The 72089-nt window shown below is 39.0% G+C and overlaps 2 protein-coding genes and 2 non-coding genes across 5 annotated transcripts; 3 read left to right on the forward strand and 1 right to left on the reverse strand.

The window, feature by feature from the left end:
* The first annotated feature begins 8238 nt into the window (after positions 1 to 8238).
* On the forward strand, positions 8239 to 39645 carry LOC131222326 (formin-like protein 14). 2 transcript variants are annotated; one of them, XM_058217354.1, is made up of 21 exons: positions 8239 to 8376; positions 15381 to 15600; positions 15675 to 16378; positions 16468 to 16689; positions 16803 to 17157; positions 17238 to 18867; positions 19087 to 19216; positions 24240 to 24311; positions 24631 to 24729; positions 29511 to 29552; positions 29637 to 29717; positions 29817 to 29867; positions 29955 to 30036; positions 30128 to 30222; positions 30417 to 30488; positions 30609 to 30725; positions 37615 to 37683; positions 37767 to 37833; positions 38121 to 38566; positions 39023 to 39144; positions 39257 to 39645. In XM_058217354.1, exons 2-19 carry the CDS (start codon positions 15528 to 15530, stop codon positions 38267 to 38269), a joined length of 4110 nt encoding a protein of 1369 aa, XP_058073337.1. In that variant the 5' UTR covers positions 8239 to 8376; positions 15381 to 15527; the 3' UTR covers positions 38270 to 38566; positions 39023 to 39144; positions 39257 to 39645. The 2 variants fall into 2 exon arrangements, with proteins under 2 accessions (XP_058073337.1, XP_058073336.1); XM_058217353.1 differs by having other exon boundaries at positions 39023 to 39645.
* A 1838-nt stretch (positions 39646 to 41483) lies between these two features.
* On the forward strand, positions 41484 to 41576 carry LOC131224580 (small nucleolar RNA Z161/Z228). Its single transcript, XR_009161053.1, has one exon. It is a non-coding gene; the product is annotated as a small nucleolar RNA Z161/Z228 (small nucleolar RNA).
* Positions 41577 to 41665: 89 nt separating this feature from the next.
* LOC131224574 (small nucleolar RNA Z105) lies at positions 41666 to 41745 on the forward strand. Its single transcript, XR_009161047.1, has one exon. It is a non-coding gene; the product is annotated as a small nucleolar RNA Z105 (small nucleolar RNA).
* Positions 41746 to 44528: 2783 nt separating this feature from the next.
* Positions 44529 to 52601, reverse strand: LOC131222328 (chlorophyll a-b binding protein 7, chloroplastic). The gene is made up of 6 exons (XM_058217355.1): positions 52284 to 52601; positions 51676 to 51842; positions 46681 to 46827; positions 46300 to 46432; positions 45595 to 45687; positions 44529 to 44923 (listed from the first exon to the last, which is right to left on the reverse strand). Exons 1-6 carry the CDS (start codon positions 52449 to 52451, stop codon positions 44621 to 44623), a joined length of 1011 nt encoding a protein of 336 aa, XP_058073338.1. The 5' UTR covers positions 52452 to 52601; the 3' UTR covers positions 44529 to 44620.
* Between the last annotated feature and the right edge of the window lie 19488 nt (positions 52602 to 72089).

Here is a 72089-nt window from a genome sequence, read left to right on the forward strand (position 1 = left end):
AGACTATAACTCGTCCACTAGGGGAAACCTAGGGGTTTAAAGGCTTGTTGCATATGGTAAATGCAATCGATATTACTTGCGAAAGTGGTGTAGTTAGAATTTTGTTTTCATTTTAATTTTGTTTATAGAATTATTTTTTTCTTATTTTTATTTTTCTTCGCTTATTTTGCTCGGGACTAGCAAAATGCTGGTTGGGGGGTGTGTTAAGACTCAAATATTGCATAATTTTTTTCATTTATATCTTGGTTTTATGAACATAAATCATCTTAATATTCTATTTTACTCATGTATGTGTTGCAAGGTGAATTTAAAAGCTTGGATTGAAAAAGGTGTTAAAAAGTAAGAATTTGATGCTCAAATTCACCAAGGCAATGGATGGATCTTAGGAGATCAAGATTGAAGAATTCACATGCCAAAGATCCAAGAAAACCAAGCGAGGAATGAAGAGAATCGAAGATTTGAAGTGAAGAATCCTGAAATCGTCCTAAAAAAGTGTATTTTGAAGCTGTGAAGTTTATTTTGGAAAACTGCGCAGCAGGAAGTCTGTTTTAAACGAACTATGCAGCGAGAAGTCTATTTTGGGAAAATACGTATATTTGAGGCGTTTTCTAGGGTTTTCAACTTTGTACGAAGTTTGGAGTTCCCTACTTATAAATAGGGCCTCCTAGGGCATTCTAAAGCATTATTAGAAGCATTCAAGAGCAATATTTAGGTTTTTTTTTAAGAGTTTTTAGTTTTATTAAAGCTTTATAAGTTGTTTCTTTCCTTTTAGATCTTTTTTATTTGTAATTTTTCTTCTTTCTTTCTTGTTGCTTTTTATTTCTGCAATTTAATTATGTTTTTCTAAGTTCCCTCTAGCCCAAGCTAGAAGGGAAGCACATGGGTTTAATATTTCTTTAAATTATGATGATTGATTGTTTTAATGATGAGAATAATGGTGTATGCATATTATCTATTATTTAGGTTTTGTTTTTATCCTCTTGTAAGATCCATATGTTTCCATCATATGAGATTTACATTAATGGATAGGCTTACCCTAGATTAATCAGATTTCCTAGATAGGAGATGTTCTCAACCTGTTATATTTCTTTGATATTCATTATCCTATAGATATTGAATACTTAAAATCACTGACGCTTGAGAATATATGTCAATGGTGCAAATCTATTATTTTCTAATCTTTTATATCATTTATTAAAATATTTAAAGTGTTTTATTTTCCGATTAGGTGACCATAGTGCTGAGATCCTAGTTGTGTTATCCAAGTCATCATGATTTTGGAACATTAATCTATGTGTGGAACTTTGAAGCTTGGGTGTTTTTATTCAATTGAATTACATCCATTCAAAAATCCAAAAATCAAATCATCGGTTTAGTTTTTATTACTTAGTTTGTTTTGCATTTGATTTTTTCCTTCTCGCATTCATCTCCCTGTGGGATCGACCCTGTATTCACAGGATATTACTTATGAACCTCTGCACTTGGAGGCAAGCAATCAATTTAATTTAACTCTTTACCTACTGTGAAGCTGATTTTTCATGTTTTTGTCATATAATCGTATGTGTTTTAACCCTCAAACCATATTATGGGCGTTATGTCTGAATTTTCAATTGGAATCTTTAGCTTCAAATTTTTTTGAAGGGATTCAAATATGATTGCTGATGTTGAAGAAAATCACGAGTTTTGAACTTTTTAACACATAATCATAGTTGAACTTATCCCACCATATAAATTATTCAATTTTTTCTGGAACAAGAGGAGATAAAAGGACTTTAGATGTTTCAAAAACCTTCTCATGCAAGAAAACTTGACTTATACCCAGAGTCAAATTGAAGAAACGATTGAGTGTTTAAATTTTCTGATATTTTTCTAAGCTGTAGAGTTGGTTTATTCCACATTTCATGGGAGAAATACTAGTAAATATTATCAATTTGAGTATACAAACCTGATAGTGTTGGTTATCAGTTGGCGATGGAGAGTGAAGATTCGGGAGAAGATACAGATAGTGTCATAGTTGCTTGGGCGATGATGGCTTGTGTGGCGGTTGTCGGGGAATATTGTCGTAAATACATGCTCAAACAACCAGCTCGTCATGGAGAGGATGAGCGAGCCAGGTTCATCAACAGAATCATTAGGGCCAGTGACCGGGATTGTGTCATGCAACTTAGAATGAATCGAGAGACGTTCTTCGAACTATGTACCCATCTACGCAAGAAGATATTGCTGCGTGATACTCGACGTGTGAGTCTTGAAGAACAATTAGTTATGTTCCTACACACATTGGGGCACAATGTTTGGAATCGCGTCATTGGTCATAGATTCATTCGATCGGGTGAAACAGTTAGTCGCCACTTTCACAGTGTACTAGATGCAATTGTATCTCTGTATCCAATTTTTGTTAAACAGGCTGGACCAACGATTTCTTCTGAGATTCAGATAAACACAAATTAGACTGCTTACTTTCAGGTATTAATTATGGTGGGACAGATTTCCATATACATATTTTTATGGCCCTTCATTCACTCCTTTATCCAATGTATCTATGATTGCGTTGGGACAATTGATGGTACACACATTCTAGCTCATATGTTTGCCGGTGACCATGCGAGCTTCTGCAATCGGAAGAGGGTCCTTTCCCAAAACATATTGACGGCGTGTTCATTTGATATGAATTTCATATACATATTAGCCTGTTGGGAGGGTTTTGCTTCGGATGCGAGGGTCTTACACAACGCATTAAGTCGATCAGATGATCCCTTGGTTATCCCACATGGTATCGGTTATCTTTTAAGAGATTGTCAATCTATTTCATCCACTTGAATTATTTTATTATTTACTCAATGAGACTTTGATTCAAATGTGTAGAAAAATATTATGTTGTCGATGCCGGATATGTACATTCACCTGGTTTTATGGCTCCATACTGGGGCGTTCGATACCACTTACAGGAGTATCGAACTGGGAGAGTACCAGCCAACATGAAGGAGCTGTTTAATTACCGACACGCACAGTTGCATAATGTAATTGAGCGTTGTTTTGGTGTTATGAATGACAGATTCCTCATCTTGAAGACTGTCATACGGTACGAATTCCATACACAGATCCAAATTGTGATAGCTTGCTGTGTCTTACACAATTTCATACGTACTAGACCAGAATCTCAAAAAGAGATGGAATACGCTGGAATATCTGTTGCTGATGGAGAGAGTAACCCAACGCCTCACGAGGTATCAACGAACAACGAACGACAATGGTTACTGCGAGCTTCTTAGCGTGAAAAGGATGCTTAGATTCGCGTGCGCGATGATATAGCAACTAGATTGTGGGCGGATGCGAACCAAAATAATAGGAGTAGATAATTGATTACTATTTGTTCCAAATTCCTTGACTTGTAGTTATTTACTTTCTACAAAACGTTACATACCTGACAATGGAATTGTAATCTTTCAACCTCTGACTAGATAGATTTATCATATGGAGATACCAGATGATGATTTTGCTAATCATTCATTTTAAATAGTTGTCATTCTTATGATTATGGTTGACTTTTGCAAATCATCATATGTACTTGATATTCAGGTGGTACGGCAGACAGGATGTCAAATGATCTATCGACACCAACACATTTACCGGCCAAGACACCAATGGTGCCTACACGATCTTCCCCACGCACAAAGACAGTGAAATCCCTGGCCGAGCCTACGTCCCGAGCCTTAAAAATAAAATGGACTCCCGATATGGATCAGGTCATGGTCGACATATTTCTGGAACAAGTGGCATTGGGACGCAAGGACGATAATGGTTTCAAACGTGATGCGTACCAAATTGCTGCCGAAGCCGTTACAAAGCATACCAATGTAGTCCTCAAGTGGCAGAATGTGTCGAACCAACTAAGGTATTACAAGAGGGAGTACACTGCAGTGAAGGATATGCTAGAGGCGAGTGAGTTCAGATGGGACAGTGAGCGGATGGTGGTGGCGGCTCCTAATGAAGTCAGGGAGGAATATCTTAAGGTATAATTTTTGAAATATAAAGTGAAGATATTCACATCAGTATGTACTTCTTACTGTACTTACAAAAAGCTTAATGTACAGCTGCAGTCTCACCCGCGTGCGGAACGACTCCGCGGGAAACGGATTGAGAGAATGGATGATCTTGCAACAATCGTCGGTTCAGACCAGGCATCGGGACGTTATGTCCAAGGAAGTAGGAGTATAGCCATATCAGCATCATCATCTCGTCTTCAACAAGAACTCAATGATGCATGGAGAGAGCTGGATGATGACCTCGACAATACAATTGACCTGTCAGATGATTTTGTCACAGACTCCACAGGGACCATCCCATTTTCGCCAGACAGTCCTTCGAGGGACAACGCGACTCACGTAGCACTCCCACTCACACAACTGATTCCAATGCTACTCGAAGTGGGAGTGCAGGAAGGAAACGAAGGCGCCCTCCTTGTCCTTGTGAAGTACTCGGGGCCTCTTTACAGATCGTTGCCGACTCAATGTTGAAATTTGGCCTCGGCAAGTCAGTGAATCGCACTTTCAAAGTACCTGCTATACTAGAAGAGGTCCAGGGCCTGACCAACTCAGATTTTTTTGAGGTTGGTCAACTCTTGAGTAAGGACAAGGATCTAACATCATTCTTTGTGAGTTTGCGACCTGAGCGTCGCACTGACTGGTTGAAGAAAACACTCCATGACCACTTTGGTGATTGAGGTGTCGAATCCATCTAAGGATTTAATATCTTTGTTTATGTTTTCTTGGTTGTTAGTTGTAGGTATGTAATAACTTTGATATACTTGATTTTCTTGGATGATTTGATTTTTTATTTTATTTTTTTGGACTGACACATATGGTGGTATATACGTAGTATATACCAATATGACAATTATGCTATGGCGATAACTTTTGTATAATTAACATCTTTTATATGGTTTCACATGCATGCATTGGTGAGTTTATTTTCTTAAGATAGATAAGACCGTACAATCTGCTTGCTTGGAAGGGTAAGTACATACAACTGGATTTTGTTTTCATTTAGTAAGTCTATTTGTACTTTACGATGCTACTCGATAGGACAATAATGCATGTAAACTTCGTTTGATAATTTCTATTCCAACACACGAATCTCATGCCAATTACGTCCATGTTATTGCAGATGGGAAACGATAAGTATTACGTAATTTTGGTGGGACGTAGGCCTGAAATATACATATGTTAAGACGACCCTCGGTTGGAGGTGGAGGGCTTCAGTGGAGCGAGACACCACGCATTCAGGAACTGGAAAGAGGCAGATGCATGCTGGGACAGTCACTTTAGTAAGGCATGTGCACCGTCGAGACCCTGCACGGAATCTCATGCGATTTAGGTCGCCGCATTTTATGATGAGTTGGACATCCACCATTCTTCGTCTTCGTCCATCCGACAGATGATGCAGACGGCACAAGTGATGCAGGCGCTGGTTTCTAGGGCCATGTCGACTAATGATCTTCCCTCATCAGCCCGATCAGATGGAGAGATATTCCGTGCTCTTCTAGTTGGCGTCGGTGTTCTTTTTCTTGCCATCCTTTTTATTTTAAAATTCTAGCCCAACATGGATGACTGTAACTGTTTATATGTCACTTGTTTCTTTTTTTCTCTTTTTGCCGCACAACTTATGTTTCTCATGTTTTCATATATCTCTTTTTTAGACTGCCATATATTTTTTGGGATCTATCTGTATCACACCACTGCCACATGATGTGGTCCATGTGGATACGTGGATATGTTCCATGGTGATAGTAATATTGATTGAATAAACTAGATATTATCGGCGTTGATGAGACATACATCAGTGGGCCCCACACAATTTTATGACTCGAACAAGTTACAGGTATGTCAAGTTAAGGTAAGCGACGAGACTTGCTACTCCCACTAACACCAGGTAATGGCCGGTTGCCGGAGCTCTGTGGGCCCCATGACAATGTATGTGTTTTATCCTTGACGTCCGTCCTCATTTGTGCATCGTTATACAGTGTAATTTTAAAAATTACATATATCCAAAAGTCATGTGAACCACAAATAGGAAACAATGTTGATTGAGGGTCGACCTTAGAAAATACCAGTGGGGTCCACATACAGTTAATATTCTTTGATATCTGTTTTATATCTCCATTCGTGCTTGTATGACATTCATGAACAAATTTGATGTGAAATTAACTGGTAAAATAACGGGCTTGATGCTATATCATAATGTGGTGTGGTCCACCTGAGATATATAGCCCTCTAATTTTTGGAATAACAGTGTAAGATGATATGTTAATATGGATGAAGGGCATGGATGAAACTTTTTCCATCATGGGGTGGCGCAGAGAGCACGGACTCCCCTGCCACGGAGTTGATGGCAGGACACCAATGCAATCTATATGTTGGTGGAAACCGTTATGAAACGGTTATAACTGTCCTTTCCAAGTACAGGTTGCAGGGGTAATTCAATCGTATGGATGGCATGCAATCCCATGCCCGTCCAAACACAATCCATCCATACATTCCCATGAGCCGTCCAGCCCGTCCAAACACGCCACTAGCTGGGCGCTGGATATAGCAATCCAGTGGGATTGCATGTAATCCACTTATGCCATCTTGAAAGCCTGCAATAATACAACCCAATCCCATCCAGGCTACCCGTCCAAACAGGCCCTTGGTGTTCGGCAAAAGGAACGATTTTAGATCAGCAGACCTCGTTGAACAATTGAATTTCACCGCCAATGGAAGTAGAGTTGCCAAATCATTTCTATTTTGTTCTATAGCCCATCAACGTGATAGGTCACCAGATCAACGGTGCCGATCACCGTATGCTTGCCATGTACTTCTCGAGGAGGGAGCGCGATTCAATTTTCGTTTATCTTCATCGTGAGATCCTCGACCCGAGGCTTTTGCACCGTATACTCGGGTGTTCAGTTCTAACAAGTGGGCCCATGGTTCGGTAATCCAGACCATTAATCTGTTGAGTCTCACCATAGATGGACCATGGACCAAAAATATATGAGATTGGAGGATTTTTACGAAGAATCTTGGAAAGACTTTCCAGTTGAATATGTACCGTCACTGCAGTTATCTTCTTTCATGCTTGTGTCCCACAAATTGAAATATACGGATGGTTCTCACCACTGTGATTGCTAGATGTGGGCTGTCGTTCATTTCTTTTTAGATCATCTATTTTTGCAGTGTCCCATTTGATTATTGGACCATCATAATTTAGGCCATATCAATATTCTGTGGGATGCACCTAACATATGACAAGGCCTAATATGAGCGGTGCAGATCGTGCACACATGTTCCAGCGTCTCACGCGCGCGAGCGAGCAAGTACGCTCCCCGAGTGCTCACTTTTCCAGATACCCAAACGTTTTAGTCCCATGAGAGCTGACCGCCATTTTGGAAATGGTGGTGACTCATCTTCATCAATATGCAGCACTCACGAACGGATATCAAAGCCATCCAGATCATGGGCCACACTGAGGATGGAGCAGATCCTACCCATGATATTTTTATCAAATAGATGGTTAAAATGATCTAGCGAGTGGTCTGACTTAGAAAACCAAAATTAGAGTGTTACCGTCTTACCGTAAATTTTGATTTATGCTCCATATGCAATTGAGTCAACAATTTGGACGGTCTTGATTGCTGCAAAACTATCCCATGTCTGAGTTGAACGGTCACCACCATTTTTAGAATGGCGGTGAACTATAGTCTTTTATCCGAACGAATAGGAAAAAAGGTTTTAGTACTTCAACATGCGTGTAGGGCCCTGCATTTCACATTGAACACGTGCCGATATAAGATAGGTGGACCAGATCTGAGCTATCCATCGGATGTATTAAAATGCTTAGATCTCCAATCCAAAACTAATTCATTTCAGACTTCAGATACAATACACAATATCAAAACAAATGGACGGCAAAAAGAGCTGTCTTTACCTGAATTTTACGTTGCACATCATGGCCCACAAGGGATAAAAATCGTTCATGAAAAGAAATTAAGAATTATTTCCAACTATACGGACAGATCAGATCTCACACGTGTTACATTTTGGCACAGTTCCCGCGTGTGGATTAGAAGGGCTCCTTCACACGCGCGCGGAAGTTGCAAATCTAAACCTAAGACCCCAACACGTTTGAAATCTGTCTCTTTTGGATGTATTTCCGTTTGCGCTTTCCCCATCTTAAAACATTTTCCACCCCATAAGACGCTTTTTTTTAAAAAAAAAAAATTTATGTTTTGATTTGAAAAATCCAAACCCTAACTCTCCACTCCTCCCACCAAAAAGAAGAAGAAGAAGAAAGAGGGAGAAATCACATCAGCTAGATCTCGAAATCTCCTTTGCTCATGTAAGTGTAAATCATCCAAACGCAGATTTCCCTTGATTCGATCACTGTGCAATACGCTGTAGCTTTTTTCATCTGAAAATCTTAGTTTTTTCCTCCATCGTTACGGCATTGCGTTCCCATTGCTTGAATTAAGGTTTGGGATATATTTTCGTTTTTTCCCTTCCTTTATATATATATATATATATATATATATATATATATATATATATATATATATATATATATATATATATATATTCACGGAAATGTTCGAATTCTTCGTTAGCTTGAAAAATAACGTCTTATTATTATTATTCTCTCTATCTCTATCTGTCTCTGATAGTTAGGTGTTTGACAGTGATGTTTCGGAGGAAGATTTGTGAAAAAAATTGCAGTTGGAGTTCGAAATTGAATTATGATAAAGTGTTAGTTTTGGGTGCATTTTGTTTGGGCTTCGATGAAAATAGTATGCAAATTTTGGGATATCTACTTCTTACTAGAAAGTCCAGAATTGTATGAAACGATGCTCACTTTTATATGGAAGAGATCTTTCTTTCCTATACAACATAAAAGAGCCCAATTCTTTCCTATAGAAACTTGATGGAGAATGGAAATTCCAGAACCAAAAATTATTTTCTGTGCTCGTGAAATGGCCACAAAAAGGCAAACTCATTTCAATTAAATCATCAAATCTGTTGAACTTACTTCTAATCAAGCAATTGAAATGATAAGGGTCCCATGGCCTAGCAGTCAGGACATTAGCTTTGAATCCAGTAACCTGAGTTCAAGAAACTGTTCCCTGTAATAAAAAAAGCACAAGGAGCTAAACATAAACTTTGGGTGTGTTTAGCCGTCTGGAATTTGTGAATTACTTGAGAATTCCATTCCTGGAATTGGATTCCCTGAGAATTTGATTCTGTCAGTCATGTTGGGCACCCTGGAGTTTGACTATTTGGTGTCAAGAAACTGTGTTTGAATGTCTGGAAAGAATTTTGGAAGTCTATTATGCATGTTCAAAAGGAGAGTTAGCTTGAAGAACTAAATCATGTCAAATATGCCAACATGACATACATGTGCAACATACATGTAAGATGAGCATTGGGTCCATAGTGGTGGTTTCCAACTAATCCATTAATTCGATGTGCCTCACCATGATGAACTCCCAGAAAAGGCATCTCCAAACGTTATGTGGGCCACAATATGTGAGATTAGAGATTCTTGGCATGATTTTACATCGTTCCCTATGGTATAGTCCACCTGGGTTTTGAATTTATCTGGTTTTTGAGATCCATGGTTAAAATCAGGCGGCACACCTGATGGACAAGGTAGATCTCATGCACGTTCCACCTACATGGCGTTAGGTTACTGCAAGTTATGCCATTCTTATGACCACGTGGGCACCAAACCCGTTTCTGTCACTAAAGCCATCTTCATCTCTCAAAATTGATTAGAAACCCCAAACCACCATTCAAACAACAATAATAACATCATCATAAATGATAAAGACTGAGAGGGGAGCTTCATACTGGTGGGGGTGGCAAATTTCAACAGAGGGGAGGCTTTGAGGCTGAAATGGCCATTACAGAAATAATGCCTGTAACAGTCTTGAAATAGTTTTTTTTTTTCTTCAAAAAAATAGAAAAGGCCGTAATGGCCACAACGGCCAATGTTACTGTTATGGAACACCTTGACTTGGAGCTTTGTCCCTGTCAGTGTTTTAAGTAGCGTGTAGCATATATCATAGCATTTGGCACTCTATAGCGTGTAGCGTAAGCTACACGATACTTCAATATTTTTTAATTAAAATAAAAAAATATGATAAAATTTACAAAATGCATAATTCTTATGAGTTCTTGACTGCGAATCTGGATCATCAACCATATATTTCCATGCAAAATCCTCCATCTCTTTGCCTTCAGATATCTTTAAGTGTGACCTCTTTTTTTAATTTATCGAAACATCATAAATTCACAATATAGACCTCAATTTGGATGGTTTGGATTGATCTAAGTGATCTATCAATGATATGAACCACAATTTAGATGGTCCGGATTGATCTAATGTAGACTATGTAGTGCCACGTTTGATGGGGATGAGTCACCACAATTTTAAAATAGGTGTTGAACTAGCATTAGAAGAAAGCTTTAATAGAAGAAGGAAATTTCAGGTAGCATACGCTACCTGTGTTACACACTACGCTACATGTAACATAGTTTATGCTACATGTCCTGTAGCTTACTTTGCCTACATACACTAGGTAGCATTTTAGCTATGCTACGTAGCGTACGATACACACTATGCTATGAGCGCTACCGAAAACATTGGTCCTTGTATACTAAGTAATATTGTAATAGAATAATATTTTGGTCCTGACCAATTTATTTGAGTAATGGTACAATTAGGCTTGCCAATAAGTCAAAGTTCAGGTTGTGTCCTGGAGTACCCCTCTTGGGATGTATGAGGTCATGCTTGGATCATCCGGGTGTCACATTCAAGGTATTGGATCCTAGTTCACATGGGTTTTGGAATGTGTAGGGTCTTAGGGTCAAAGCCTTGTGTTGGGTTTGGGTACTTCCCTCAAGTCTTAATTATTAAGTTAGAGCTTTGCGAAGCCCACCCATTGCAATATAGCTCATGTACATGCCAAATGTGCCAACATGCCATAGGTCCGAGATCCAATCCATCCATTAGAAGGGAAAAACTATATCGATGCCCTAATGAAACCCCAACCGTACCCGATTCCCTTGCCACTACCAAACCCTTTTCACTTTTCCTCAATCTTTCGTCTACCTGTTTCTTTAAGCCTTTCTATCTACTGGATAGATGGATCGATAGATTTGGTGGACTCCAAGGTTAGATTGCATGTGATGATAAGGATGACTTTGCGACGACAGGGCACTCATCGGACACAAGGGATGATGCCAAGATCTACAATCCAACATCCAATGCAATTGAACCTACATTTGCAAAATAATTGGAAGTCGGTGCCTAGAACTTGGAGGATAGTCAAGAAGAGAAAAAGAGATAGCATGTATTTCAACGTTATGTTACGCATAAGCTAACAGTCAGATGCGTAGGCCTTCATCGTCAACAGCTGTTGAAACCAAAGTGGATGAGCTGTAAACGAGCGTCTTCATAGTATTGCCATCACGACGACAATACAATTATTTATTTATTTATATTAATTGGCCGTAACGGTTGTTATGTTGTGGCCCATATCGTAACAATAACGACAGTTGCTGTTATAGCCATCATTACGATTATCGAATACCTTGGTTTACATTCCCTTTATTGATGATTCGGAACAACTGACTTGGTCTTGTCAATGGTCCAATGATAAATTTGGTGAAATCAATGCTCACCTTGCATTGTGGGGCCTATGGGATCAATCAAATGGTACTTATATTTCTAGCATTTATTATTTTAAATTAGTTTTGAGGATTAGGATAAGTATTGAATAAATTTCCCTTTGTATTTTCATCACTTATTTTGTGGGCCACTTTTCGTGCACTAGACAATGTTAGAATGACACAAAATTTGTTCCATTTGATAGCCTATTGAGTTAGCAATCAAACAAGCCTGAAATCATGCAATTCCAATGCCATTCGGGTGAGTTACTTATGGCCAATATACATAAGGTCCATATGGTTGTAATGGGATTCAAGGGCATTTTTTGGTTGTTTCTATTTCAAGCCTATATGAGGCTATTCTTGGATGTGTGAATGATTATGATAAATTGGAAATAAAAATAGTTTTTGACTTCTTTGATTTGGAAGAAGATTTGAGATGGGTTTTTGGTGATCAGCAGCACGTGGCTAGTGGATTGTTGGGTTCTTCCCTCAATCTTGTTCTTCTTTCCTTTGATGCATTGACATCCCCCTTCGGGATTGCATTAACATTAATTGGCCCACTACGTACCTGGCCCACAGTTAATATTGGATCGCCCCTGTATGTACTTTGCACTCCCAAAACTAGAGTGATTGAATGATACTTACCTCCGATTAATAGACGTTTTGTATGTTGAACTTGAACCTTTGGATGTCATTCATTTTGATGGCTACTAATGAGACAGTTAGGGTTGCCTATTTGGTATGAACTTTAGTTTATGAATGACCAGTAATGCGTCCTAAGATTTAGATGGCTTTGATTGAGGTAGATGAATGCCATGAGTGACTACAGCAGCTACGTGAATGTGTGTGGATTGATTATACAGTGCTCTGTATCAAATAACTCTTGTTTATTCCTAGAACCCTACTTTTTTCATACACTTCTTTTCTTGTTAGTCTCCGCAGCAGTAAGATATGAGGGCTTAGAAAGGGAGATGAAATGGCAGAGCCAGTTGAACCGTAATAAGGTAGAGCGCCAATGAGTGTAAACCATGCGGCATCTGACAGCAGTTTTTCAAAATTTTATGGATTTTTTCCCCTGAAAAGTGCTTTCAAAATGCCTCATGGCATAGTATTGGGGCTGTACCTTATCACAGTTCGACCAGCTCTACTGCTCTTTTGAAGAAAGCCCTAACACCAAAAAGTTTCCCAAATTGTCATTGATTTTTTTTGAAAGGTAAATAATTGAATTAAAAGCCCAAAGGCAAAGAATACAAAGAGAAAGCTAAAAGAGCAAAATGACAAGTCACGAAGCCCTAAAAGCTAGATCCCGCTCCCAACACAGCGGGATTACTGCAGTCCTGGGGCCATAATGAGAGAGAACACAAGGAGAAAACCGAACCACTGAGACCTAACCTGGGTCCCATTGCCTGCATAACCCAAACACCTTGGATATATAACTGCTGTAACAGGCCTCAAGACATTTCTGAAACAGCAGGTGCTGCGTTCCTCCCATATTGATCATAAAACTGCTGGCAGCAAGAGCCTCCATTTGCTTCTGGCTGAACTGACAAGCATTCCCCTGTGCCAAGGGTAGAACAATCCTTCCAAGGAGTTCGGCATAACCCAGGCAATGCTGTAAAATTGAAGGAGGCTGTTCCATACCTTAGCAGCGAAACGGAAGGAGACGAAAAGATGAAAAACAGATTCTGCGTCTTCCTCTCACATCAGACACATATTGGGAAGAACCAGACCATGCCTGTGAAGGTTGTCATTGTGAGTACTCTATTTCTTCCCACAAGCTAAGTAAAAGCTAAGACCTTGGGTGAAGCTTTTTATGACCAAATCTGCTCAGTGTGAGTGCAAGCCAGACCCTCATCTCTTCACCGAATTGATTCGTAAAAAGATTTAACCATGAAAATACTTTTCTTATCTCTAATCCCAAAATGCCATTGATCTCTTTTGTTTCTTGCATTTTCACCATCATTTATCGATTCTATCACAAACATGTAATTTCTTTGATTTCTTTGTTGTAATACTCTTTTTCCCCTCATTTTCACCATTTTTTTTCTTCATTCAGTTTTCATTAAATTCTCTCTCTCTCTCTCTCTCTCTCTCTCTCTCTCTCTCTCTCTCGTTTCGGCATAGTTTTTTATATATGATATTACTATTACAATTAACCAGGTTGTTGGGTGCCTACTACCCAACCTGGCTGGGTTTATAGACAGGTTTAAGGTGGTGGATTTCAACCTGATCAGAAAACTGGACTTGGAACTATTTAAATTGGGTTGGATCCCTTGGGTACCCGTTGGCAAAAACGCCCTTATGGGTCGTTTGACACCTTGGATTTAGAGGTAAATGGGTGTGTTTCAAATCCAAGTAGCTACTTTTTGCATTTGACAGCCTTGGATTTAGAGGTAAATGGAATCGAAGGTATTTCAAATTCTTATTTTTGTTGTGTTTTGAAATCTCAGCAAAATGCTTGGATTCCAGCGCAATCCAAATGAAATGTCTTTTTTGGCTTCTTTTTTAGAGGCAAGAGAATCACATGTGTAATAAAGGTATGGCTAAGCTACTAATCTACTGTACACGTGGTACATTGGTGCCCCAAAACAATCCGAATATCAGCTGCATCAGTAAAATCATATCAGTAGAATGATCTGAACCATCCAAATGTTGGACATCTAAATGGATGGTTAAAAAGTGTCTCCGAGTCGCTTGTTTGTGATCCTTACATTTGTGGCCCACCCAAGGCTCAAAATTTCATCATGTTTTGCCAGAGTACATATTTTCAATGGGCTCATGACAATCATTCTATCAAATATCACACACACACAAATTTGGGATATGAAAGCTGATTTAATTAATCAAATCCAGGTCCTATGAATAATGAAGAATCCCAATGCATTCCAAATACAAGCTCCCAAATGGAATATTTGGATTCCGGTGCATTTCAACCAAACACAGTCGAGGGCTTGGAATCACCCTGGCTTCCAATGTAACTGTGATTTGGATTCCAATGCATTCCAAATCCAAGCTCCCAAACGGGCCATAGTGTTCATATTGAGGGATATTGTTGAAATTGCTATTACACTACTATTGATTTGGGCTTGAAAGGAATGTGACTATAGTTTGAAGGCTACTTCCTCATTTTGAGTCATAGAAATGTTATGACAATTTGACCATTTCCCATTTATTGAATTGAATGAGCACAATTACTCCAAATGCTCTCTTAGTAATCTTTATCTATTTTTACAGTTGGCAAAGATTAGATTACTATTGTTTTAACAGTATAACATACAATTGTTGGCTTATTTGTTCAAGCCAACATTCTTATTGGAGGGAATCACCTTTCAATGATCCCAGACATTCATTTGGCGCCCCACATCATGGATGGATGCTGCTGCTAAAGAATCCTGCTCAGGCAATCCTAGCGTTTTGATTCTTAGCCTGCAAACTGATGGTAAAGAATTATCTGATGGTTGATAAGTCCTCCAATTGGATGGTTAGCATTGTTTTATGGAGGAGATTTTTCATCCACCGTCATCCTTGGCAGGCAGGCCGACCAGCCCAATGTTGGTCTCTGAAAGGTGTACCATGGCTGTTTGGATTGTTGTCCTGAACAGTATTTAGCATTCTGCTATTATATTCTTAAGCACACCAAATTTCTCTCACATCCAACTTTATTTATGCTTGCAGATTGGCTATTCCATTCTGATGAGTTGAAGCTGCCCTGATGTCAACATTGTCATGAATCATTGTGATTCACAGTTGTGTGAGCCTGTGTATATGCAATGCATATGATCTTACATCTGATAGGGAAGCAGAATTGCATCATTTCATAAAATGTCCCTCTTCAGTCGATTCTTTTATAGAAGACCCCCTGATGGCTTGCTAGAATTTGTTGACAGAGTTTATGGTAAGCATCCGAAACTGGACATAGCTCATGTACATTTACCTAAAAGATTGTAACATGCTTGGTTGCTTGTGCAGTTTTTGATTCGTGCTTCTCAACAGAGGTTTTGCCGGATGGTATGTATCATATTTACTTGCATGAAATTGTGACTGAGCTACATGAAGAATTTGCGGATTCCAACTTTCTTGCATTCAACTTTAGAGAAGGAGAGAAGAAAAGCCAGTTTGCAGAAATTCTCTGTGAATATGATGTCACCATCTTGGATTATCCACGACAGTATGAAGGTTGTCCCATTCTTCCCTTGTCCCTAATTCAGCATTTCCTTCGTGTCAGCGAGAGTTGGTTGTCTCTGAGGAATAATCAGAACATTATTCTGCTCCACTGTGAGAGAGGAGGGTGGCCCCTTTTAGCATTTCTTTTAGCTAGCTTTTTGATTTTCAGAAAATTACACAGTGGTGAGCAAAGGACTCTTGATATTGTCCATCGGGAGGCTCCCAAAGGGTTTTTAAAGCTTTTATCGCCTTTGAATCCATTCCCATCACAACTTCGATACCTGCAGTATATTTCTAGGAGAAATATATCTCCAGAATGGCCGCCCACAGAGCGAGCTCTTTCTTTGGACTGCCTCATTCTCCGAGCCATTCCAAGCTTTGATTCTCATAATGGGTGCAGACCGATAATCCGTGTTTTTGGCCGAAATCTTCATAGCAAGGATGGCCTTTCAACCCAGATGCTCTTCTCCATGCCAAAGAAGAAAAAATCTCTACGGCATTACCGACAGGTAGGAGCTTTGTTGCATGAATTATGACATTCCTATAGTTGTTCCCCCCCCCCTAATTTACACCACTGGGAGATGATCTCTACTTGCAGGCTGACTGTGATGTGATAAAAATCGATATCCAATGCTTGGTTCAAGGAGATGTCGTCTTGGAGTGCCTCCATCTAGACATGGATTCCGAAAGGGAAGTTATGATGTTCCGTATAATGTTTAATACTGCTTTTATTCGGTCCAACATACTGATGTTGAACTGTGAGGACCTGGACATTCTTTGGGATTCGAAGAAGCGATATTCAAAAGGTTTCCGAGCAGAGGTGACTATTTCCAAAATTATAATGGGCTTTTCCAACACAATTGATGCAAGCTCTTTTTTTTCTTTCTGTTTTCTGTTATTTATTTATTTTTTATTTTAAACCTATGGGTCCAGGTTCTATTTGGTGAAGTAGAGAGTATCTCAACTCCTAGAGCTCCAACTGTAACATTAAATGGTGAGGAGAAAGGTGGATTGCCAATTGAAGCTTTTTCCAAGGTTCAAGAGCTATTTAGTGGTGTGGAATGGGTTGATAGTGGTGGTGATGCTGCGTTGTGGTTACTCAGACAAATTTCTGCAAATGCTTTACAAGAAAAAATTGAAAAACTTTTTCTAAGTGATGTGAAAGAATTGTCAAGGTTGCATAGTAAAGGGAGCATGGAAGGATCTACTACAGATTCTGAAGAGGAAAAAGATGAGACTGAAATTGTTGACCCTATAGCTTCTTGGGAACCTGAAAAGGTTCTTCATGGTACATACAACCTCTTAACTGTTATTTCCTTTGTTTTTACGTATTGAGATCCTGACTTTGTTTCCTTAACAATCCTACAGTTCAAGATCCTGACACACTAGATGTTGCAAGCCTTCCACGTGACATTCATCCCCTTCCTCTTACGATAGTACCACAAAATTCTACCCTTGATGGTTCTTGTCTTTCAAATCCAGCCACAACTTCAAAACCTTCACATTCTCCAGATGTTGCTCCCCGGTATGTAAATATTCCTCTACCACCTCCACCTCCTCCATTTTGTCCGTCTTTTGGAATGTGCTTATCATCTCCATCCTCACCAATGGTTATGGACTCCAATGTTTCTCCTTCACCTCCCTCACCACCCCTTTCTTCAAGCAAAATGACCGCTCCCCTCTTGAACCCAATGCCACCATCACCAGCACCTCCAACACCATTGATCCCATGCAATAAAGGTGCTCCACCTCCACCTCCACCTCTACCAGTGCCATCCAATAGAGGTCCTCTACTCCCACCTTCATCAGTTCCAATACCATCAAGTAGAGGAGCTCCACCTCCACCTCCAGCTCCACCACCACCACCACCAATGCTGTCTAGTAGAGGTGCTCCACCGCCACCGCCACCTCCGCCTCTGCCACCACCACCTCAACACTCCACAATCTCAAGTAGAGGAACTCCACCTCCACCACCCCCCCCACCACCTCCTCCCTTTATTACATCAAGCGCATGCTTTCCATCATCTTCCTATATTTCTAGCAGAGGTCCACCACCGCCACCGCCACCGCCACCTCCACCTCCCCCCACCATTTCTAAAAGAGGCCCTCCAACACCACCTCCCCCCTCCATTTCTAAAAGAGACCCTCCAACACCACCTACCCCCCCTCCCCCTCCCCCTCCCCCTACTATTGTTGGCAAAGGCACTCTAGCACCGCCTCCACCTCCACCTCCGCCTTTGCCTCCCCCTTCAATTACCGGCAAAGGCCTTCCAGCACCGCCTCCGGCCCCGCCTCCCCCTTCAATTGTTGGCAAAGGCCCGATAGCACCGCCTCCACCTCCACCTTCAATTGCTGGCAAAGGACCTCCAACACCGCCTCCACCTCCCCCCTTTATTGGTAGTAAAGGCCCTCTAGCACCGCCTTCATTTCCGCCTGGTATTGTTGGTCAAGGCCCTCCGGCACCACCTCCGCTTCCCCCCACTATTGCCGGTAGAGGCCCTCCACCACCGCCTCCACCTCCTATTGTTGGTAGAGGCCCACCGCCGCCGCCGCCGCCGCCCCCGGCTACCTCTAATCAAGGACCTCGACCACCACCTCCACCTCCACCTCCTATAGGTTCTAGTCTTGGAGCCCCCCCAATCCCACCTCCGCTTCCATCGGCGCCTACTCGGACAGGTCCAACTCCACCACCACCACCTCAGGCACCAAAACCTCCTGGTGTTGTGCCCCCTCCACCACCACCCTTGCATGATAGCCAATCGGGTCCACCCCCACCTCCACCCCCTGGGGCAAAGGTCTCTGGTGCCCCAACACCACCACCGCCATCTATTGGAAGGGGAAGGGCCCTATCGGGGTCAACTGGAAGAGGTCGAGGAGCATTAGGCGCTATTGGCGCACCTAAGAAAGCTTCATTGAAGCCATTACACTGGGTGAAAGTTACTCGAGCTATGCAAGGAAGTCTATGGGCCGATTCAAGTAAACAAGAAAGCCAGGCAAGGTACGCAGTGCAGATTCCATTTGTTTGCCTTCAATGCAAAAATATATTTTTCTGTTAAGAGAAATATGTTGCTCGAATATATTGTTATTATTTGCAACCAGCTTGTTTCATCATATTTGAACTATTTGACTCAAATTATATGTCTTCAAATCATTTCCTTTTTCGCTGCTCTTGATTATCAGTATTGAAATGCTGATCATTGATGGAATTGTTGGATAGGGCCCCTGAGATTGATTTGTCAGAACTTGAAAGTTTGTTCTCAGCTGCTGTTGCTTCTAGTGGGAGCGGTGCAAATAAAGGTGGAATTCGAAAGGCTTCTAACACCAACAAACCAGAGATAGTGCACATGGTATTGGACATGTTTTTATATATTTACTCATCATATGATGTTGGCGAAATTGGGTGTTGGAATAGATTTAGGGTTTTCTTAATAAGTTGATATGCATTCATTATTCATTTATTATTGTAATTATTTTAGTTTAGCAGTGGTTCGAATAGGTTGGTGCTTTTAATATTTTTCAATTGAACGAATGATCTTGATTTTGGTGCGAAGACAGTTTTCTTATCAATTCAGCATCTAGGACATAAATGTGTTATTATTGCTTTTCTTTCTTATTGAAATGTAGAAATTCTTGCATCGTCAGCAGGCCATTGCCCTTTTTATTCTTAACAATTTTGTATTGACTTTCAGTTTTTTTTTTTTTTTTTCTAGAACCAAGCAGAAGATGATGATACAATGTTGATTTTAGGTTAGGTTTCTTCTGCACTTCAATGATAAGCAGAGTTAGGTGCTGTTTGGTAAACTGAAAAATAAGTTCTGAAAATTAAATAAGTGCTGAAATATTAAATTACTGAATTTTAGTACTTATAATTAAAATTAGCGAATTGTCATATTTGCCCCTGTTGTCTCAATTAATATCTTTTGTAGACTATGATACGAAACCTGCTATGTCATGCCACCAAATTTGGGACATCCTAATCCATTGATCTTTTTATCATTTTCTTTTTGTGCATTCCAATAAGAGAATGTCACTCAATATAGGTCCCCGAGGAACATGTAGGACCCATCCTAACAGTCTAATAGGTGGAGCCAGCGATGCATATGAGATGCTCCTAGTATCTCTCAGGTTGAAGACACTGTTCAATCAATGGCCTACTTAGTGTTTATAGAACATAATGTAAGTGACAATCAACATTCAATGTTGAGTCGCAGGCTAAACATTGGATTCTTATTGGGACTGACTACTACTAAGCTGTTTTGGATAGCCTCATTCTTAATTCTATTGTTCCTAGTCCTTCCACACATCCATCTCAAGTTCTCAATATCTCATTTTTCTAATGCTCGTTCTCCGCTGATGTTGCTTCTTAATTGCCAACATTCTGCCCTGTATACATAGATGGGCTAACAATCATATTATGAAAAGTTTGGTGATGACAAGTGCAAAATGGTATAGGCAGAATACTGACCATAAGCAATGATCCAAAATACATTCTTTGTACGTTATTATGATGTGAATTTACATGTGGGGCCCAATTGAGCTGATCATCTGGATGATTGGATAGGAGGGGTCTGCTGCGGACTGTACATTGGACGATCATGGCCCTTCCAATCATGGCTACTCTTGGATCATGTGCAATGCATGGTGGACCACCTTGCCTTTCCAATGGCCTTTTGTTGATTGTAGGTGAACCCACTTGGGCCACATATTCACAAGGAAGGCATGAAAATATCGTATTGGATCATGGTTCTGCTGACCAAGGTATTCTGTGTCAGTAACTGTGGCCATAATGGTCACCACTATTATCGATATGAGTATCGGCAGTAACGGCCAATATGGGGGCGAATGATCGTTATGACCCCTGTAATGGTTGACTTTTTTTTTTTTTTTTGCCTGAAAAATTCTGAAAAAGAATATAAAAAATCCAGAGTAATGTAAATATTCCAAATATGTATTCATTGTTTGTTTTGAACATGTTTATGATAACGTAGTGATTCACTCTTTGGTGAGAGTGTTGTATCAAGCTGTATGGTGAATTTATGAACATGTTTATATGCCTATAATGTTTACACATCACAATCAAGCATTAGAATTAGAAATTGGAAAAAAGACAAATATACCATTTTTTTCAATTTTTTGAAAAAATGGCCCTTGAAGCTTCTATTCGTTCAAATAACCTCAATCTACGTTTTAAATCCTAAAAACTATAGTAAGAGTAGCCGAAATCTACTATAGAATGATCTAGAGGAGTTTTTGGAACGAGAAAAGTGAAAAAATGAGGACAAAAATTGATTTAAATAGAAAAAGGCGACCGTTACAGGGGAATGGTCATTATGCGTCCCAAAAAACCAACTGCCCCGTTTAACCCCCATATCGCATAATGGTTACGGTCGTATCGTAACGGATACGGAACACTTTGCCGCTGACCCTTGACGAAGACTCACTCCTGACGTACATATATACCATATAATGTATGCATGCATACATACATGCACATGTATGTTCTTGTCTGTGTGTTGCTGTGATCATTCATGGCATAACATAAATTTTTTTGGCATCTATTAAGTCATACTCGTAAATACCTGTGAAATATATTCACATGCATGCTTCTCCGTGTGTTTTCCTGTGGCCATTCATGGCCATATTATAATTTTTTAAAAGAATTTGCATCTTTTATTTTGTCACAATCCTAAAATATCCTGGACACATTAAGTTCCATATGCATATTAGGATTTTCACCTGTTTTGGTTGGTTATTATTACCGAGTTTCATTCTGAATGGAACCTTAGGAGAACCTATATTAAGATTTTTTGAGTTAATTGAGCTGTCTATTTTCTGCTGACTTTGCATAATATGTATGTGGAGAGTTATACCATTTGGATGCATGAGATTCAAGTTAAAACTAAAGTGTTGATTGGACAAAGGCTGACCCCATGCATTTATGGTTTACAACTACTTAATTGATAGCAACAGTTCCATTGAAAACCTGTCATGTATTTTGATGGACATTTTATGATTCCATTGCTTCGTGGTATATGCTCTTGGTATTTTATTTTTTTTTGATGGGATTCATGGGAACACCATTCCAATGTTTTGTTGAGGACTTGAAGTTGGTGCTTGAGAGCAGACAAAGGAGACAAAGTTTAGAGATGGTTTTATCTATTGTTGGTTGATGACTGACACTGTTAGCAGTTGTGGCTGGAATTTAATTTGGGATTTAGGCATTGTCAAAACTGGATACACGAAGGATTGGAATGTAAGATGCTCTCAGTTGGGAGGAGTTCAAGGGTCCTGCTCATCAGCAAACATACTGTTTGATGAGGATTTTGAACATGTGGACTTTATATTGACTGTCCAAACCATTGATTAGATAATCCTCTCTATGGGTGGGAGATGTTTAAAAAAGCTTTCAGATTGGTAGATTAAAACCATTGATTGATGGCCTAAAATTTTTATGGTTAAGGAGAGGTACATAATGGTTTGCATTCAACAAAAAGGTCCAGGAATCAAGGGGTTGGAATCTTCAAAATCTTGGTGTGTGCATGCGTGTGCATTTTTTTTTTTTTTTTTTTTTGGAGGAATCCCCCGTTCACAGCAAGGCTTGTCAGATCAATGGCTTGATCACCAAACCACGGTGTCAGATTCACAAAATCCTGTGCATCAGCAAAGAGCATGTTGCTGATGAGCAGGATGCTATAATTCCTACTTAGGTTGAGGATGTCCAGGATGCGTTTTGACGTTAAATAAATGTTTGAATTCCTTTCGTGGAAGGTTAAGGTTAGAAAAAGTCATTTTACCTAAAGGTTCAATTACATGCTCTTATTTTCATGGTTATTCTGGAAGACCCGAGAATTGGAGGGAGCCTTAAAGACTAGTGCACATCTTCAAGACTAAATGAAGAGTTGAAAGTTGGCAATCGGAATTCACTAATGTTTTAACAGTGCTTATTGATGTTCTAATTTGGTTTATCTGTGTGCAACCCATGAACAACCACTCTGAAACACAAATATTTAGCCAGATGACCCTTGACATCAGTCACTTGGGTTATCGTAGTAAAGAGTTCTGAGATACAGGCCCTGAAAGATGACCCTGAAGGCTATCATGAGTACTCACTGGAGGTCTTCTTGCCACCAGAACATTCTCTATTGTTTTTTTATTTGATTATATAAATTCCAGATAAAAAGTACTGTTAAAAAATCCAGTTGAAAAAGTTTCTATGTCAGTTGTTCATCTGTCTCATTTTTTGTGGACTTCTTTAGAAGGTTTTCTTAAGAAATAATCTAAAATCTATTTCAATTTATGTCAGTTTCTATGAACCAACTGCATCTTGTAGGAAGTAAAAAGGGTGCTGGCTGCTGCAAACAAATCAATCTGTTTTTTGTGCTTGAAAATTATGTCCATTTACCCAATGTTGTCAAAATCATTATCGTATCGCAAATCATAATAGGTGTTGAATTGTATCGAATCGCAAATCATAAGATTTTTTATGATCTTTAATGATCTTTATTAAAATATTAGTAATATAAATAAATCAGAAAAAAAAACTCAGTAATCATCCTTTTGCCTTCAATATGCAGTAATACCATGTCATGACTCATGATAGTGTTAAAGGATTCTTATCTTCAAGTCCTTCAAGAGATTTTCCTTAAAACATACAAGGATCCTTTAATAATTTATGTTCTTGTTGACTTTCTTGAATGTAGAATTATGTTAGAAAGGCAACATTTGATTATGTAGCCCGACGAAAAAAGATATTTTGATTTCTAACCATCATTCCACAATACATACAAGTCAACATGATCTTAACCATCCATAAAACATTCCAGATAAGCCATACATCAATTTGGTGTTTTGACCAATTAAGAAGTACGGAATGATTAAAAAAGCATTATGATTTAATGTTGGAGAACAAAATAAAATAATTTACCTTTTCTAAATGATTTTTTTTTTTTTTTCCGAAAGTTTTTTTTTTTTCCTTCTAAATGGTTCTTAAGCCCTCACCAATTCAAAAAGCATGCCAATTGAAGCTTAGAATACAAGAGAACATGCATAATTTGAATCGTAAATAGGGATTTGAATCGTAGATCGTAGGATTCAAATCATAAAATCATAAGATTCATATAAAAAGGGATTCAAAGGTGGGATTCAAATTGTTTTGCTTAAGATTCAACTCAAACTGTAAATTGTAAGATTTAAAATTGTTTTGCTTAGGATTCAACTCAAATTGTAAATCGTAGGATTTTGACAACATTGCATCTATCATGCTTTTGGTTGATGTTTTGATGTAAAGTTTCAGTTTTTATGTATTTAGCTTGCATCCCAAATTTACTTGCTGAGACAATGAGACCCTGACTTTGTTCTTTATTTTCTCAGGTGGACATGAACAGAGCAAAAAATTGTGAAATCATGCTTACAAAGATAAAAATTCCTTTATCAGAAATGATTGTAAGTTCATCTTTCCTTTATCTCGTGCTATGAGCTTAACAAGTTATAGGACAAGTTTTTAACTGGATATGAATGCAACTGCCAGTGTTTCTATTACTATTACATGGTTTCCATGAATAGCACCTCCATTACTGCCACCCGTGCATGAGAAGTCATCTTTGTCTTTTTCTTCCTTTCATGCCACCAGTGATTTTAGCAATTCTAAGTCATCATATAGTGCTTGATGGCTTGTGTACCTTGAGTCTTGACGCGCTGGTTTTTGACATGGTTTGTGTATGACTTTTTTTTCCTCTCTCTCTCTCTGGTTTTTCATTCCCAGAGTGCAATTTTGGCCTTGGATTCCTCAGTTTTGGACATGGATCTAGTTGAGAATCTCATCAAATTTTGTCCCACAAAAGAAGAAGTGAATATGCTGAAGGTATACTATTTTCTTCTTTTTTACCCTCCTGAAGTTGTATACTTTTACTCTTAAATGACTTCTATCCCATACAAAGCTCTACAATCTAATTAATAAGTTTTTAAATTTTTATTTTTTAAACTTGTCTACTTTTCCCTCTGAGACATGGCTTTTACTATTACCATGGTGTGTTGGGCCCCATGTACGGCCACACATGTTACGGCCACACGTGTGAACCCATAGGGTTGGCCGTATGGCCCCACCCTTACTCCTTTGGTTTCCCATCACTCATACCACAAAACCTTACTTTCTCTTGTCCAAACCCTAACCCTAAACGTAGAAATCCCAAATCTTCATTTTCCCTCAATTCTCCTAAACTCTAACTTCATCCTAGGTAGTATTAGACCTTCCCCTTTGGAAATAGGCTTACCCTATGCTATTTGGATGTTCCTACGTCCATTAGATCATAGTTTTCCTTATTTAATGGTTTTGTAGGATGATGCTTGGTAACCAAGGTTTGAATTATGCATGATATCCTTTTGGAATTTTGGTATTTTGATGATGGTAGCAAGTTTTGTGCTTTTAATTAATTAATTTAATTTTGTTGGTTGATCTCACACAATATTTGAGTTCCTGCATCGGTCCTACATCAAAAGGTCTACAACATAATGGTTTCGATTTCCTTTATGGACTCCATCATCTGCATATTCCATCTCCAGCTGTAGCATACAATCTTGACTTGACACATTAGTACAATAGTACTTGCATGCAATTCTGACTTATATTTTTTTGCCAAGGGTTTGAATGATTTCTATAAATTTTTAGTATTGCCACCAGTCTTTAAGGGTTCTATCCAGGGTTGAAAGTTGGGCAGGTTGGGTCGGGTTGGTGCTCAACCCTAGCCCAACCCAAAGTTCTTATACCTCAACCCTAACCCAACCCAACCCAACCCAACCTCGGGTTGGGAATTCTCAACCCAAGCCCAACCCAAGCGGGCTTGGTCGGGTTGGTCGGGTGGATACATGCTAATATTTTTGTTATTACATAAGTCTATTATGTTTCAATACACGTTTTATTTTTTGTACCTATAATTTTATTAATTATATATGTAATTATTAATTGTAAAGAACTTCATTTTTTCTAAAGTTGTGCTGTGTATAACACGCAATCTATTTGGGAGAGAAATCCAACTTATTTTGTTAGCTTGAGTAATCGGAAATAACGTGGACTAATGAGACCCAATGGCACTGGAAATTCTTGTGCCTTCAACATAGATGATCCACACTCAATTATATATCAATCGGGTTCGGATTGGGTCGGGCAACCCGAGACCTCAACCCAAGCCCGACCCAAGTTTTATCGGGTTCGTGTTTGTATAGCCCAAGCCTGAGACCAAACCCAATACATCTTGCCCGAGCCCAACCCAATGTCGAGTCGGTCACGAGTTGGTTGGGTTGAACCTGCCCGCTTTCAACCCTAGTTCTGTCGGAATTGTTTGCAATTGCTTGTTTTCATCGTTGACCTTTTTTTTTAAATTTTAATATTTAAATTAAAAAAAAATCTTTTTTGCACAAGGGAGTAGAATATGTTTTTTTTGTAAATTCTTGGGAACACGGAGACAAATACTAAGATTTGGAGGGGCACCTTGCATAAGCCATGCTGGCACAATACAAACTTTCTATTGACTTGGTTGAAGCCTAAACGTGCCTCCTTCAGTCAAGTTTCCGACATGGAAGCTTTCTCCAGTTTGTTTCATGGTGCAACTGGATTATCCATGATTCTTTTCTGCAACTAGTGAGTTGGTGATTTGAAGCTCCTTTGGGTTCTCACTCTATAAATCTATTTCTCAGCTCTTGTTTCCCTTGTTTCTTGGAATCTTGCGTGTATTAGTTCTATGTTCCAATGTTGTCAAAATCATTATCGTATTGCAAATCGTAGAAGGGGTTGAATCGTATCGTATCGCAAATTGTATCGTAAATCGTAAGATTTTTTTACAAATTTCCTTTAAAATTTTTTAAAAAATATGAAAAATATAAATAAATCAGATATATATTTTTAATTAAAAAAAAACAAAAACAAATCTGTCTTCCTTTTGCCATCAATGTGCACCAAGTAATACCATGTCATGATAGTGTTAAAGGATTCTTGTTCCTTTATTTTTTGTCTTCCATGAAATTTCCCTTAAAAAAACATTATTGTTACCTTTCTTGAATGTAGAATCACGGTGGAAAAGGTGGCCTTTGATACTGTAGAATGACAAAATAAGATATTTTGATTTTTAAACATCATTCCATAATACATATAAGTCAGCATGATTGTAACTATCCATAAAAACATTACAAGTAAGTCATACATCAAATTGGTGCTTCGACCGGTTAAGACGTAAGAAATCAGAAAAATAGCTTCATGATTTAACGTTGGAGAGAATATATGACGCAGGACTGATGCATTAACCGAATAACATGTGAGATCAAGTAGCAGAATTAAGACAATTAACAAAAAAACACAAGCATTGTCATAATCATCACGAATCCCATGAAAACCAAAAGAACATCATGCTGATCCTAGCCTAAGTTACCAACATCATCACACATGATTATTAAATAAAACGAAACTAGGATCTAATGGATGTGGAGACATCCAATTAGCATAGGGTATAGTCTATTTCAAAATAGAAAACCTAATACAACCTAGGGTGAAAATTAAGATTTGGGTAATTTGGGAAAGTAGGAAAGTTAGGGATTTTAGATTTAAGGTTAGGGTTTCGGGAATGGAAGAAAGGGGTTTAGGAGAAGACGAAGGCTTATTTGTGAGAATCGAAGAACTTGAAAACAATAGCTTGATGGATGGGAAAAGAGATGGTAGTGTGGGGATAGATGGAGACCTTGCACCTCCGTTAATGAAGATTAGCCTCGCAATAATCTCCATTCCAAATCGCATGGAGGTATCTTTAAATCGCATGAAGATGGAAGAAGAAGAAAGCAAGAGCTTTTTTTTTTTTTTTTTGTTCTTTTTTTTTCTCTCTCTCTCTCTCTCTCTCTGTTTTTTTAAATCACAAAACTTAATGAGGGAAAGGGTCACACGCCCACCCTCTTTTTATAGCTTTAAGAAAGTTGAAAAATTATAATTAACACCCTGTTTTGTGAATTTTGACGAAAATAGCCATTGTCTAACTAAAATCAACTAAAACACTTATAGCAATGTCCAAAGATAACATAAACAAAACTAAATCCTATAATGCTGATAAAATCTAAGAAAACTAGTTTGGACGATTCACGATCAATGGCCCAATCATGTGTTCCAATGGTCTGATCGTCACGCCCATCCGATCCAACGGTCTGGATCACTCCATAACGCAACCCATGTGCATCTTCCCAGTGTGTGGTCTTCCAGATGCTCGCACATGCACATGGGTTCTTCAGCACGATCACAGGTACTCGCCTAGCCACAGGGAAATCGGTGCGGCCCGCCTCCTCATCTGATACGTATGCAAGGGTGTACGTGATGTGATGTCCTCATCAATATATATTATTTAATCTCTTATAAAGAACTAATACAAATAATTTACCTTTTCTAAATGATTCTTGAAGCTCCCACCAATTTAAAATTATAAAATGAAAGCCAAGTGAAGTTTAAAGTAGAAGAGAAGACGTATAATTTGAATCATAAATCGGTAATAATAAATCATAGAATCATAGGATTCATATAAAAAGGGATTCAAGGTTGAGATTCAAATCATTTTGCTTAGGATTGGACTAAAATCGTATATTGTAAATCCTAAATCGTAGGATTTTGCTATGCTCGTTTTCAGAAATGAAAAAGGGGACCAAACCCTCCTTTTTTCAGCTGATCCCAGGGATCAAAGTTTCCATTATGGAGATACGAGTGTAGGATTGATTTGTCGAATTACTCTGCACTGCTACAGTTTATGTCAGCTTAGTTTTGCGAGACGGCTTTAGCTTTGGCAGGATGCTAACTCTCAGGTGAATTGGACCCTTAAACTATATGATTTGGAGCCAATATTTTCTCATATGGATCCTGGACACCCCTAGCATGCACATGGAATCAATCGGAGAAGCAGCTTGTAGCTGTGGGGCAGTTTGCTCGATAGTTTCTTCAGCAGGCTCTGTTTTTTAATTTTTCCCCTCTTTTTTGTGCTTTTGAACGTATGAGTTGTGTCCAAAACAGCCATGGGAACTAGATGTCACAACTTAGGCACATTATAGAGCCCAAATGTTCAAAAAATGAAAAGCCATAGCCCTAGTGTTGCAACTAACGTTTGAGTAGGGACATCTATGATATTTCTTTCTACCATTTTTTAAGTATGTCTTACCCATCCTTGATTGTGTTGGAAAACTAGAAAATAACTATTTCATACCAGTGAGCTTTCTGCCAATGGTCGAGCATGGAAACATTCATTGGAACCCTTGAATGACAATCGTTTCGCCATTGCATCAATTTTTCCAATGGCACTTCCACTGTTGGGATTTTGGAAGCTTTATTTCCTAAAGGTTGGTCCAGGTTGGGGGCTAGTTATTCTCTCTTGCAGTTCCAGGTTTGATGGAAGATACTATTCTATTACTGATGGTAAAGTTCTGGAGGGCCTATCCTTTAAGGGGTCATTTTATGAAATGAAAATTCTCTTTTGCATCTTGATTTTCTCAACCATTTATGCTATACTGCAATTCAGTATATTTTAAACTATTACTCATCTTCTCTACGCACAGAACAATTTTCACATAATTAATGTACCATGGTGAATTTTCTCTATTATTTGCTTACTGGCATTCACCATGTTTCAGAATTACACAGGCAACAAGGAAATTCTTGGCAAGTCTGAACAGGTAAGTTCTGACACCTTGATCATGTCATGTCATTTTTCAAATTTTTTTTTTCTAACACCAAGTTTTGGTTGATAAACCGGTCAGTTTTTTCTGGAGCTGATGAAGGTCCCTCGAGTCGAATCCAAGTTACGGGTGTTCTTATTCAGAATTGCCTTTTCTACCCAGGCATGTAGTTCTGCACAATGGCAACACATGTTGGACATTTCTTCATGGAATAATCTTTTATTTGTCATCACATTTTATGTATGTTCAACGTTTCTGCAGGTGAAGGACTTGCGGTCCAACTTAATTACAATTAATGATGCATCTAGAGAGGTATCCTTCAAAGCATCCATGTGCAAACTAATGAAGATGGAGTTCTCTCTGTCAGCTACATCTAATGCATCAAACATTCCATTCTAGGTGAAAGAATCTGTAAAATTGCGGGGGATAATGCAGACGATCCTTACTTTAGGAAATGCATTGAATCAGGGCACAGCACGAGGTACAAATGTAATATACACGCAAGTAAATAATGTGTTTGTGATTTCATGAAGCTAGAAGTTGTTATAACTAGTTTGTTTTGTATCTTGCAGGATCTGCTATAGGATTTAAACTGGATAGCCTTCTTAAGTTGTCAGATACTCGTGCAATAAACAGTAGAATGACTTTAATGCATTATTTGTGCAAGGTATAATGTTGAAGCAACTTCCGTGCCGGGTGTGTTTTTGTGTGTGTGTGTGTGTGTGTGGACATGTATTTATGTATTAACACAAATTTTATACTTATATTTAAATATTTCAATTTGTTATGTAAAAATCCTTTTTTCTTAAGAATAACTAATTGATTTTTCTAATTTTAATGTTTACTCTCGCATTTGTTTAGCTTGTTGGTGAGAAAATGCCAGAGTTGCTAGATTTTGATAAAGATCTGGTTCATTTGGAAGCTGCCTCTAAGGTATATCTATTTTTTTCTGTTATTGGTGTCTTAGTCTTAAATATAATAAAGTTTTTTTACTTTTACTTTTATTTTTTATTTTTTAATTTTTATAACCCTTTTCTGTCTTTTGAAGCACAGATCCAACTCAAGTTATTGGCTGAAGAAATGCAAGCAGTAAATAAGGGGCTTGAAAAGGTTGAGCAAGAACTCACTGCCTCAGAAAGTGATGGTGCTATATCAATAGGCTTCCGGAAGGTGAGGAACTTTTTGTTTGTGTGTGTGTGTGTGTGTGTGTTGGTTCTTCTTAGAGTGGTCTTTGTTCCCGTTCGTTTTCTAGATGGCTTTAAATATCTTTCTGTTGTTGGATAATTGTTCTTTAGTTTCTATCACTTTTGTTATTTGATGTTTGCTATATTTTTTGATAACATGGTAATATAACATTTTATTAAAAAGAAAACATACATTTAGAGTGTGTGTGCTTGTGTATGTTTTACGGCACATTTATGTATCTAGGGATTGATATTGGGGTCGAGTGTGTATTTTCTTTTGGTGCTCCTTTATGCACCATTCTTTTAAGATGCTTAGGGTTTTATAAAAGATAATTAGGGTGTGAGAGAAGGTTATTCTCTGCAACACTCATTTTGTCAGAAGTCTCCAATTTCTCTTCTCCACAGTGTGTAAAGTAAAATGGTATCAGAGCGGTTCTTAGAATTCAACACCTAAGAGATCCTTCTCCTTATTTCTCTCTTGCTTGCCTTTATTCTCTATTTCTTTCTTCTTTCTTTCTTCCATTCTTCCTTTCTTTCTTTCTTTTCCCTTCTTTCCTCCATCATCTCCTTCCGGGACCATTAGCAAGCCCAACTGGTCCATCCAGTCTAGTCTGACCCTCTAGCAAGCCTAGGGCTAGGCAGCATGGTTGGCTCCTTCGGGAGGCATTGTAGCCTTCTCTCGTGTATTGTTGTCCGACAGAGTTTTGAGTCCCAGTTTACTGCCGGGAGCCATGTTTGCTATTTGAGTTGAAGTAGCTTCATAAGATTCTAGTATGTGGCGAGTTTTGGGTTGATAAGTTATTAATTGGAGATTGTTGAGATGGGTAATCAACCTCTGATGGGTTGATATTTAGGGGTGTGATGCTTCCTAAACTAGTTGTATGATGTCCTAGAAATTGTTGGAGTCTCATTGTTGAGATGGGTGATCAACTTGTGATTGGTTGATCTAACGCCCGCAAAAAAAAATGAATTTGAGATAGAGTTCATATTTCATCTCTATCTCTTATCCAAACATAATCTTTATCTCCTATCTTATCTCTATCTCTAATTCTTCTCCCTTGTATATATCTATAACTCTCCCCGTATCTCTCAACCTCTCAAATGAGCTTTTCCTTTTATGTAAGGTGTTGTAAGAAGGGTTCTACTCACAACTTAGATATTAACAAAAAGGCACTCTACGTATAACTGAGAAAGGGAGAGAGGGAGAGGATTTTGGAGAGCTTAGATCTGGTAAGTTTATTGTCCTTCTTTCATTAATTTTTTTGTACATTTAATATAATTTGACTCGATCTATGCAATGAATGGTTTGGATCGGCCACACTTTCATTGCATTGATCTGTAGGTAGATACAATGTAAAAACGATGGAAAGCTAAGATTCCATGCGAAGTTTCTTGTCGCAGAGATCGACTCGTGTGTATCTGATCGAATCAAATTAGATCCGTATGGATGATACGATCTTAAGGCTAAAATATACAAGGGCCATAACTTTCAAATTAGTCTGACTATTGGATAGGCCATACTAGTCAGATCTAGAAGTTTTTAATAAGGAAAGCTCAAATTTATGCGCAAGTGTTTGTATCACTTGGCGTAGAAGGTCGAGATGGGCCATCGGTGTGTGTGGTTAGATCCACACTATTCATCCAACGTGTAGAGGCAAAATATGCCAAGATCTCAAGAATCTAGATGATCCAATCATCCAGTGGGCCACCCCAATCAATTATTTGCCATTCAATTTTAGAATCTAGATGTAAATAAGCATATGAATGGTTCAGATTAGTAAATCCATGTCTTCTCTGGTGTTGACCAAGGAGTGGACAATGATGGTTGTAGATCTATCTAAATTGGTTAAATTTCGTCCAACGATCTGTGTACCTTAAAATGTATTTTCTCGATTCGATGACATCAATCAATAGTTGTCTGAATAGAATTTTTAAAAAAATGAATTTTGATAATTGAATTTAATGAATATATTATTTCAATTATTTAATCATTTAGGGTTTGACTACTTAGGATGATAATCAAAGGCAGGATCCACCGTGTAATATAACCGGATGAATAACAATGTTGTGGATATAATTGATAGGATTTACGAATTCAAATAAATATGATCATCTTGTGGATTCTTCACTAGTAGACCTAGGTGAGTGATCCCATTATGTTTTATGTTCATTGGAATTAAAATAAATTATTTGTGATGGTTTGATTGATTGATGTAGTGATTGGAGTGTTTTGTTATGATGTTGTTGATTTAACTACTATGAATGTATATTACGGTAAATCACATGCTAATCTGTGCCAAATTGCATGAATTATGATAATAGTACGTTAAATTCATATATGAATATTCTGATCAAGATAAATAACTATGACAGATATGAAAATGATGCAATCATCCATCATACAAACACATTGCATTGTCAATCTGGGGGTCCTCCCTTGAAGAAACATCGATCCTGGTAGATCGTTACCAGATGCGGGCTATACCCAAGCCTACCAGAAGGTGGAAGTCTACCTAACGGGTGGATGCGGGTTGACGATCTCCAACCCAAGCAGATGGATGATCATTCCATCTGATGTATTTTTACACAATTTGCATCTATATCATTGTGCATACTCTGTTTCTATTATATCTTAATTTTAAAAAGCATGAATCATATTGAGTTTTCTCACTAAGCCTGGCCAGCTTACATTTTTATTGATGGAAAAACCGGACAGATGGGCAATTAACTACTAAGTTGATGCATGAACAAGAAGTTGTGGCTGAACTGGTGCACGACCCATGTTAGACGTGGCCGTATCTATCTGAAGAGGAACTGAGCGCATTTGGACCGTTCCTAATTATTTAATTAGAATTTTACTTGTTAGGATAGTATGATTCATATATAATGAATGATGATATTAGTTGTAAGATTTTAAGCATTTGATTGATTTTAATTGAATTGTTCTAGGTATATAGCAAGTGCTCATTGGTAAGTTGTATTGACTAATGAATGGTGTCTGATTTATGCTGATTGAATGTTTATGGATGTTGAGAATGGACAAATGTTGATGCTTAAATCATTTTGTGTGAATGATTGTGAATGGATCTAATTAGAATGTAAAATGAATTTTACTTTTGCCTCTGAATAATCATATAATGAAATGAGTTAAGTACACAATGTACGAGTTATGACTTGAAACTCGGATTTGAGGGTGCACACTCTGTACTCGAATTTCAGGCGTGACAATTGATATTTAGGGGTGTGATGCTTCCTAAATTAGTTGTATGGTGTCTTAGAAACTATTGGAATCTCATTGTCGAGATGGGTGATCAACCTGTGATGGGTTGATATTTAGGGGTGTGATGCTCCCTAAACTAGTTGTATGGTGTCCTAGAAATTGTTGGAATCTCATTCAATGGTTGTCTATTTTTATTTTTGCGAATTTCTACTTCTTGCACAACTTCTTTGGCTTAGATTTGGCACGTGTGATCTCCCTTAATCAATTTAAATTCTAGGTCCAAATTTCATTTTTTGGTGCCTTGACACACCCAAGGTACCTTGATGTTTTCTATTTTGTTTAGGAATGCAGATTCCCTACCTTTGGAATCACGGCATTTTCATTCCTCCAAAATTTGTACCATACATGTGGGAACATGTATGATCGAAACCAAGCATCCTTCGGGTTGGACCACTAATTGGCCATGACAAAAAATTTCTTTGATTGTTGTATCTTATCCATCTAATAAATGGACTTTTTTCTCACTAAATGGGATATGCTTTTGACTTTTAGTGTTCATTGCATGTCACCAATTACAAGGCTAGAATCGTCCAAATATTGTGGATTGTGGACTACTGAAAGGTTGATGGTTGAATAAGGCCCACTGGGCCCAAGTCATGTAACAAGGCCCATAGGGCCCATTCATTTTATTTTTATCATTATAAATAGGAGTAGATGGCTAGGGTTTCAATACCCCGTAAGTGTCTCCTGTACTTGCTATTTCTCTCCTCTCTTTCTCTCATATTATTTCTCTCTTCTGTCTTTCTTCTCCTTCTTCCATCTTCCCCTTATTGTAGCTTCTTATGAGTCCTCAAGATTAGCACCATGTAGCTGTTTAACATGGCATTAGAGCTTACGTGTTCCTAGAATTTCTTCTTCTTTTAGGGTTTCTTCTTTTCCGTTTACTTTTTTCTTTCTTGTTCTTCTTCAAATTTTTTTTTAAAGTTTTTTTTTTTTTGGACTTGCTGATCTTTGTGTTGCATTGGCTAAGGTTTGTTGAATTTTTTCTGTTCAAGCAGATTTTTGTGTTGCCTTGGCCAGTGTTTGCTGGATTTTTTCATTGAAGCAGATTTTTGTTTTGCCTTGCCTAGGGTCTACTGGATTTTTCCTGTTAAAACATATTTTTGTGTTGCTTTGGATAGGGTTTGCTGATTTTTTCTTTTAGGGCAGATTTTTGAGTATTTTTATATTTCCCTTCCTAATCCTCAGTGCTTCCCTTCCTTTCATTCATTTTTCTTTTTTACTTTTCATCTTTCTTTCCTTCTTCCTTTTAACTTTTATTCTTCCAATCTTTATCAAAAAGTTGTGTTTCCCTTTCCCTTAATATTCTTTTCTTTCTTTCATTTCCTTCCCTGCACAATAACTTCTTATTAGCCCTTTTTTTCTTTCACCCTCCATTCTTCAACAAGTGGTGGTTCCCTTCCTTCCTTACATAGCAACTTATTAGCCCTTTTCCCTTTTCCCTTCATCCTTCTTTCTATTTCTAATAGTCTTGAGGCCTTTTCCTCACTGACTTGTGTGATTCGTGAGAAGGGGCAGCTTGCGGCTGGATTTTTTTTTTTTTTTTTTTGGGTTTTGCATAATGTGTTGTTGGATTTGAAGCCTCTTTGATATGCGGTTGAAGCTTTTGCTGATTTTTCTACTGTTCGGCTGAAAATGTTGCCATAAATCTTATTCTATTTCTTCTTCTTCTTTTTATTTTTTTATTTTTTTATTTTTATTTTAAAAGATTTTTTTGAAGGGTTTGTTGTTTTTTGTTGAATGGTCGGAGTTGGACTTCCAGGTTGCAGGTATTTGATCGGATTGTCTCTCTTTCTATGTGACGTGTGCTTGTCTGTTCTCCGCATCTCCTTCAACGACTCAGCAACTTCTTTTTTTCAGGCTCTCCTTGCTAAGATGTGTGACATGGCTAGTATTTACACCGGATAGTTGGTCCAGACACATTTATATAGCGAACAATTGGTTCAGGCTTGGTTGGATTGAGTGATTGTCCCGGCCTTGGCTCAGACTTATGATTGTACTGTGCTTGTTTACTTTGAGCAATTGGCTCAGACTTTTTTTATATTGGATAGTTGGTCCATTCTTATTTGTTCCAGATCGTTGTGTTGGGCTGTTGACCCAGCCTTAGCTGAGCTAGATAGTTGATTTAGACTCGTTTGTTTATATTGGACAGTTGGTCCATTCTTATTTGTTTCAGATAGTTGTCTTTACTTGTGATTGTTTTGGGTAGTTGGCCTTGCCTCGGTTGAGCTGGATACTTGATCCAGACGTATTTGTGTTAGATGATTGTTTTGGTAGGTCACATGACTGAAGTTGCAGATATGCTTGTTCACCTGAAGTTATTGGTTGTCGTATCGCATCCAGTTTTCATCTACTCGCTCGCCTCTTGTCACAACCAGTGCTACTCATCTTTGCAATCGTGCTACTTTTTTATTTTTATTTTATGCTTTTAAGAAGTCTTTTATGTGCCTCTCTAAACTCAAGTTCCTCTTCTCGGAGCACCTTGAGTTTGAGGGGGGGTGTTAGAGAGGAATTTCTTTCTTTCTTAGGTTTGATTATGCTAGCCCTTGTTTCAAGTTGGGCCTCATTAGGATGCCCTAGATTGAGGGGAGTGTTGAAAGGTCGATAGTTGAATAAAGCCCATTGGGCACAAATCCATGTAATAAGGCCCACGGGGCCCATTCACATTTTTACTATTATAAATAATAATAGAGGGCTAGGGTTTCAATACACCATAGTAATCTCATGTTCTTGTTATCTCTCTCGCTTTCATTGTCTCTTGTCAATCTTTCTTCTTCATTTTGTTGTAGCTTCTCATAAGCCCTCATGATTAGCACCATGTAGCCGTTTAACATGGACTGAGGCCTATTAACTGTTGGAAATGCCAAATCCAAAGTTTTCATCTAGTCCATGTATGCCATGTTTGCAGAAACAACATGGAGGAATGAAAATGCCATGCCTCCAAAGGCACTGAACCCGTTTCCGTTTAGGTCTAATTGTGACGCTTATGCTTACCCATGTGAAATAGTGGTCTGTAATGGCCTCTTACTTGACTACCCAGATGTCAAACTTGGATACTCTTCTAATAGAGCAACATTCATTGGGTTAATGATGACCTTGTTAAATGCCTATTTGAAGCTGATTAAGTAAGTTGATTTATCCAATTGATTCACATGAATGGCTTTATACATTAATAACTTCAAACTTTAAATGATTCCAGTGAAACTGATACCTCAAGGGACTTTAACTTCCTCTCCCTGGTTCTTGTGATAAAGGGCTGGTATTAGCACTGAATCTGAGGCAACAAGATCTCAGTTGTGTGGTGTGGGGAGTGGGAGAACTCCCACCCTACCCTTTTTTCCCCTTGAAAGGCATGAACGTTTTGTGGAATGGGTCAAGGTCCATGATATGGCTCCTCCCAGCTGAAATTTGTTGTTGTAGTGTTAATTCATTTGACTTAGAAGGTCGTTGGTTCGACTGGACACTTGATACCTTTAGAACTATTTAAATTATGCTGTATTTGTGTAGGCTTGTCAATTCTAATATTTGACGTTTTATGTTCGTTTCTTATTTTGCTGGTTTTCATGGCGTAATACTTGTAGTTTTCCTCATTTAGGCTTTAAAAAGTTTCCTTGATACTGCTGAGGCTGAGGTTAGGTCTCTCACATCCCTGTACTGTGAAGTGGTAAGTTCTGCTTTTGCCATTATTGTTGACAGCTATTGCCAGGTCGATAACTTTGGATTTTGATTTAAATAATTGTCTTGCAGGGAAGAAATGCAGATTCGCTGTCTCAGTATTTCGGTGAAGATCCAGCTTGTTGTCCCTTTGAGCAAGGTCAGATGCTTTCAACAACTCCATCTCTGTGGAAAAGTCATCAACTGTGTGGGAGTCATGCTACTTAATCATTAAACACATTCGCGCACACGCCTAATCTATCCTTGGCCAAAACTGGGTCGACTAAAGCCAAATCTGACATAGTCGAAACAAGTTGTACTGGTTTTTCTCCCTGGGCTGCTGCAATCCAAAACTGTTCTTTGATTCGTCAATGGGATGCCACTTGTGATCATTGGTTGACCTTCTGAGTCATGAGTGATTTTTTTTTTCCTTGGTTCTTTTTGCAGTGACTTCAATTTTGGTAGTCTTTCTCAACATGTTCAAGAAATCGCACGAGGAGAATGCTAAGCAGGCTGAGGCTGAGAAGAGGAAATTGGAAAAGGAAGCCATGAAAGAAAAGGCAGGACAACTTTCAGCCAAAAAGGAAAAGGATTAGCTACAGTGTTGATAGTTTAAAAACTTTAGTTCTTGCAATCAAACACATTCCCAGATCAGAGAAGCCCACACCCTCGGCAAAGGTGTCAGCTGTATGAAGTTTATTCTTGTAAATTTGCGGCAAGGGACTAAACTGGCATCTTGGATGTTGGTTACCACTTTCCTGACGCCACAACATTCATTTTCGTCCAAGTGCATATAAAATATGGTGACCTTACAGATCTTCTGGAATCCATAGCAAACTCAAAAGAATTCAACGGATCAGATTGCATACACAGCCCGTGACAACTTTGTGCAGGTAGTGTCCTTTTGCTCCATCTGTTAGTAAGATGAAATGAATATTATACTTTTTTTAAATCCACTGAAAATGGTGTGACCCACAATTTGGTAACCTTAGCCTTTGATCTTGTGGGCCAACATCATGGAATGGACCATGCCGTACTATCTCACCTATTGGATGATTCTGCTGATCCATTGAAACTGGACAACTACAATGGATTGTGAATGCTCCACATTGCAGACGGCCAAGTTGGATGGTCACAATCATCCGGTTATGGAGATTCTGTGGATACATCCACAGTTTGACTCACGACATGGACGCCAAGAAGTCAGTCCACATGTACGGTTTGTTGGGACAAACAGAAGCTCTACCCAGCATTGTATTTATCTCGTTAGAGATTGTGCAACCACGTATGATTATTTGCCTTTGTTCTTCTGGCTGTTTGTTTTACTGTCATTTATCTTTCTTTTGCAGTCTGGTTGTCTGACCCACGCCTGGATGGCATTTGATTATAGCAAAAGCTTATTTTAATGAGGTGATGAAAAAGCAAGAAAATCATTTCGGCATACTACGTGTACATATGAGTCGTAAATGAGGTGTAGCCTTGCCTTCTCTTAAACTTGTCTCATATTCACGTTGTAAGTTTCTTCTGCTTAATTACATAGGCATCATCTTATTCTGGCCGTTGTTGGTCTCATGTCACTTCAGCTCTTCCTTATCAAAGGAGCAGCAGATGATTTGATGCCTGCACATGCACTTGCACACGGGAAATTGGTATTCCTACAGATGGGTCCCCACCCCAACGTCAAAATCCATGCTCTAAACGTTCAATTTATATTTATTTGTCAAGTGTCAGAAAGAGAGCACTGCATTGCAGCCCTTCAATCAGAGCTGCATGTCTTTCTCTACAATCATATTAACATCAAGACCATGGAATTTATACAGCAGATTATGCTTTTCCTTTCTTTGTGCTACCAGTAATGTAAACATGAGATTTGCTAGCCCCACATGTTCCTTTAAATGTTTCATATGCGCCTACCCGGAATTTTGACATTACCCCGAAGTTCAATCTTGGACGGTTTGGATGGATGTGCCTTTCAATGCGTTTAAGGTGGAAGCATTGGTATGGTCCACGGTACCACCGTATTAATCTCTAGAACTATCACAAGCGTACATTAGATGGTTCCTACTGATTTGTAAATATGCGGTGCTTTAGTTGAGCAATGGCATGCCTGAAAACTGTAGGGTCATTGTGTGATATTCATCTGATGGGCCACAACTGCACAACTGGTTGGTGCACATGTTGATGGATCTTTACCACAATCAGTGGGTTATCTCGTTGATTAATGCTAGCTACTCGACCTAAAGCTTGGCCATTTTACAGGCTGGTAGACCATTGGATCATTCCATTTTAGCTTGGTTAAAAAGAATTATAAAAGCACGGCTTCAAGTTTTTGGATGAATTGCCGCAATCTTAGAGCATCTTAATTCACAGGCATTGATGAACATGAGTTAAATTAATCCGATGGATTTTGAAGACGGTAACACCTGCCTGACAGGTTTGTTGGGTGTATTCGACTGCTTAGATGGTTGTACGATTGGACGGGATCTGCCTGCAGGAGCTGGGTCAATCTTATGTTAACATGCAGTGTGTATAGGTCGAGTTTTCTTCTCTTCGATATTGATGGACCAAACCACCAACTTGTAGGATTAACCGCTGTATTAGAGTCAAAATTGGCCTGGCTTGATCTATTCTGAGTTAACGCAGTTCGTTTTCTTGGAGAAAGTTCCACACTTGCACAAAGTGGTAAAGAGTTTATGGTACCAGTACCAGCCTTTTCTAATTGTCCTTGTGGTTAGAGGAGTGATCCAGGCCATTTGTTTCTTGGGCGAAACTGTAGGCGGACCTTGTCCAGAATATCTATTTATTGATACACCCTCTTCCAATCTGGAACCTGCAGATACGCAGGTTAGGAAGAAGTACACACCCAATGGACTTCATACAACTGAAAAAAGGGCTCATCGAATCCGAATGGACTGGACACCCAATGGCAATCTCGTGGCTCAGCTAGGTACTGGCTAAAGTTTTTACCCTTGGAAAAAAAAGGAAAAAAAAGATTGATGTGGCCCATCCGCCTGGATTGGCGAGCATGTGTCACTGGACTGCTCATTGCTCAAATGGTTCCACTAGATGGTTGGACTGGAATGGAGTCGCAAGTCATCTTATGGCTGATGATGCAGAGGAGCTAGGATCAGCTCTCTTTCCAAGTGGAAGTCTGTTAATATGATCGGTCCTCGTTCCAGATCCTGCCGGGGTTATCTATTTCGAGCCTGACGGATGTAGGTTTTTAATTTGTGGAAGTGGTTACGTTGTTCACTTATCCTGGCCATTAGTAGATAGGGCCGAACTGCGGGTGGACCATCTCCCCGTTCGCAGAAATTTTTGGCTATTTTATATGTATTGTGAAACAAATACTACGCTAATTTGATTCTGGCCACAGGATATTTGTGGACATTTACTGGACGGATAAAAATGAAATTTATCCAATGGTCCTGTCTCAGCAAACAAGTACTTACGAATCAGATATTGGGACTGTTCCGCAATTTAGTCGGTTCAGTTTCTGAGTGCCTGTATATCAAGTGTCATATTCTGCCAGAGTATAAAATGATTCCCCGCTTGAGTATGTGCCCGATCCTATGAATTGCGCTGCGACGTGGAGCCCTGAAGACACCGCCGATGAATTGGAAGGGAAAGCCAAACCCTAGGGGTAATATCGTAAAAAAGAAAACCCTAAAATGCCGTCTGTAGCTCCTTTAAAAGCTCCCCACTCCCCACTCCATAGTCCTCCTCTCTCCCTACCTCCCTCCTCTGTCTCTCTCTGTGTTTGTTGTTGGGTCCTGTTTGCCTTGTGTTTTGGGGAGATTTACGAAAGAAGAACCACGTGATGAGAAAGGATTTGTTTAAACTCACGACGGTCATCTGAGACACATGTCAGAGATGATTCAATATCCTATCCTTCTGATGGTTCTTCTTCCATTTTCTTTTTTATGCATTTGTGTCGAATCTTGTTTTCCAAATTTTTTAAAATTTGTTGGTAGAGTATGAATAAGATGAGGGAAGCATGATGATGATGATTACATATAATACCGATTCATAAATTTCATGATTGGAATAAATCACCTCCTACTCATTCTGAATGCTTCTCTCTCTCTCTCTCTCTCTCTCTCTCTCTCTCTCCGGGCTTTGTTTTTGGATATTTGTTCTCTCTATCTATTTTTCTTTTCGTTTTTATTTTTTGGTCTTGCTGTTTTTGAAGTTTTTCTTCGCTGGCTGGAAAATTAACAAGACCGGCATCTTCCCTCTCTCAACGGAAAATGTATTTCTCACTACTCTTTTGAGGGAAAAAAAATCACGGCCTTCAAATTAGTGGGCCTTTTTATTATGCCCAAGCAACCGATTCCATAGATGGCAGGCAGTTTCAGATGATTGGAATGAATACATCTCGGATCACTGGCACTTTAATTTGTAGGATTTTTCAATAATGCAAACAGCTTTTTGTGAGTGTCTGATAAGTGGTACATGTACATGTGAGCTGTACATTGTTCGTTGTTTTAGGGTCTCACCTTTGATAGAGAAGTCCCCGAAGCCTCACAGATTGGAGGACTTTTTTTTGCAATGACCCACCAAAAATTTGGGATCGGATTTTGGCTTATTCTTAAAATACCGGTCCACCCTCCCTCTAATAAGCACACACACCTATTATTTCATTCCAATCCTATTTGAATGAAGAGTGTCGATTCATTCTTTTAAAATGTCTATTTCTTTCTGCACATATTTTAAAATGTCAATTTGCGTTGTATGTTGTGGCTTATCTACCAGTAAAATTGTTTAACTTTTGGGCTTGAGATGTAAGTTGTTTGGCATTATTTCACACCTTATAAAAGAGCTCAGATTTCACACAAGTTCTTTATATATATATTTACATGCGTATTACGTGTGGAATTAGCAATTCTCACGAGATGCAAGTTACCATTTAAATTCAGATTTTTTTTTAAAAATAAATTAAAAGAAAGGCTACATTCTTTCGGGCGCTAATTACCATATATTAGTAGTAAATAGGCCCACTTGTGATGTTTGTGTGGAATCCAAACCGCACCTGCTCTAGTTATTAGCAGGGCAGATCCCAAGAATTGAATATACCAAATCGTATCTATAAAAAAAATTAAAATAATAATAAATAAAATTGTGGGACACCATAAGGAGCACAGTCCCACACCCAAAACTTATATTCGATTGTTGTGGCCCACTATATTTTTAAAGATTCTGGGTCACGCATGATGACAGGGTTGAAACGGTGGATCCCACGTCATATCTTGAAGATTCTATTGCAGAATACACTTCATTTTGAGATCGAGACCTAAAATTAAGCGATTTTGAGATTAAGACCTAAAATTAAGGGAGCAAATGTGATGGATGGCTTGGATGATATGCGAACGTTGCAACTCCAACATGTGGTGACTTAGCGATTGGACATAAGAAACTGGTTTGGGCTGTGCGGGTTACTGTAAAAAATGGGTGGACCGGTCTGTTTTGTTGGGCAGGTACCGTCCAATCCAGTTTGAGCAATCGCTCTGATCTAGGATGCAAAACACTGACCTTTAAGCCAAAGTATGGTATCCTATGCATTAACAAATTTTACATTTGATGCTGAGTGGTACCCTGTAATTCCTCGTAGCTGCCAACTCCTATGTCATTGGGTGATCACACAACATTCAAATTGAACCCTCTGGATCTAACTAGAGGTGGGGCCCACCTTTGCTTTGTTAGGGTTGGGGTTGTCTGAATTAGGGCAAGGCTGTGTCATCAACAAGGAGTATGAAAATTTCCTCTGCATGAATTTATGTACTTTTGGACAATTGGTCCAATTGTTAATATAACACGTAACACTCTCATCTACACACACTGTTCCAATATATCACATATATGACTGTCAAAGTCCCAAGTACAGATGTGCCATCATATATCTTCAAGCACTTAAGAATGTGGCGCCGATTCAGCCAGGTCTTATGACCATGGGGCCCACCTTGATGTATTTGTTGTAACACTGATACAGTCCATTCGTTTTTTCAGTTTTTTTTTTTTTTAAAATTAATTAATTATTATTATTATTTTAAGGTGGAAGCATGCCACCTGAGATTCATTACGGAAGCAGGGGGTTACAGTCATTCGGGTAGGCCCCAACAAAAAGATCCATTCGTTTTTTCAGCTCATTTGAGGATGTGGGCCCGAAACTGAAGCAGATCCAAATCTCGGGTGGACCACACCATAAGAAACAGTGGTGATTGCATGCCTACTGTAAAAAACTTCTTTGAGCCTACCGTAATGTTTATTTGCAATCCACCTGGATGAAGGGAAAATACAAATATCAGCTTGATCCAAAACTTTTGCAGCCCACACGAAGTTTTTAATGGTCAATCACTACTGTTTCATGTGGTGTGGTCCACCTTAGATTTGGAAATGCTTCAATTTCAGCATATGCGTCACAGTGGGCCCTACACTGACCCTGAATCTGTGCCCCAAGAATGCGTTGATGTCTATGTTAAGCTCAACGTGTGGCCACTGGCACAACTTAAATCAAACTGTCCCGATTAGATTGATCATCATCCAACAATCAGATTGGTTGTAGAATCCTAACCTTTGGCTAGTGAACACCAGTTTGAAGTAGTCATATCACCGGGTAACATCTGCATAATTCTCAGTTTATTGTCCATCTATCACAATTTGGACAGTTTGAATTAATTTGATGCCATTTCATAGTGCCAACCTATCTACCATCATTTCTGCCAGGGTATCAAAACTTAAATTTTATCCACATTACAGAGTTCCCAGAACTGGCACAAAATGGAGTCCATTTGTTATGAAACCTGCAACTCTGTGATGTAATTCTACTGTAGAAATCTAATAACTTACAATCAACCAGAACCAAAAGTAGATATCTTACATTATGGTTTCCTGCTAAGAATGTTGTGATTTAAACATATTTCTTCAAGCTGTGGAAAAAAAATAAAAATTTACATTGACTTTACAGCTGAGAGCAGATTGTTGTGGAAAGGATCCGAGAGGTGTTCTATAAGGTTCTGTATGGGCCCTTTACCAGTTAGAGCTGCTTGGACGTAGAAGCCAATCCATGCTACCATGGCCAAACGGCCATTTTTAATCTCTTTTACCTTGAGGTCTTCAAACTCAACTGGGTTCTTTGAAAGGCCTAGAGGATCAAAAAGCAAACCACCGGGATAATTTATGTCACCTGGTAAGTAAATTCCCAGCGGCTCCAATGCTTCTATACCACAGTATCTGGCATACTCTGGGCCAACCTACAGCATATATTTGGAAAGAATCATTCACAAGTTTCGAGTTCGAGGAAATTCAGGTTTGTGATTTTATATGATCTTTAGGCCATCAGAATGTTATGGTTGAAGTACTCTGAATCAAAAGACACCATCTTACACTATAGTTTTCAATTCACTCTTCCCATTTTCTTTGATTTCGCGAGTTTGGAATAAAGCATTCAGAGATGTGCGGTTTAGAAAGAATTACATAAGCTCAGATTGGTTTTAGATAATCAAAGCTATTGAGGTACACAGCTCTCAAATGAAAAAAGAAGTAATAATTAGATTTTTCAGATTGTATATGCTTTTTAAGGGTATTAAGACTATACAAATTAATAACTTTTCAGAGGGGTCTAAATTCTGAGGTTTTGGGTTGAAAAGAAACTAATCCTTTCTTCTTCTTCTCCTTTTCCTTTCATTTTACAATGAATTTGTAGAGATAAATTCTAAATATGCATTCAGACAATCTCAAATGTTGTGAACATGGTAACTTTGGTAATTAGGTTTTAGTATCACATTTGGTTTTTGTTTCCATTATTAGTGAATCTGAAGCTACTCTCTCTCTCTCTCTCTCTCTCTCTCTCTCTCTCTCCAAAAAAAAAAAAAAAAAAAAACCAACAAAAGGTTAAAATAAGGCTTGATAGAACTATAATTACCATTAGAAGAGCTTGGCAAATGGCTATGACGATGACTCCTTGACTTCCAGCAATATGAAGCCCTGGTATTCCCAGGTAGTCTAGGGTATCACCCTGATGAAAAAGAAAATTAACAACCATGACCATGACCACTCTTGCAAAATATGTATAAAAAGTAAAATCCATAAAAAAAAACAGTTGACCATTTCATGTTGGATCGTGTTAGTAGTAATTCAATATATGTAGTGCCATCCATGCCTTGTGAAACAGGAGAAAAATTGGGGGAAAAGTTCTATGAATAATTATGTTGTTTTGGAGCTACACTAAGAAGTTGCAAATGACATCATTAAAGATGTTGGCCAAGTGATCCTGCTTCATTTAAGCCATAATACCCGTAGAAGGGTTCAACAGGAAGATGGGTAAGCACGTTTTCTTTATCAGCATCCATGGATTGCACAAGCAGATGGAAAGCTGGGTCCTTACTCTTACCCGGGCGGTAGGCTCCCAGGAGTTTCAACACCGGGTCAAGGGTTCGAGCATCCACCAGTGGTGAAATCCCACGGCGTGCGTGTGTGGGTGTGTGTGTGTGTGTGTGTGCGTGTAAAAAAAAAAAAAAAAAGCAGATGGAAAGCAGTGTAATGCACTTGAATATTCAGCAGTTCCAGACATTAGTTGGTTTGTATGACTATTTATGAATTTCATAAATTCATGCTATATGGTACTTGCCTTAAGTTTTGCATAACCAACTCGCCACCATACAGGCTCAACAAAGTGCACGATACCAAATTGGTCTAACAGTTCTGGAATGAGAACTCCAAGAGATGCAAGCATAGCCCATCGAGCATGCAGTATTTCAAAGCTGCAGAGAAGTAACAGATGTTAGCATATTGAAAAATATCGTAATTTTGGATTTGAACATAATGTATAATGTAACTTGATGCAATCGTAGAAAGTATGAGCAAAAATCAGACAACATGAAAATGAAGTCGTATCTCCATATTAAATCACATGGTTCAAGGTCAATGCCTGCCTGCGAGAAGAATGCTGGGAGCATAACATGCCATCGAGTCATTTCCAGATGAATAGAAAGCAGATGGATTCACTCACTTGAAGTATTTCTCAAAATCCACAGGATCCTTGCTTAGACCAGCAATATCAAAGCCATAATCGCCAGGAAGTTCTCCGCTAAGATATTCGGGATAGACATAAGGTATTGGACCAAGCCAGCGGGGACGCTCTTCTCCATACCAAAAGCTGCACAAAAATCAAAGGTTTTTGGATAAATTGCAAAAAGTCTTCCAGAGAAACATGCAGCTGATTATAAACTTCAAAATATGGGTGATGCAGAACAGATCTCACGGTTTCATATATGTAGGAAGGAAATGGGGTCCAACATGCATGTAGTAAAGTTGATCCAATCTGTGGCAATTCGCCAATCATGTTGGATTTATTCAAAATATGGGTGTTGAAAGCCACCGAAGCAAAGGCCAAGTACATACTAGGCAAATGATCATACAACCAACAGATTAAAATCAAGTTGGGTTTTGACTAGACTATTGGGAAGCATGTTTCCCCACATAATTCCTACATTTCTTGCTCCCCATTCCCGATATTTTTGTTAGGCATCTGGATAACTACTATAACATTTGTTGCAGATGGAGGCATTTCTCACATCTGCTGACTTAAACAAAGCAGAATCAGTGATTAAGCTGGTGACGAGTCCTGAGCTACTACCTGCTATCATTGAAGGTGACTCTTCCAACACCATAGGATGGGCCAGAAGCCGGTCTCACCCATGGAGGATTGCAGGCCTCTTAGAAGAAACAGGAGATATTTGTGGGGACCATCCAATTTCTTTTGTGTCCATTCCTAAAGAGGTGCCAATTCAGATGCAGATTTCCTCACCAATCACGGTGTGGACTCAACTGGGCTGGTGGTTCTTGATTTACGTTAGGGGGTTTTGGGTCCTCTGAATTGAGGAGGGCATTTAGCAGTTGAACCATCTGTGGTCGTTGATTAGGTGACTGTGCGGTGGCAGCCCCTTGTTGTACTATCGTTTTTGCTTCTTTAGTAAATCCTCTATTATCCACCAAAATAAATAAATAAATAAAAGACTTTTCTGAGTTCCTCCCCCTTGACGATAGATAAGATTCTTTTCCATTTTCAAGGGAGCTTGACAGTGCTTGTAGTTTTTAATTGGAAGCAATACTCCTAGAAGCTGGCTTCCTGAACAAATTAAAATAGGCGTATTACGGAAACTGAAACAAAGGCAGAAACATTAAAGGATAAATGACTGGAAAACAATGGGAAGGAAAACATTCCTGATAGATGTAATTACCCTCATCTCCATGCTTCCAGGATAGGAATCCATTCCGACAGCTTGGAAAACTTATTATAAATTCTGAATCTCCAAATAGTAGAAGCATTATTCTCAAACTGATTTATGATCATGCTCAGCAGAAAGGACACATGTCAGTCACCTTCTGAAACTGGAGCAGAACATTCAGAAGAGCTAAAATTCATGCTCTAAGCAATAAAACACAACCCTCAATCTAGGGCATGTTTGAGATTATTATTTCCTCAAATTTTATTTGAAGAGTTCCCTCTCTACCTCCCTCTATATCTATTTATCTATCTAGGGCATGTTTGGATGCAACTACGAATGAGTTTTAGTGCATTTTTCTCCCATATCAGCACTTGTTGGAAGGATGCAAATGGCTGTTTTTGAGCATCAGATTTTGACCCACCCAGGTGTCCAAATATGCCTGAATTTTCAGCAGAGTTTTCCAAGACGTGTAGTTTGATGAACAGTTCGGCTTTTCATCACAGGGCACATACAAACACCTGTGCGAGAACATGAATTTAATGAGAACTGGAGGCATCTTTGAAAAAAAAAAACAAAAAAGAAAAGAGGACCTTAAAATGGGAGAACTGAAAATGGAATCCACATTCCGCAGATTTAACGAGAACTGAAAAGGGGAGGCATCAAAACACATCCCCATACTGTTATGCACCTTAAATTGCTGAAGCACCCCTATCTTTCAACAGATTCTCATGCATATCTGAGTAGGCAGAGTAAAAATGCAGTTCACTTCAGCATTCTTTTGAGTAAATAAATGCATTTGGGTATGTTTGGTAATACAAAGGATTTCCCAACATACAAAAAAAAAAAAAACACACACACACACAATTCAATATTTTAGTTTAAACAAAGCAGGAGCGATCCAAATTTGGACATTTCAGTTTGTCAGCACTTATTTTTGCAATCATTATCAATTATTGATGGAAAAGAGGTAGTACACAATGGAGGAAATAATGAGTTGAAAATGAAAATATCAGATCTTGCGGGTTCAAGTCTTAACTTGAATAGTCAATGTCTCAAGGCAGATTAGTTGCCTTTTTCTAAATATTCCACCAAGCACAAAAGAAAGGAGATGGCAAAGTATATCTTCAGGATACAATGAACTTGTAGATCCGAAAATCAACATAAAGATTTGCACCTCTAAGTGTTGAGCAAAGATCCAATACATGGCATTGATATGCCTCACAGAAAATTTTCCAAAAAATGACAGGTGAAAGAAGGCATAAATGAGAATACAATATTTGGTTGCTTGATCTAGAAATTATGTGTCACTCCAGACTATGATGTCTAGGACATATAAAACCTATATGGACACGATATCCTTCCTGGAGAGATACTCTTGTGCCTCTTCAGGATATCCACAGGCCCATTCATAGCAATTAGTCATTTTGCTATGAATGGACATGACCCTTTGTCTTGTGGTAGTTATTTTTGTCTCTTTTGGACAGAGATAGTTACTCAATAGTATAAAATTGTTGCTACATGTAACTTATATTCTAGTCATCACAATTGCCACCATGTGCATGACACATGGCAACCACTTATATAGCTATGTCTTAGTTGGTGTCAATAAGCATTGTCTAAAATATTGGGCGTTCATGGGTCAAGCATCTGACTTGACCTTTGTTCACTCCTAATTGTACCATGGCTTAGATGAGTTTGAACTAAGTTGAAAAAGATTAGGCTCTTTTAGGCTCCTTGCGACGATTCATACATGTAAAGAGTGAAGTGTGTCTAATAAAGCGCTAAAAAGTGCCCAAGCAGCCCTACAACCCATGTTGCGTCACGAGCTTACGCGGACGGTGCTTCGCACCCTCATAGAACCCTTCCTCTCATGGTAAGAACAAATGACATATTAGCATAAAAGGTATCTTGTGGATTAAACCTTTGATTTAGTGCATATGTATCAAAGTTTTGTCAGGTACTTTGACCCATTAGTTTTAAACTAAGAACCTTATATGACTTATCAAACACATAGCATACATCTATTTATTTATAATTCAGAGATCTAAAAGTTCACATATTTATAGCCTTGTGCGTATCCTAATTTCACGAATATTCTAGAGACGGATCCCATTCTCACCTAAAGTGATAGGTAAATCTATCAAAGACAATTTTGCTTCATCCCAACAAAGACAATTTATAGATCTATTAAGAGCGAGTACTTAGTCTCCTATAGAACAAAGAAATCAAACACTAGATTTTTATGAATGAGACCCGTAATTTTCTAATGTATGCTTGAGTCACTCGATTTATTTGTCCCTTTGACCCTAAGTAGTATTTCAAAACTTAGGTAGGATTACCATCAAGAGTGAAAGTCATATCTTTATAAATTTTAGTCTCATTTCTTTGGTGGTTCTTTTTATTTGAACTCTTGACAAACCTTTTATTAAGAGATCTACTAATTTTTAAAATATGGCTCCTTGTGTGAGATTATATTAGATGTCATTAGTTGTACATTTTCCATGTATAGCATTAGCTGTAATTAGCTATTAGCCATGTATAGAAATACTTTAATTAAGATTGGTTTTAATTAGATTTCCTTGTATGCACATGTATGTTCTTTATTTAAACCCGATTTGGGATGAAGTATAATACAAATAAAGCAATTGGAATTTCTCCGATTCCAGACATTTTCAACTTGGGCACTTTTTGGCGCTTTATTAAGCACACTTTGCACTACGCACGTACGCATTATCGCAAGGAGCTTAAAAAGCCTACTATTTTTTGCATTTGATTTAGACTCATCCAAACTGTCATGCAATTAGGATTCAACCAAGATCTAGCCAAAAATTTGACCCATTGGTGCTAAGGTTTTTAACTATAATGCTAATTGAGAGTGATTAAGACAGCTATAAACGTGGAATCAGTGCCTACATACGGTGGCAGTTGTGATGATTAGGATCATTGTCACATGTGGCAACAAATTTATACCGTTGAATAATTATCTCTGGCCAAAAGAGACAAAAATAACTATTACTCGACAAAAGGGTCATGCCCATTCATGGCAAAGTGACTAGTTGCTATGAATGGGTGTGTGGATGTTCTAAAGAGACACGAGTGTCTCCCTAGGAAGGACACCATGTCCCTACAGGTTTTATATATCCTAAACATTATAGTCCAAAGAGAATGTTCTAAGATCAAGCTACTAAATGTTGTATTTTCATCTATTCTCATCGCTGCCCTCATGCACTTGTTTCTTGGAGAAAGTTTCTGTGAAGCATATCAATGTTATCTCTTGGAGATCTGTTCAATACTTGAAGGTGCAAATCTTTGTATTGATATTCGGATATGTGAGTTTATTGTATCCTAAAGACAATTTGTTATCTCCATTCTTTTGGACTTGCTAGAATATCCAGAAAATAGCAGCAAATCTATCTTGAAACATTGAATATTCAAGTCAAGACTTGAACCTGCCGGATCTGATATTTTCGTCTTCAATTCATTCTTTCCTCCATCGTGTACTACTTCCTCTTTTCCATCATACATCCAAACACAGCTGTGACGATCATGATCATGTCAAAAAACATGGCCAGATGGCCCACACAGATCCAATGGCTACAACTAAAAGAATCAAAATTTCCTTTTCCTTTTAGCTAAACATAAAGGAAAAACTGAGTCAGATTTTATTGATTACTCCAATTTGGAAATCCCCATACCGACAATAACAGTTCCATTTCTTAGCAAAAAGAAAAGAAACAATAACTCAGGCAGTTGAAGCAATGATATTACAAAAATACCTTTCTTCTCTGGCCTTTTCGGCCAAGGCATTGAACTTGGCTGAGTTCTGTACAGCGACCTTTTTTGTCTCCTGCAAACGGCTCTGGAGCGCGGCTCCGATGGAGCTGTTGGCAATGGCTTTCACAGCAGTGAAAGGAATCGCAGAGAAGATGAGAACGCCAGCCAGCTGCAATTAACAAGAATCCCACAAACAAGACAGAAATTGAGAGAGAGAGACGCTAATTTAACGAGCCGGCGAGCCTTGAGAGGGAGTCTAGACTCGACAAGGGACCGAACGAGTTGGTTCGAGTCGCTGACTCTCGACTAGTCTCGAGAGAGAGTAGACGATTTGTCCGAGTCCGATATCACTTGTCCAAATCGACTCGGATTCATTCGAGTTCGATCCGCTTCGGCACCACGAGTCGGTAAGGGGGACTCGACTCGACGACTCACCACATACTCGCCCTACTTTAGAATCGACTAGGGACAACGAGTCAGTCCGAGTCGTTGAGTCTTGATAGAGAATAGATTCGACTAGGAACCGAACGAATCGGTCCGAGTCGCCGACTCTTCTCGAGTCCAGAGAGAGACGAGTGGGAGGCAGAGAAAAGAGGGAGAGAATGCAAACCTCTTGCCATGAGGCTTTTGTGGTGAAAGCAGAAGAGGAGGAAGAGTTTCTGAAATTTTTTAAATTGCGATTTCTAGGTTTTGAGATTAGAAGAGATGAGGGGAGTCCGTTGGAAAGATAGGAAGAAGAAGAAGAAAAGAGAGATGTGGATGGTGAGAGAAGAGCCATCGACTTTACTGATTGATGATGGGAGATGAGTTTTGGTAGAGATGGGGAATGAACGGATTAGATTGCTGTGATGGAATGTAGACTGCTGAGTGGACTCGAACGAGTGTCCTCCCCTCTCGCACGTGGGAACGATCGTTGTGGTGTGAGATCTAAGCTTTCCAGGGAGGATGGATGCTATGTATTGGACAGTAATCAGGTCACAGACGTGGTCCAATGAAAAATTGACACGTACCATTATCCTGTGGAAGCCGTGGCAAGGCAAGATCGTCATTTCACAAGAAAGAAAAACCTTGCATTTCCGGACGCAGATTACCTGGGATCCATCGTTGGAATTTCCTGTGGCCGTAGGGGGCGCAGCTCTGATGGATCTCTGACTGTGGGGCCCACTTTGATGTGTATGACATACATCCACGCTGTCCATCCGTTTTGAAAGGTCATTTTAGTGCATGATCCCAAAAATGAAGTATATTCAAATCATAGATGGAGCACACCACAGAAAAAAAAGAAGAAGTGTTGATTGAATACCCACCATTTAAAACTTCATGGGAGCGATCCAACGCCGGGTTAGGACATAAGCCAAAAATGAGGCACTTTCAAAACTCAAGTGGGCACACAAGAGGAAAACGGTGGAGAGGCCTGCCATCCAAAATTTTATGGAATCTGCCATGCTGTTTATATGTCATTCCAACAGTTCATAAGGTCCACCTTTTTATGTTGTGTGCCTACTTGAGTTTTGGATCCGACTCATTCCCATGTTTATGTTTTAACATCAGCTGTCACAAGAGATGAATAATAGGATGGATTTCTTGCGAACATTATGGTTGGTCCTACTTAGCTTTTAACCACTTAGGGCCCGTTTGGCAGGGCGGATTGGAAGGGATTGAATGGTATTAGGGTGGATGGCATGGGTTTCAAGGTTCCAGGCAAATTTGAATGGATTGGATAAGATCCATGGGATTGCTATATCGAATCTGTTTGTCACGCCCGGCCAATCCCGGGATTAAACCTTCCCATCCCTTCCAATCTCTCGAACCAAACACATCTCAGGCAAATTTGAATGGATTAGGGTGGATTGGATGGGATTTAAAGGTAATGATGTTGTCGTCAGTGGATTGTCTTAAGGTCCATGGGATTGCTATATCTCGGGATCAGATCACCCAGTCTATTGGCACGCCCGGCCAATCCGGGGATTTAACTTCCAATCCCTTCCAATCCGCCCAGCCAAACGGGCCCTTAGGAGGTTTGGAGCAATGCACAAGGTATTAGATGGAATTAGGTGGGATAGAAGTAGGATAGATTTGCATTTGGTCCCATGCAATTCCAACCAACATTTAGAGAGGACGGGAAAGGTTGGGATTGGGTGGGATAGAATTGCATTTAGTCCCATGGAATTAATTGCATCTGGTCACATGTAGGATTTCCTGTGGATTTTAAAAAATCCATTACACATGTGGGCCCCACATTGATGGATGTGTTTATCCATGCCGTCTATCCATATACACCTTTTACACACTGCATTCTGGTTATATATGTGTACAAGTGAACAACATCTGTTATGAATTTGATCCGTTAATTACAATTCTATGGTCCACCAAACATGATTTCGCTTAATATGGTGTTTTCCCATGGATAAAAATTTTATCCCAAAAATAGGATTGGATAGCTACAATACCATGGTATTTCTAGACATGAAATCATTATGCAATAATGATGTTAATCTCATCCTTCTAGATGTGAAAGACAATCCACATCCTTTATTTTCTCCCCGCTTTTTGCCTCACACCAGCTCCAAAACTTAAGTGTGCCATAAAGTAGGAAAAAGTGGGGAGGAAATGCTTACTATTAAAACCTTTCCAGAGTCCGCTGTGATGTCTATATGCCATCCAAACTGTTTCTGAAGTTATTCTCATTGGGATGAAGTGAAAAAACAAAATATTAGCTTGATCGAGGACTTCTATAACCCCACAAATGTTCAATGATACTCATTCAATACCCACTATTTCTTGTCATGTTATCTACTCAAATTTTAGATTTATCTCATTTTTGGACTCATGCCTTGGTAAGAGCTGGCATAGCAGATTCTTTATTAGATCCATCTGAATATCCCGGTGCAGAAAGTGCCTTACAGTATCTATCTTTAACTAGACCAGATTTATCTTATGCCGTCAATAAAGTACGTCAGTTTATGCATCATCCTACTACAGTTCATGAGTGCGGTTAAACATATCATGCGATATGTTAAAGGGACATTCGATTATGGCCGTAAGTTTAAACCCGTGTAATTGAGATTTGAAGACTATTCTGATATTGACTATGCTGGAAGTTCAGATAATTGGCAGCCCAGCGGTGGTTATTGTGTTTACCTTGAATATAATTCTATCTCTTGGGAGTGCCAAAAAGCATTTGAACATGTCTCATTCCAACACTGAATTTGAGCATAGACAACTGGCTCATACTTTTGTAGAAATTTCATGCCTACGATCTCTGATCCAAGATCATTTTTCTTTCTGCTCCTTTTATCTGGTGTGACAATATAGCTCAATTTTTCTTGCATCCAATTATGTGTTCCATGCTCGAACAAAACACATTAAAATTGATTGTAATTATGTTCAAGAGAAAGTAGTTCAAAATGAGCTTAATGTTAGTTACATTTGCACTGAAGACCAAGTTGCCGGGCTTGCTATCAGAAACTAAGGGACAAGTTAATGGTCTATATTTAGAAATAGATTTTCTTTTCTTTTGGTGATTGTATATTGATATACTTGTAAAGATTGGATTGTAATCCCTCAAGTCAAGGAATTGATTTTCTTTACAAATACAGAAAATTTCCTCTCATGCTAAGCATGAGAGAATTTTGGCGTAGATCAATTTTTAATTTTTCTTTCTATTCCATTAGACCTTTTAGATGGATGAGTTAGATTTCTCACAAATATCACGGTGAGCCACGCCTAGCTTCCAACTGCAGGAAGCAGTTGGAGGTTGCAAGCAATCAACATCCTACTTTGGTCCATATTTAATAATGACAGGTGACACTTTTTCACAGACATGGATCAGTTATTACTCGTGCTTGGATCGAGTTCCTTCTACTCCTGACATGGCGGGATTTGATCAGACAGCATGTAGGTGTTAGAGATGAGGCCAAGTTTGAAAGTTATTCAAATGAAAACATGCTCAAGCCTCATCTTTGATAGCTGTCTACCATCCAATCTAATTCCTCAATGATAGAAGTGGAGGGAGCTTGATTCAAGAGGGGGCAATACCCAATCCCCTATATCCTTTTTTACTTCACAAGCTGGAGACATCGTGCAGTGAGAACGTGCCCCTGCCACTACTAACCTCTTACATAGACTGATGAACAAAGTGTAAAATCAGAAGAACATGAAAATTTTACAAAAAAAAAAACCCACCTACTTTGGATGTAATTTATATTTCAGTACCCTTTTTCAAAATGGCTTTCAATAAACCACCCTATGAATCTAAGTAACTATCAATGAAGTAGAGCAGAAGTTGCTGTGGCTGTGAGAGCAAAGGAGTTGGCAGCTCGAATGAGCCCATCTTAATGTTTATGTGAAATCCATCCAAATCTACAAGTTTGTCGCTACATGTTAGGCCCAAGGTATTAAAATTAATTAACCTATCTGTGATTCAAGTAGACCACACGATTGGAAATAGCGTACAAGGCAATCCTCACACTCCAAACCATTTCCCTTGGTGTGGTTCACCTAAATCACATCTGGGCTTCATGTTTGGGCCCTAGGTGTAAATTTTGGTTTGACAACTAATGGTTGCGTGGATTTCATATAATCATCACTGTGGACTGTAAAAATCAAGAGGGAATGTTTCTCTCCCAATGGTCAGTGGATTTCACCATAAGGTTCTGAAAACAACATGGGTGGTCTCCCTCTCATAGTTGTTCAGAAGAAAAGAAAAAAAAAACACTGATTTAATGGGAATTTGACGAGATGCCCACCCTTGATTTTTGACAAATCTACCTTAATGTGTATGAGAGATCCACTCTGACCATTAGATATGGAGTCCCACATTAGGCTCAAGGCATAAAATAATAACTCGCGATTTGGATAGCCCACATCAAAGGAATAGTTAGGAGAGAGACATCCATCCTTGATTTTTTCATAATATATATGAAATTCACTTCAAGTATTAGATGCCACACCAAAATTTAAGCTTGGGGTTCAAACATCAGGCCCATCCATAATTCAAGTTAGCCACACAAAGTGAAAGGGTTTGGAAGGTGAGGTTTATCCTTTACATTATTTCCAAACATGTGTAACACCTGAATCACAGATTAGGCTGATTTTTGGGTCCTTAATACGAGGTAATGCACTAGGTTAATTAGACGGATGCCAACTTCCCTTAAGAAATCACAAGAAAGGAACCTTAGTGATAATTAATGAATTAAAGGGAAAAGTGTATTCAAATGTTTTTGAGAAAGGTATTCGAATGTAAATTCTATATTAAATGGGATTTTATCATAAACTTCCCAAAGAAAAATTAAGTTGGCTTTGCCTCTATTGCTACTCAAGATTGACCATGTGCCACTAAGACCCACATACGCATCCATATTCTAATTGCTGCAAGAAATAAGCTATTGTCATATAATTTTACTGGAATAATGATCCTATTCTTTGATTTATAGAGTTGAATACCTAGGACCCATGGATGGATGGGGCAGATGTCCCAAATGGGTCAGTTTAAGCCAATGGGCCCTTGAACCAGGTCTGATCAAACGGATTGGATCTAAAAGCTCTCAAATTTGACCTGACCGCTTTGCCCAAGGACCCGAAGTAGGTTTAATCAAGACCTGAACAGACCCAGCTCATTTGCGACTTGAATCAGATCCAGTTCACGAGCTGTCACTGGGTACCTGCCGGTCCGGGTACCCTATGAATCCAACTTGATTTGAATGGGTCTGGGTGCATTTTCTTGGACCCGTATAGAAATCATGTTGGGTTCGGCCTGCCGTTTTGGATTCGGTTATGAAATTGGGTCCATTTGGGTTCAGGTCATGTTCACTGTCATAGACCTGGTTAAAACCAAGTCTGGTTGGATATACAGTCTTGGACCTGATTAAAACTAGGTGAGGTTGGGTTCGGGTCAGTTCAACCATTTTAGACTTGATTAAAACCAAGTCAGGTTCGGTCATGATGGAATCCAATTAATTTTGTCGTAATATTAGAGGAAAATGTTCCTGTAAGGTAGAGTACTTTACTGTAACACTTGGTAGGGTTGAGCTTTGTGGGCCCTCCATCGTACATCCATTCCATCAATGCATCCTCCAGCACCAAGTCCAAAATCTAGCCAGATCAAGGACTTGGGTGGGCCACACGATAGGAAAGAGTTGAGAATGGATGCCCACCCACAAACTTTCCTAATTATTTATGGGGCTCCCCAAGATATGGAGTGGACACCTGACCCATCCATTATTGTGTGTCCCTCATGGATGAGGAGTCCCACCAAATTTAAGCAGGCACTCCAAAATGATTCTAGAGTCATATTTGGCAAGTAACATTATAGATATGACTAATGATTATTTTCTTTAAAACAGATGAAAGGATTCATATCATCCAGATGAGATTTTTAGTGAACGTTAATGCATGTGTTTTACCTACACCGTCCATTCATATGTGCCCTTTATACATAATAATTGAGTTGTATGTGCATACAGGTGACCGACATCACTTGTGAAATTTGGACTATTGATTAGAATTGAATGGTCCACCAAATACAGGTTCCACTTAATAGCGTTTTTTCTCAAAGGAAGAATTGATCTCAAATGTGAAATTGGCCTGCCCAAAAACTACAGTGTTTGCAGAAATATAAACATTATGCAATAGTGTTAATTCCATCTGATGCAATTCCAAACCATTTCATCCATGTAGGAAATTAACATCCTGGATGCAAGATACTCATATGTCAGTGGACCAACGGATGTCAAAAAAAAAATAAAAATAACATAGTGGACCTCAGAGAGCACCCTTCGCATATAACAGCTAATGTAGGGAATTATGGTATCTCAATGTACATTTGCGGGCCACTATACATATGTCATAACTCAAAATTAGATTTGTTGAATTATTTCCCATTTCAGCCATCCACTAAATATGCACAAATCCATCGGCCAAGTTAGGTAATCAAATTATTGAAAACTTTGGTTTATTTATTTCTTTAATCTGAAATGCAAAATGGGTGGCATCCAAACATACCATAAATGGGGCCTCCCAAAATGGAGGGCTGAATTTTAACCTTTTACCATAGCTAAAACGAAATATCTACCTTTAGAATCCTAATATATTAGGCTAACATTTCAACTGAGAGGGAACGAGTTTGTAAGAGAAGAGATTTGTGTAATCAAAGGTAATAACCTCCTTAGGCTCGAATTTCTCTCCATCTTTCAACAAACAATCGCCGGGCTTGAGTCGCCTGAATATTTTAGGATTGATGAGAGTCGTCGATGCAAAGTCACCACATGCCACGTGGACGTCATGGAACACCTTGGATTCAGGTGACTCGTTGATGATATTAACAGAGAATTTCGGGACATGGCCAGCCCCGAAACCTGTTGAGGCTTGGTGTATGTCGACTTGACTTGGATTGCAGTGTCCGAGTACACCTGAAAATGGGATAAACAGAATGACTATCCATGCAAATGCACACATCCACTGTATATATGGCTCATGTACTTCGATCCACACCATCTATTTAGCTGGTCCACATGAAGATCAGAAATAGATAGTGGAACAGCATAACCTCCTATTAGTGTAGTATAGTTCGTTGAATCTATATTTTGGACCATGTTGACTGTCCATTTGATTGCCAGAAATTGTAGAGTGGACCACACCAATCAGGGGATCCGTTTCTGTTAGTCAGTGGCCATAAAAAATGACTGAAAATAGAAGAATTATTTATTTCTGGGTAGACTACTATGTTAGTTTTGCACCATTGAAAAAATTGTGGTGATCCTACACCGCACCATTGGCATAGTTTCACTAGAATACAGACCGTCCATAACTCTGACCCAAACATGGACGGAAAGTAATTCAAAAATTACGTTCAACAGGTTATACAAACTACCTACTTTTCTTCCCTTCACATACAGACCGCTCATCAATTTTATTTTACAAAACATGTTTTTGGGACCGGAATCTCGTGTAAAACACTTGTTTTACAAAACGTGTTATTACACTGCAGCAGGGCTTAATTGCTAGGTGACCCTAACATAACGCAATTTTTTTTTTTTGGGTTAGCTTGTTAGTACACACCCATGTCAGTACACACACTCCATGTTAGCCACCCCGGCTAGGGATCGATACCAAGACCTCAAGTGTTGAAACGAGGTATCTCCACTCAGTCTGCCAGTTGAGCTATGGATCTGGGTGTAACATATATAACGTAGTTTGGTAGTGTTGAAATATGAAGAGATATGATTGATTTGAAAGACTTAGGCTAAGTAAAGCATTTTTGAAAGTTGTTTAGCTGAGAATATACTTGACCAGGTCATCTCTATCAGCACTTGGAGCAGCAAGTGACTTGATCAAATTTGGATACATCCCAACACTACCCATCTACGTGTCCAACACATCCTAGCTCTGTGGGGGCGCCACATCTTATATCTGTGGAAAAAAATCCATGATGTCCTTCGCCATGAGAACCCTCATGTTAACCTCATACAAAAGATCATCCCAATTAAAAATAAAAAAAGGTTCAATGGTCCACACCAACAGAAAAATGAAAATTTGTGCCTAAAACTTCTTGGGCTTACCGGTGTGGTGTGGCCGGCCTATGTTTTCCATCAGTCTTTAAAAATAATAATAATAATAATAATAATAATAATTCACTTGTCCGATGAAAGGGTACTTCAAAGGAAAAAACACCATGGTGGCTCCACACACAAACCAATGGTTAGCCCATGCATGTGAATGATTTTTGGCACCATCTATCATCTATGAGAGCAGATGATAGACGGAGCGGACGTCATATAGAAAACATGCTAGGCCAATAGAGATTGGGCGTTTGCCTGCTGCAGAAAGCAAGTGTTTTCGTTGTAGAAAACTGTCCTGGGTTTTTGTGATTGAAACTGCATGCAACGGAGAGAGAGAGAGACAGAGAGACTTACCTTGAAGAGTGAAACAAGGAAGCAAGGCCATGGAAATTACAAAGGATAGAGAGACTTACCTTGAAGAAAGAATCCCAGAAAGAAAAAAGGAAAAAGCCGGTAACAGACATTATGAGAGAGCAACATTCTCATACAGAGAGAGTATGACAATTCACAAGTGGCCATATATAACTTGAAGTTGCCAAAGATGCTCCTTCTAACGGACGCGGATTTCTGGGGAAGCCTTTCGCAGGAAGATACTGCACTGGGAAGCTAGATGGGGCCCACCGTGATGTTTTAGAGAAATCTACTCCGTCCATCGGTTTTGTGAACTCATTTTAAGATATGTTACGAAAAATTATGCAGATCCAATATTCGGAAAAAGTGGTGATTGAACTCCCACTATTGAAAACTTCCTTAGGGCCCACTGTAATGTTTATTTTAAATCCAACCTGTTGATTGGGTTAAAAGAACCTGGATGAAGGGATTACACTAATATCAGATTGATCCAAAACTTTCGTAGGACCCAAGAATTTTTAATGATGGGAATTCAACCACCACATTTTCCTGTGGTGTGGTCCGCCTGAGATTTATTTTTGCCTCTACTTTTGCCTCATGTGGTAAGATGAGATGGAAAAATGAATGAACAGAGTTGATAAAATACGCTCATCATGGTGGGGCCCACAGAGCACCGATCAGTATTTCAATGCAGGAATGTATGCGATCTTCCATATTGGAAGATTCTACGGCTCATCAGTGGGCCGATTGCCAATAAAATCTTCGATATTGGAATATTCTACTAATGTCCCAGTAAACAACGATTAAAGTAGACGGACGGCACATATTAAAAAAGCAAAGATTTAAATTATGAAAGTTTGAAATATTCCGACACCATAGTGACTATCACATCCATGGTGGGCCCCATCATATAAACCGCTTGGATAATTGTGATATAACCTCAGGTTCGAAAGCCACGGTCGAGATAGTATAAACAGCAAATATGACTGGATGTACGGATGTCCTTGGATCTTCTCCGCCTCAGGATCTGGCGATCTCCATATAAAAATTGCGTGTAATATTTCTAAAAGGAAATTTTACAAAATAGTACCGGATTACCGTAATTACATCTGTAACTTTTAAAATTAAGTATCTATCTCGTAAATCAACTTATTGTCAAAGGTACCTTTACTTTTCCGTAGCTTCCGTAAGTTAAAAATATAATTTTCTTTAAAATGACAAAAATGCGCACTAATTAATGAACTTGTAAATAAGAATTAGAAAGTGTGTAGATGTAAATACAAGGTGTTACTAAAAAAAAATCCAAGAGTTTTCTTTGACCCGATTGCATAGGGACGTGGCAACGGATGTGAGCTCTGTGGTGCCATCATGATGTATGTGTTTTATCCATGCCGTTTATCTAATTTTTCATATTGTTTTAGGGCATGAGATCAAAAAAGAGATGCAAATTTCAGTTGGACCACAACAAAGGAAATAGCAGTGAATGAATGCTCACAGTTAAGGAAAAAAAAAAGTCATTGGGCCCACCGTAATGCATGCCCACCCTAATGTTTATTTTCCATCTAATCCGTTGGTTAAGTCACATAGACATGGATGAAGGGAAAACACAAATAACAGCTTCATCCAAAAGTTTCATGGCCCTTTATATGGTTTTTAATGGTGGGCGTTCAATCACCACTGTTTCTTATGGTGTAATCCACCTGAGACTTGGATAAGCCTTGATTTTGGGCTCAAGCTGTAAGATGATCTTGAAAAATGAACGGAGGGCATAGATAAAACACATATATCATGGTGGGGCCATAGGGTACCCTCATTTGGTTGCTCATTCAATGGCATGATAATACAAATAAAGCAGATCCAACTCTTAAGTCAAACAAACCCGGAAACAGCTGTGCTGGTTGGATGCTCTCGTTAAAAACTTCATACGGCCTACTATAATGCCTATTATAATGTTTATTTTCCATCCAACCTGTTGGTAAGGACGCACGGACTTTAATGAGCGATGAAAATCAAATATCACGTTCATACAAATCCTTTATAGCCCACAAAAAGCTTTTAACAGTGGTCATTCAGTTACCACTGTTTCTTGTGGTGCAGTCTTACCTTAGATTTGTATATCCCCATAAATCAAATATCACATTCATACAAATCCTTTATAGCCCACAAAAAGCTTTTAACAGTGGTCATTCAGTTACCACTGTTTCTTGTGGTGCAGTCTACCTTAGATTTGTATATCCCCATTTTTAGGCTCATGCCCTAACTTAAGCGGGAGAAATGGATGAACGGCATGGATTAAATACACACATCATGATGGGCTCCATAGAACACCGACAACCAGATTGTTTCAATAGACAGAGAGGCCAGAAAGAAAACGGACGCGGATTGGCTACTGACGCTGCCTTTCGCTAATCACAACTGGTAGCTAGAGCTGGCACGGGACGACTCAAGTCGGCAAACTCAACTCTGCATGCATGTGTATGTAAACTCATATAGGACGTTTCAGATATGAGATGTTGTGTAGCTGATGGAGAGGCAGTAATTCTGGCAAGCGCATCAACGTTTTGAGCTGTGATTTCAACCTATGAATACCCACTACACCCAACCCTACTTGGTACTTGTGATCGCGCCAAACTCGGTCTGGATTAGTCTAAGTCAGACTCAAATTCGGATTGAGTTAGGCATAATAAACTTGGTACTGAGTTAGATTGAGTTAGGTAATGTATATTTCAAAATCAAATTTAGTTGGGTCAACCCTAACTTAGCCTGACTCGGCTCAATGCCTAGCTCTATTAGTAGGTGATCTATGGACCCACCATGATGTACATATTTAATCCATGTGATTACTAATGTTAAGGCATGGGTCAAAAATTGAGGTAGATCCAAATCTCACGGGGACCACACTGCCAGAAACGGTGGTAATTAAATGCCCACCATTACAAACTTTTTATGGGTTACGAATGTTTTGGACCAAGCTGATATTTGTTTTTTTGGCTCTATCTAGGTACGTGTCCTTGTCAACGGATTGGATGACAAATTAACATTACCATGGGCATCATGGTGGCTTTAGGAATCTTTTAATGGTGGGCATTTAATCAACATTGTTTCCAGCTGTGTAGTCCATCTGAAGTTTGGATCAGCTTCATCTTTTGGGATCATGCCTTGAAATCAACTGGAAAAACGGATGGACAGTGTAGATATACAATACATATATCAAGGTGGGCCCTACAGTCCGGGGTGGACCTAGTTGGGTGAGGCCGAGGGGCACCTAATCCAGAAAGCCTTTAGCTCGACGGTTGCCTCAACGTGGATTGATACATTGCAGTGGGCCCCACTGCAAGCATTTTATTCACGCCACCGTCCATTTTTACAAATCATCCGCATGAGCCAAAAAATGAGGTAGATCCAAATCTCAAATTAATGTACCGCATCATAAGAAAGTTTAATTTGGATGAAGCTGATATATGCGTTTTCCCTTCATCGATGTCTGTGTGACCTGCCTAATATGTTAGATGGAAAATGAAAAATTATGATGGTCATTACGGTGGGCCTCAGGAAGTTTTTAATAATAGGTGTTTAATCACGTTGTTTCCTATGATGTCATACATCCGAATTTTGGATCTGCAACTTTTTTTTTTGGCTCATGCCAGGTAGATGGATGGCATGGATAAAATACATATATCAGGTGGGGCCCACAGCACGGACTAGTAGCAATGTCCCTGTGAAATCCCGTGGGAGAAAATCTTGATTATTTTTTTAAATAATAACACCGCATTATTAATGCGGTATTTAAATCCAGGAAGCGGATTAGGTACTGCCCCCACATGGACGGAAATCGGTCCAGACAGGGGATCTCTAGGGCCCAACGGGATTTATAGGTTTTATCTAAGACGTTAATCCATTTTTAAAGATCATTTTAGTACATGAGCCCAAAAATAGGTAGATCCAAGGCTCAGATGGACCACACTAGAGGAAGTGGTGATAATGACAGCTACCATTGAAACCTCCCTTGAGTCCACTGATATTTATTTGTCATCTAATCTGCTAATAAGATCACATAAACCTGGATTGAGGGGGAAAAAGATATCGGCTTGATCCAAAACTTCTGTCGCTGTCAAGTGAGTCGGGCGTGGGTGTGGGTGCTGGGTTGGGTTGGGTTGGGTCGGGCCGGGTCGGGTTGGCTGCAGGGTTGAGTCGGGTGTGGCTGCTGGCAGATGAGTTAGGTCAGGTTGGGTGTGGATTGAGTCAGGTGTGGATGCTAGTTTGGGTCGAGTGTGAGTGCTGGCAAATGGGTTGGGTCAAGTTAGGTGTTGGCAGATGGGTTAAGTCAGGTTGGGTGTGGGAGCAGGCTCGACTCAACTCAAGGTAAGCTTGCCTCGACTTGATCCACTAACTCACCTCAAGGTCGCTTCTAAATGTTTGGTAAATAAGCCAAGCTCCACTGTTAAGCTCGAGGGCGAGATTGAGATCGAACTCGAGCCGGAGGAGAGGACGGACGAGTCAAGCCAAGCTTAGCCCACCTCGACTCAACTTGGCTCTACTGGGCACCTGCCAATCCAGATACCCTTTGAATCCGATTCGATTTGACTGGGTCTGGGTGCATTTTCTTGGACCCGTATAGAAATCAGATCCAGCTTCGGTCTGCTGTTTTGGACCCGGTTATGAAATTGGGTCCATTTGGGTTCAGGTCAGTGTCTTGGGCCTGGTTAAAACCAAGTCAGGTTGGATACACAGTCTTGGACCTGATTAAAACCAGATTAGGTTGGGTTCAGGTCAGTTCACTGTTTTGGACTTCATTAAAACCAAGTTAGGTTGGGTCATGGTGGAATCCAATTAATTTTGTTGTAACATTAAAGGAAACTGTTCCTGTAAGGCTGGGCCCTCCATTCTACATGCATTCCATCCATCAAATGCATCGTTGGCCAGTGGATGATTTTATATGTTCTACACATGATTTTGCAATGTTTCACTTTCAAGATTATATTTCCTTGGCCAGTAAAAACATTAATATCGTTAAACTAACTTCACATGTATTTTCTAGTAGTATGTCATTATCGTGGATATATATGGCTAATGATTATTTTCTTTGCAACATGAGCTTCTCTCATAAAATTTGTACATCCAAACATGTTCTCTTAAGGGGTCGTTTGGTGTGATAGATTTGGGAGTTTGGCACGATGGATTTGGGGGGATTTGAGAGGATTTCAAATCCCCTGATTGTTTGGCAGCATAAAGTAATTGGGGGTTTCAAATCTCCTCAACAAGGTGGTTTGAAATCCACGGTGAGAACTTGGATTGCACTTAAAATCCTTTCAAAAAACAATTAGATTATCAATTGCATCACTATAATTACTTTAATATAATTATCGGCACCGTCCATACATTGTCCATGTAAATCAACAGCTAAAAATCATTGGTTAGTCACTCCAACATGATCTTGTGCATGTGGCCCATCCGAGACTTGGAATTTCATCATTTCTAAGCAAAGTATATATTTCAGTGGGCTTATTACAACCATTATGTCAAAACATTACATAAGTCACTGTTAAGGCATAAAAAAATGAAGAAGGGATTGAAGCAAAAGAAGATTGAGAAATAGAAAGGAAATTGAGAAAGAAGAAGAATGAAGTGACTTAAGGGTGGTTTGCGCGGGTCCGCGCAAATGATATCCGTTGCGCAGATGATATCCGTTGTGCGGGTCCGCGCAACGAATTCCAAAACTGGTTCTTTGTAAAAAAAGGTCTCAAACATTGGAAGGAGGGTCCCATGGTGCCAAAATCGAGGTGCCACACATGCAAGGGCCTATAAATACTCCCTCCCCTCCTTCATTTGGACGGATTGAAGATTTTGGAAAGGAAGTGGAGTAAGGAGGTAGACTGAAGGTAAGAGAGAGAAGGCTCCGGTGGTTTACGCGGGTCCGCGCAACCAAACTGCCTGCAGTCTGTGAAGTCAAGGAGCGGACATACTGCTGAAATGGCTAAGTCTCTAGATTTCCACTGTTCAAGCTTCAAGGGCAGAAATCAGTAGAATAGATCAATTCAACATTCCTCGTAAGTACTAGGAGATGACTGAAGTAACTGTCGGAATGCTGCTGAAATTTCTATCTCCTTGGAGATTAGTTGATTGATTCAACAATTCCTCCTAAGTACTAGGAGATGACTGAAACAGGCGTCGGAATGATGCCGAAATTTCCATCGGACTATCTTATCTAACTTTGATTGATTGTACTTTATTTTTCAGAATCAAGGGAATCCGAGGATGTAAATGAACTCAGAATAAATGTGATCAATATTCTCTTAGCAAATTCTTTGTTATCATTGAATAAATCCCCCAAATCAAACACATTTGTTTTCTTGTCGAAACAAAATGACGACTTTGTTGGGGACCTTTTTCAATGGTAACTTAGAAAATATTCAGAGAACATTTATCACTTTTTGGCGTCAACATAGATGCCAAAATGACGACTCTCGGTGGGAACATCCTCCCCTTCATCTCTGAGATAGAATGTTTTATCACTTAGATGCTAATTGCGATTTCGTATTTTTTATCTAAAGGCAAGTAGAAAGCGTTAGAGAAAACAAAGTTTGTTGTGATCAAGAGTAAGGAATTTCACGTAATGGACGAAACGATCTCTGTTTCGCCACTAGCTCAACAAGATGAGGGAGGATGGAGGATAGTAACATCCAAAAGACGAAAAGTTCGATCTACTCCCGTAAGAAGCATCATTTCACCAAGTACTGGGTCAATTATGCAAAGTGTCATGAGACACAGTCCTGCTTCAGTTATACAAACATCTCGTTCGAGCAAAACAGAAAGGCCCGTCGCTCCAAAAGGTCTTTCAATACCGTCAATTATAATCATAAAGACATCTTCCACAGAATCATTGCGAGTTCAGAAAAATAAAGGGAAAGCGACCGTAACCAGCAAATGTTCACTCATAGCACCTCCTGCAAAAGATTTCAAGTAAACTCATGCATTAAGAATGCCATAATTTGAATCAGCTAGTCCTTCGAAGCGACAGTACGCTGGTTTCAAATCAAATGATAGTTCATCCTCTTCCACAGCGTTAGCAGCGCGACACTCGTTTTCTCCCTCAATATCAATACAATTGAAGTATAAAGAAACAGAAAGCCTGTCGACAGATATTAATCAACCTGATTAGTTTTCGGTAGATGAACATGCGGCTAAAGAAGTCCCTAATATTCCGATAGTGACTGTTATGAACAACATTGATCCGCAAAAAGAAAGGCCACAACCGCAATCGGTTAAATTTCAAGAACTGACGCCTAACATTACTCAGAATATAACGCATGAAGAAATTCGACAGAAGGTCATTGAAGCCATTCATTTAGAGAAGAAGCAATGTCAGAATAAAAAATTTCGATATCTGACACCATATCCTCGTGAAATAGAAGAGATGTCATTTCTTGCTAATTTCAAACACCCAGACTTTCAGAAATTTAATGGGAACGGATCACCAGAAGAGCATATGATGCATTTCATAACAAAGATGGAAAATTTCTCTAGAGTTCCTCAATATTGTCTACAATTATTCGGATCTTCTCTGATAGGAAGAGATTTCAGATGGTATTCAGGTTTAATTCTAGAATCTATTCATATCTGGGAACAGATGCAGGATGCTTTTATGTCAAATTTTTTCTCTTCGAACCGAGAAGTTAGTTTGATCGAATTGGCCTCTATTTGTCAGGAAGAAAATGAATCAGTTGAAGAATTCATCAATCAATGGAAGGACTTGGCAACATCATGTCAACATCATCTGTGGGAATCAGAACAAGTAGAATTATGTTTAGAAGGCCTGAGATCAGAACTGGCATACCACCTGATTAGTAAAGATTGGAGAACTTTTCGTAATTTTGCTATGAAGGCTTATGCTCTTGAAAAGATGATGGGAAGAGTGTCTGCTTTTCAATCAAAATCAACCCACATAACTCAAAAAGAAGAAACTAAAGAAGATTATTAGAATGTTGAAAGAGATAGCGATGAAGAAGATAGAAATGATCGTGCAGTTATAATGACATATAAAAGGTCCAGGCAAAATAAAAACCATATGAAATATGCATTCTCAAGAAAAGATATACTTCTTATGCTGAATCAATTGTTGGATATGAAGCGTATTGAATTACCTCGGCTAAGACACCTTGAAGAAATTGAAAATATAAGAGGAATGGATTATTGCCATTATCATCGTAAATTTGGGCATCATACGGAAAATTGTAATTCCCTCAGAAAAAAGCTACAAAAGATTATCGATAAGGGAGAAATTGCGATGAAAAGAGCATGACAGAAAGAGAAAATTGGAGAAAATGATAGAAACTCAATAAAGAAATTTCTGGGGGCATCCGCGTTAAAAGACGATAACATGCTTCGTATAGTGAACTGTCAGTAATTGACAAGATCGAGCTGTCATAGCCTAAATACTCAAATGAAAAGAAGCGAGTGAGGCAAAAGATGTAAAGACACGATAAAAAGCATATTCATTGCAGATATACATTGCAATACCTGTCAGTTCAGGAGATGACCGCTATTTTGATTTCGAAAGGTATTGGTATGATACTTCCAAAATAAAAAGGGGGCAAGACAGGTGAGTAAAAAAACTGTGAAATGTATTTCTCACCATGGAATGTATTTCTTTTGTATATGAATAAAATGCAGGCTTTCAAGCATATCAAGTCATCACCAAATGCAAAGCACCAATGACAATCACCAAATGCAAAGCGCCAATGATGATCGCCAAATGAAAAGCGTCGATGATTATCACCAAAATTAGTAACTATCGCTATTGTCATCAATTGCTGATACAAAATTATCTTATCTCACCTTATTGAAATTATTATCATCGCTAAGCTGATACACTATCCTAACCATAAGTATTGTCAGAACATATCAGCAGTGGCGATATATTAATTATTGATTTACCATTCATGGCAGTGAAATAAGCAGTGGAATAAGCCTATATGGCCAACCACACAAATCTTACGACAGCGATGGCAAATGATCATTTAAGGCAGCCTAGCCAAGCCTATATGGCCAACTACGCATAAGACCTACAAAGCTTCAACGATTTAAAAAGTCTAAAATTGGCCAACCCGAAATCGGCAGTAAACTATCTTGCTCCTTGAGCCTTGCCCAAAATCGATGGTAAACTATCTTGCTCCTTGAGCCCTTCCCGAAATCAGCGGTAAACTATCTTACTCCTTGAGCCCTGCCCGAAATCGACGGTAAACTATTTTGTTCTTTGAGCCCAGTGTCAAGTCCAGTTCAGTCAAGTCTGGTTGAGTCAAGTTTAATTCAGGTTAAGTCCTGTCTAGTCAAAGTATGGTCAGTCAAAGTATACTAGTACCACTGCTCAAAAAGCATAAACTATATGTGCAACGTTTAAAATGTTGCAGATACATATTAGAAATGCTCAAATATGCAATTGCCTAATGAAAATTTTAAATATTGAGTAAAAAAATATATGTGCAAAAATGCGTTTCTTTTGAATCAGGTTCAAATTACAGCGACAGTAAATGCCTTCAAGATTTTGGTAATTATCTATTCAAAAGTTCAAGTCTTTAAGGTCAATTAATATATTGACAAGAGCCGTAAGGTCTTTTTGATGAATAGAGAAATATTATCGTACAAGATTCTCAAAAGGTAGTAGAGAATAAACTAGTGAAGAATTATCATTCTCTCTTGAACAATAAAAGGATTCGGATATATTCTTTAGATTCGTTAAAGGAGCAGTAAAGATTATCCATCCTTTAGGAGTGTCAGCGGGTTTCACTTCAAAAATATTATCTTCTAAAGAAATCCTTATGCAACATTGTCCAAGAAAAGGGGCAGGATCTATGTCTTCATTAGTAATCTATGCCTTGGTCTTTCTGATAATCTCTTATACACAGTGGAGAAATTTATATGTTGATATCGTAACTTCTCACTATCTTAGTAATGATACGCAAGACTCCAAGTACCAGATCTGATGGAGACAAAGATCAGACAGAATCATCATCAGTAACTTCTATGTCCTTTGAAAAGCTAATAAGTGAAAATTGAGAGAAGTCTTGTCTATTTTTCAGAATCAGCAAAGATCCCAGGCAAAGTCTATGAAGAAATGCTAAGGAGCACAAACTAGAAAAGACTTGACAAAAGACTCAACGGTTGAACCTTTGGAGCTGGAGATAATATCTCCAAGAGCACAATTTAATAAGCAAAAGATGCAATGCGAAGCACGATGACAAGCGCAAAGATGAAATGATTAAATCATTATCATCTTGCGAATATCACAATCAGCCTAAAAAAAAGAGAAGTTTTCAATATATATTTTTAAAAATTATCAATACTTCATGAAGCTAAAAGTGGAAAATTATAATGTCTTGAGATATTAATTCCAATTAATTTGGCAAGAAAGATCATCATTTGAAAGGTCGAGTTATGCAGATCATGAATAAAGGAAACAATCGAAAAGTTATTGCGGCAGGAGCCGCATTAAAGAACAACTTTCTAGACACAGAATTGAAGGGAAAGTCGTTGGAGTTGATTAAAGAGACCGTTGTAGCAGCAACGGTGTTGAAAGATAGTTCTCTAATCAAGTTGCTCAAAGACAAAGTCGTTACAGCTGTTACAGTGGCAAGTTTCAATGAAAAGAGAATTTCATCTTCTCTAGTGAACCATCCGCTCGATACTGCTAGCAGGGGGCATTCAAGTCTTCTGTTCGAGCGCAATCATTTAAATCTTTCATTCAAACGTGAGCATTCAAGTCTTCCGTTTGAACGTGATCATTCAAGTCTTCCGTTCGAGCGCAATCATTCAAATCTTTCGTTCAAATGTGAGCATTCAAGTCTTCCGTTTGAACGTGATCATTCAAGGCTTCCGTTTGAGCATGATGATTCAAGTCTTCCGTTCGAGCACAATCATTCAAGTCTTCCGTTCGAACATGATCATTCAAGCCTTCCGTTCGAGTGCAATTAGAGCTGGGCATCGGTCCGAGTCGGAACAGATTGGGTCCCACCCGATCAGATCCGAAACCTCAATAGCTTGACCCGAACTCGTTCCGATCCGGGATCGAGTCCGGGTCACCTGACTCAGACAGATTTGAAATTTGAATGGGCTGATCCGAGTCCGATTTCGACCCGGTGATAAAACTGAATCGGATCTTCAAACCAAACCTTAATCATATTTTTGTGTTCAACGCTTAAAATCATACCTCAAAATGAATGAATGGCTTAGATCAAACATATACATCAAGGTGGGCCCCACATAACTATGAGAAAAGTGCATGAAGCTTCATCTGGACGTTATCATGTTGACGTGCACTGCACGACACTTACTTCCTTTTCACGCACGTCGCGGACGTGACTGGCTGTATTGAGGTTACTGGTTAGCAAGTCCTGTGAGTCTGACAGTGGGGTATGTGTTATATCCAAACCGTCCATTCATTTGGTGAGCTCGTCCTAAGGCTTGAGACTAAAAATAAGACAGATCTAACTACCATGTGGACCACACAAATT

This window comes from Magnolia sinica, chromosome 13, assembly GCF_029962835.1.
Source record: "Magnolia sinica isolate HGM2019 chromosome 13, MsV1, whole genome shotgun sequence".
Classification (NCBI taxonomy): Eukaryota; Viridiplantae; Streptophyta; class Magnoliopsida; order Magnoliales; family Magnoliaceae; genus Magnolia; species Magnolia sinica.

Excerpts from the sequence above, each read along its gene's own strand:
- LOC131222326 (XM_058217353.1), top strand. The coding sequence starts at position 15,528 with ATGTCCCTCTTCAGTCGATTCTTTTATAGAAGACCCCCTGATGGCTTG. Across the intron at positions 29,868-29,954 it reads TTAATGATGCATCTAGAGAG|GTGAAAGAATCTGTAAAATT; the intron begins GTATCCTTCAAA and ends ATTCCATTCTAG. Across the intron at positions 30,726-37,614 it reads TATCAATAGGCTTCCGGAAG|GCTTTAAAAAGTTTCCTTGA; the intron begins GTGAGGAACTTT and ends TTCCTCATTTAG.
- LOC131222328 (XM_058217355.1), bottom strand. The coding sequence starts at position 52,451 with ATGGCTCTTCTCTCACCATCCACATCTCTCTTTTCTTCTTCTTCTTCC. Across the intron at positions 46,433-46,680 it reads GATTTTGAGAAATACTTCAA|CTTTGAAATACTGCATGCTC; the intron begins GTGAGTGAATCC and ends ACTTCTCTGCAG. Across the intron at positions 45,688-46,299 it reads TTGGTTATGCAAAACTTAAG|GGTGATACCCTAGACTACCT; the intron begins GCAAGTACCATA and ends CTTTTTCATCAG.